The 72,089-nt window shown below is 33.3% G+C and overlaps 3 protein-coding genes and 2 long non-coding RNA genes across 20 annotated transcripts; 3 read left to right on the forward strand and 2 right to left on the reverse strand.

The window, feature by feature from the left end:
• The first annotated feature begins 7,990 nt into the window (after positions 1-7,990).
• Positions 7,991-10,480, forward strand: LOC140006286 (uncharacterized). Its single transcript, XR_011813929.1, has 3 exons — positions 7,991-8,156; positions 9,619-9,708; positions 10,226-10,480. It is a non-coding gene; the product is annotated as an uncharacterized lncRNA (long non-coding RNA).
• Positions 10,481-23,522: 13,042 nt separating this feature from the next.
• LOC113687950 (protein EXPORTIN 1A) lies at positions 23,523-28,039 on the forward strand. 16 transcript variants are annotated; one of them, XR_011814276.1, is made up of 7 exons: positions 23,523-24,621; positions 25,817-25,944; positions 26,113-26,202; positions 26,312-26,390; positions 27,281-27,382; positions 27,488-27,622; positions 27,722-28,039. XR_011814276.1 is itself a non-coding variant. In XM_027205500.2 (7 exons), exons 3-7 carry the CDS (start codon positions 26,123-26,125, stop codon positions 27,733-27,735), a joined length of 360 nt encoding a protein of 119 aa, XP_027061301.2. In that variant the 5' UTR covers positions 23,523-24,621; positions 25,817-25,944; positions 26,105-26,122; the 3' UTR covers positions 27,736-28,039. The 16 variants fall into 16 exon arrangements, 12 of the variants coding, with proteins under 12 accessions (XP_027061301.2, XP_071904775.1, XP_071904774.1 ...); XR_011814278.1 differs by having other exon boundaries at positions 25,817-25,929; positions 26,105-26,202; positions 26,312-26,397; XR_011814277.1 differs by having other exon boundaries at positions 25,817-25,929; positions 26,105-26,202; positions 26,312-26,397; positions 27,538-27,622.
• A 4,392-nt stretch (positions 28,040-32,431) lies between these two features.
• On the reverse strand, positions 32,432-33,016 carry LOC140007034 (dirigent protein 2-like). Its single transcript, XM_072049721.1, has one exon. The coding sequence runs from the start codon at positions 33,014-33,016 to the stop codon at positions 32,432-32,434; it is 585 nt and encodes a 194-aa protein (XP_071905822.1).
• Positions 33,017-36,719: 3,703 nt separating this feature from the next.
• Positions 36,720-37,304, reverse strand: LOC113687384 (dirigent protein 2-like). Its single transcript, XM_027205003.2, has one exon. It carries the CDS (start codon positions 37,302-37,304, stop codon positions 36,720-36,722), a length of 585 nt encoding a protein of 194 aa, XP_027060804.2.
• Positions 37,305-67,096: 29,792 nt separating this feature from the next.
• Positions 67,097-69,989, forward strand: LOC113743727 (uncharacterized). The gene is made up of 6 exons (XR_003461178.2): positions 67,097-67,342; positions 67,447-67,944; positions 68,050-68,221; positions 68,318-68,424; positions 69,133-69,458; positions 69,649-69,989. It is a non-coding gene; the product is annotated as an uncharacterized lncRNA (long non-coding RNA).
• Positions 69,990-72,089: the final 2,100 nt, after the last annotated feature.

Raw genomic sequence — 72,089 nt, forward strand, 5'->3', positions numbered from 1 at the left:
GCCTAACATCGCTACTAATTTCATAGAATCTATTAAGTTTATAACCAATTTCATAACTATGAGAGTATATATGTATTAGTTATAAGTATAGTTGATTCACTACCAGATTACGTTTTAGCAGTGCAAATTTGAGTGTGATTAAAACTCTTCGTCACATAGAATAACCGGCCTAACATCGCTACTAAGATTTCATAGCGACACCACTGTTAAGCCAAACATCACTGTTCATCATGGTATACTCTTCATCACTGTTGGTTCTTCATAGAGACTTTTATGTAGTGATTTTTTTTAGAGAAATGCAAGCCTAAACATTTTATTAAAAAAATGTTACAAGTACTAAGACAAAATAATTTACACCAACACAACCCGCAACGGCATTCCTGATCATGCATACAAAATGAGTTTGTTTGGATAGGTAGTTGTTTGAAATATTTATTTGAGAGAATTACTGTAATATTTTTTGTAATGCGATGTATGTGAGGTAAAAATATGATTAGAAATTGTGTATATGATGTAAGCAAAATAAAATATGTAAATTTTTTAAAAAATCTTGTAATTACAACCAACAATATTCCAAGATGATGGTACCGAGTTGTATTACATGAATATGGTTCTATGTCTGAAACTGCAAAGTATATAATGGATTATTTGTTGATAAGATTGGAAACAAGATATGGACCCATGTAGGTTAGAGTAACGAAGCAATATGTGTACCACTATAGTTTGTAGAGTCAAGATGACTATGCACACCATAACTTTCTTGTTTTTTTTTTCCAACTATGATTTCTGCCTCAATGAATCATACTTTTTTTTCAAAAAAAAAAAGAAAAAGAAGAATGTGCTTTGCCTTCTTTGGTGGTTACGTTCTTTTTGCAACCGAACATATCTTGAAGGCTATCAAACATGCTCAAAATAGAATTACCCTGACAACCGGAAGGCTATCGTAATTCACTTTTAGCGTATGTCACGCTTATTCACTGCAACGGACTTATGACTACTATATAAAGGCTAGGTTGAACAATTTTAGTTACCAAAATAGTTCTTAATTTCCAAAATGGGCTACACAAATAAAATCCTTTTTGGCATTCTTGTATGCTCATTTTGCTTTGCAAACATTAGCTCAGTTTCTGGCAGTATCATCCATGGTCCACATTATGAAGTTCATGTGGTTAATTTGATGCCAAATCAAACATGGATACACTGCTTTTCGAAGGATAATGAACTTGAATTTCATTATCTTCAACCAAAGGAAGATTTTCATTGGGACTTTCATATGAACTTCTTTGGAAGGACCGAATACTTCTGTCATTTTTGGTGGGGTGTAAAACAAGCTGGTTTTCGAGTATTCAAGGGTTTCGACATGTGTGGCGATTATGATTACCATCTGAACGTATGTCGTTGGGAAATCAGGCCAGATGGTTTCTATTATTCCACTACCGCCAAGAATGGGCACATCAAAACTAAACAACAAGATTGGTACTAGATAACGTAATGGAGTTTCAAAGTGTAATTTTTATTAATATTTTATATTGGATGTATTGATAAATCTTCATATTCGTTGGTTTTTTAAATACTTGATGTATTTTCTGTCATTAGTACAGATTTAATGTAACAAAGATATGATGTTTATATAGGAAAAACAACAAAAGGTTGAAATATTCCTTTTCCCCAATTACTTCGGCTTAATTTTCTACTATTACATTGAAATTCTATGTACGGCTGGTTTGGCAATATGGATTTTCACTCTTAACGGCCAAGGACTCTCCAGAAATTGAATTTTATGTAGTTAGAGGAAAGATTACGATTTCTAATCTAGTTATATTTCTAAATTGTCTCTCCAATTTAAATGTGCTAGTTCTGAAATTTGTGGTTTCATTCATTCTTTTTGATAATGTGGAAAGCTATTAATAGTTAATAGAAGGAACATTGAAATTATGATTTTCATGAAACGTATATGTACTGCTCCACAAGTTGTGGCAAGTCTTCAAGAAGATAGTTCTTGTTTGATACATTTTGCTCATGCACTATTTGGCCTTGGTTTTTTTTTCCCTAAAAAACCCTTACTGATACATTATGAGGTTTCTTGGGGCTGAACTCAGTTTTTCTGGTCATTCCACCATGTAATAAAAAAAAATTGCTGCAATTGATGCCAACGCCCACCAATGACCTTTACTGAATTTAAAGATATTTTGGCTATAAATTATGAGATTTAACAAACCATGAAGCATCGAGGTTTAAACTCCAACCCATAGATTAGCCTTCTAGTCATGATAGTAGAGAATAACCGTATCTTAAAATCAACAAAAATAAAAAGATAAAAGGTGTGGAGGCAACAAAGCCTTGCAAAAGAAATTATGTGTTTATGGTTGAAACCTAAAAAGAAAATTAAAAAAACTCAAAAAGCTCGAGCCCTTGGGCATTCGCCATATTGCACGGGCGAACATCCAATAGCCAATTTCATCCTATTCAATCTCACCCCTATAGGCATTAGAAGAACACCCCATTCCAAGACTCGCCTCAAAAATACCATCTAAAATACTATGGAGGGATGCCAAAGAAGAGCATCGATCAATTTATTTACAATATGATCCTGCCCTTTTTCTTTGAAAAATGCTCCTCTCTATAACAAACAACTCTACGAAATAGGAACAAAGTAAAAGACAGTCTACCCCCTTGATTTTAGGTATTCTCGTATTTATATTTATCATTTAGACATGTCGTTATTTTCAGTCATTTTTTTGCATGTGAACTATTTTACTTTTTTATTTTTTTTGTGATACTGCAAAATAGGACAATAACCCAATATACTTTGTTTAAGAACTAATTAATGGTAATTAATGGTAAATACAGATCAATCAGCAATTAATGGTAAATACAGATCAATCATTGACATAATATCAACGATTTGTTTAAGATATCAATCAATTAATCGTATAGATCACATATGACTCTAAGGTAGAAATTCTTACAAGAGAATGCTGCTATAAAGATTGCAACTTATATGTAATACATTGCTTAATTAGATATTTCATGGACAGTATTTTTAAAGTTTCTCGAATTTGTTTTTTAGTCCTTAGGATAAATATTGAAAAGGCCTTTTTCTCATGCCCGTTGATTAGTTTTAAAATCACTTTCTAGTTAGAACCAAGGACCACACCAACAAAGTTTTCCCACACGCTTTTTGGCTCCGCAAGAAGGAATTTGATGGAGAAGTTTCGAGTACCAAGTTATTTTTTATATGAAAATACCTCTTTTAATATATAAACGCACATATATAGTGGAGCTCTCAAACTCGAGATCTTTTACTTACATTTCCTTTGTCTATATCACCCAATCTATCTTTTGCCCCTCTCTTCCACCCCTCCGCCCTTCTCTCTCTCTCTCTCACACACACACAAACACACACAAACATGTATGTCAGAAATTTTTTAAATTGTATTATAGTTGTTGTAATTTGTCATTTTTTACCTATAAAAGTTTTGAAGTTCCAACTTCTATTAGACTAATCGGTTGAATAAGCAAGTAACAGCAGCTTCTAAAGTAGCACTTCGAAGAAAGCGCATCATTGCTGATTGGAAAGCGTGCAACAAATCAATTTGAATTATACAAAAGGGTTAATTGCAAAGTACAGCCCCAAACTTTCTTCTAGTCGTAAAGTGTCCCCTAAGCAAATAATTTCATCAATATGCATCCTTAAACTTATAATTTTTGGTAATGTACTCTAATCAACTAACCCTTGGCAAATTGAAATATTGAAAGACAAAGCTACCCTACATCTCAAGTTAAACTTCCAAATATACCCCGCAAACCTAATCACCATGCTTGAAACGCCTCCCTCACGCCCCAACTAGACATCATCTTGGTTCTCAACTCTACTTCTTCATCTTTATCATCGAATTCCACTTCATCAGACGACTCACACTAAACCCACCATCTCCTTCAATCAACAACTTTACCCATAGCCAACTCTGAACCTATTTGAGGTTGTAGTTACTTATTAAAAAAACACTTCATCAATGGAGATTTTAATAAAAGAACTTATTATGTGTTTAAATGTTTTTGGTATATTGTTTAGATGTATAGTTCAATAAGTACTTTAAATAGTGTATTGGATAATGTGTAATTTAAAAGTTTTTAAATGTCTTTATCTCTTTATTTAGTTCATAAAATACGATAATGACTAAATATAATGCTTTATTTTTTAAAATATGAAAGCTATTTTAAAAGTACTTTTGTTAAAATTTTAATTTTTGTTGAAAGTGCTTTTAGCATCAAAAATTTCACTTCTAATTTTATGGAATGATGTTCACCAAATGCCTCAAAAATACAAACTTATATGTATGTATGAAATGATGTTAATATATTGACTTATATATATGTATAGAATGATGTTATATTTTATGGAATGACTTATATACTGACTTATATTTTGTGGAATGATGTTAACCATGCATTTGACTAGTTTGATTAGAATCGACTGATTTGACTGAGCTGACCATATTTTGACTAGAGTTGATCAAAGTTGGCTTTGGTAAAAATTTTTTGTATAACTTTTGTAATTTTAAATTTGAATATTGGTATGATTATCTATATATATTTTGAAATAAATTAATTGAAACAATATACCACCAAAGTGACCTCTTTTTATGAAAATTAATTTATTCTAAAATATAACTAGTTGGATATTTGTAATTTTGCGAATATTGATCGACTCAAAGAAAGGTCAATGTTTAACAAAATTGTATGTGCACCAACTTTTAAATCCAATTAATGTGATCAATGGAAGTTTTTTGGATCGATGCGTGGGTTGGATCTCAATGTAGAACATGTACGAGTGTGTATAGGTAGTTGGTGGCTTAAGCCTGTCAAATCGGAGAGGCTTAAGTTTGTGTTCTGGCTCTTATCTAGTCTGATCTGTTGGCACATTTGGAAGGTTAGGAATAAAGCGGTCTTCCCCAGGATCGTTCAGAACTCCGCTGTTGTATGCCAGGCATCATTCAGGATTTAAAGATGCTTATGGGCTTCAATTCGCGGAGTTGTAGCGAGTGTTGGAGTAGCCTACGTTCTTGGAAATGGTGGAGCATCGACCTAATGCCTTCCAAATGCGACAAATCCAGTGGCACTCTCCACGTTCTAAAGTTGTAAAGCTGAATATAGATGGCTGCTCGAAAGATAACCAAGGGTTGAGTGGTGGAGGGGGGATTCTTTGAAACTCTGCAGGAAATATGATATTTGTGTTCTCCGAGTATCTTGGAAAGTGTACCAGTTTGCAAGCGGAAGCCAAAGCATTGCTAATTGGGCTGCAGTTATGTGTGCAAAGAGGTTTCATTGAAAATTTGGTTGTTGAGTCGGGTTCTTTGATGTTAATACGAATTCTTTTGAAGATTTACCAGTGTCTGTGGTCCATCAGTGGGGAGGTGGAGAAGATTGTGCAAGTGGCTCGGGTTGGATTTTAGTTCACACACTGCTATAGGGAAGCAAACAAGGTGACGGATGTATTGTCAAATGAAGGTTATGCCTATCCTGATCAATTGGTTTGCGTTTATGAAAGTATTGCAGACTTGCCAACAATGGCCAGGGATGAATATCGCTTGGACAAGTTTGCATTTCCTTTCTTTCACAGATTTAGGATCACATGTAATATCTCCTAAATGTAACATCCTTCCTTTAAATTGAATAAAAGCTCTAATTTCAGAAAAAAAAACAATCAAGTAAGACAAGCACGCGAATCATGTGTACTTGAACCATGTGCCAACTAATCATAACAAATAAAGTAAGTATGTGTGCTTGATTGTGCATCTTGTTTATTGATTTCGGCAAATCCATGTATTCATATGTAACCAAAAGCAATGAATTGGACTGTGCAAATTTACCAAATACATAAGCAAACAAATTACATTAAAATCACAATTCAAGATTGTCAACTGCCGCACAATCAAAACAAAAATAATTCTAGTTAAAAAAACTTAAAAACTATGAATTATCAAAAATAAATTATTTCATAATAATCAACTATATCCTGCTTTTATACCACTTGTTAGTGGTTGTTTGTATTAACCTTTGGTGAAAACCATTACCTATTAGACCCAAAATCTTTATGACAATTATTAAGAAATAAATTAACAACAAAATTGCGGAAGCATACTTGGATTCATGTTGACAAACAAATACTTGAATCCTCAAAGATTTTTTAGGTGGTTTTCCAATGTCAGCACATATTTGCTATGCCCTTGAGAGATGCCATTAGTTTCTCTCTGGTATCTTTCTTGATAATGAGATATCAGGAAAGAATTATTTTGTGGTACTAAAACTACGACAATAACAATATGTGTGACCGGGGGACTATAACTCTATTTATAGATAACTTTCCTGTTATGTTTTGGATTCCTATTTCAACCCATCATAGAAATAGAAAGTACCTTTAAGTTTCTACACATTAAGAACCCAAATTCTATTAGCTATATTAAAGCCCAAACCGTAATTGATCACTTTAATTGAATTTAACATTATTTGACAGTTTGCAACACATAATAATTTACATATAAGTTCAACATTGGATTAAGAATCCAACAGTTTAGCCTCATCTATACCACTAGTCATAGACATATAGTAGGGTGGAGGAGGGTGGCGATTTTCGAAGGCTGAAAAAGGTTCATGAGGGATCCAACAGATCGCACATTTCTACTCACTGTCACATGATAAAAATACTCCAAAACTTTCCAACAGCCATACTGATAATTCCTTAATATGTTCTATATTTTGTGGCTATTTTAGTGGTTTTGAGTAATTTTTTTTTATTAGAATTAAGGGTTGAAGAGGCTTTTTTTTTTTAAGAATTTATGCTTGAGTGTGATTGATTAATATTACTATCTTTATCCCAGTTTACTTGTGTTGCGTGGTTGTTTCTGTACAGAATGGGGCAAGAAGTAGGAATATATTGAGTAACCGAATTGAAGATAGAAGCAAGAAGTGCTTAAGCAAGGTAATCATCGTGGCATAGAACAAGATAGAATCGACGCTCAAATCGCTTCTTAAGCTAGTTTTGAGAAGAAAACTGGCTAGGGTTTGGTGGTGCATTGCCGGTTCCTCAACTCGTACATGGACCAGTTTCTTAGCTAAAATTTTGAGTGCACAACTTGTGCAACTTAATTCCTTTTGAGCCACCATTCCTTGCTTGTATTTGAGGTTTGACAACAAATTTTGGTGGCTAGAACAAAGTTCAAGCATCACCAAGAAAGTTCATTTTGTCACTTCAATTTTTTAAGATTCCGTTGGAGCAACAAATGTGAGATCCCGATTCGTTCTTAATTTTGAATAAGGATTATTAGTGCTAAATTTTGCTATAAAATTTGATTTTAAGGATGATGGTAATTCTTTACATGTGATTTTGCTTTTAGAATCGAAAAACCTTAATTTGGAATTTTATTAAAACCCTAATGGATTTACACCTTTGATATTTTTACACAAAACCCTAGTTTACGTATTAATCATAAGTTTATGTGGTAGTAAATATTATGCATGCTAATGTATGTTTTCGTATGAGTAGATACCGGATTCGATTTCTTTTATAAAGGTTAAGTAGGATTAGAAAGCTACAAGGTCTTACACTAGTAAATTCCCTAGTGTTTTGCTAATTGAACAACCTTAAGTTGGGTTTAAAACCCTTAATTTAGCTAATGTAAAAAGATTGTGGTTTAGTTGCTCTTATGTGGAATAAGGAATAATTAAGATAATAAGGTGATTAGTGAAATGATTAAGTGTGACAAAGTATTTTGGATTAGAATAAGTTGTATCCTATGGAGTTAAGTGCAAGAGTTCCAAACATTTGTGGGCAAGAGTGTGAGAAAACAAAAAGGAAGTTGCAAGGACTAGGAAGTCAATAATCATCTTTTATGTGATTGGTTGGTGAAAAATATCTACTAATGGTCTTGACTAAGTATTAATTCTAGAACATCCAAGAGAACACAAGACATAAACCAAATCAAAAACTAAAGAGAGAGAGAGAGGGAAGGCCGAGAGAGTGAGAGAGCAAGAGAGGAGGGAGATTTCTTCCACAATTTTTCAAGTTTCACCATTAATCTTGAGCTTGGAGCCTCGAACAACAACTTTGGAACTTGATTGGGGTGGTTTGATCATCCATAAAGCTTATTTGAAAGGTAAATCATCTCTCTTTGAAAGGTAAAGTTGGGTGCTAGAGTTGTGAAGCCATGAAAGTGATGTTTCTTGTTGAGGATATTAACTTGTATGGTTTGTATGGTGTTTATGGTGCGGTTTAATGGTTTATGTTGTTGATTTCTGGTTGCTTAAATTTCGATTGAGCTATGTAGAATTAGGGCTTTTGGTCTCATGAGCTATTAAGTTGATTTGGTTGGTTTTGAGCTTGTAAATGGAATCCTTGATATCTTAAATGCACTTGTATGTTGGTTTTTAGCAAAAATCAGATTTGGTTATGAAACCCTAATGAAAAGAGAAATTAGTTTGGTTTAGTTGGAACTTGGAAAGTTAAGGTTTGATTGATTAGGGTTTTGAAGTTAGTAAAGAACTAGTGGAATTGGAATCTAAATGGTGGTTAGTATTTGGTAATTTTATGATAATTTGCGGAGAAAATTTTGGACCATTGTTAGGTCTTTTAGAATCTGATATATGTAATATTATTTGGTATGAAATTGGTTAGAAGACTTGTATAAGAATTAGAGAAACGGATCACACGGTTGCAATATACAAAACCGGCAAAACTGGAAACAGGGCAGTCCACAAATCCGAATTGGGCTCTGTTTTTATTTATGCTGCGTGCTGATTTGGAAGCTGCTCAAAACACGAAAGTTGTAGCTTCTTAAGTCCTTGTTATTCCTGCAAAATTTCAGGTCAAACGAAGGTGTGTAGGCTGAGTTATAGCCAAAACCCTCCCTCAGCTTTCAAATTCTGGTTTGGTCACATTTTGTAAATTAGCTTCTGACCATGCTCAGTTCGCATGGATAACGATGGAACTGGGTGTTGGTGTCTTCATAAGAAATGTAGAGCTCTGTTTCAGATTCAAAACGGTATAAAGTGCATCCAAATCCGAGCTTCGTAGCTCCCATTATAGCTAAAACAAGATCGTGAGTCAGAACTGCCTTGAGCACTGGACAGTTCTGACAGGTAATTTGGCACTCATTTTTTGTTCTGTTCTGAGTTGATCCAGTCTTGGCCAAAACATAAAAATTTTAGCCTTATGTCTTAGCTTTCCAATGCCTTTGGAATTTCTTGATTTGGGTTTGTGAGCTGTGAGTTATGGTCCGGCAAACATACCCTGTCTGTCACCCTAAAGTGCGAACTTCTGGCACTGTTTTCCATACTTTCGACCTATTTCTGTTCAGATCCGGATTTAGGTGTCTTCACGAAAGTTGTAGCCTTTTCTTTTAGCTTCGAAATGGTATCTCATACACCTTAATCTGACATTCCTAGCCCAACTTATGGCCAAAACAGTTTGGGACAGTAACTATGCCCATTTCCGTTTGCCGGCCGTTTCCATTTCCGTTTGCCGATTCCGCACATGCATGTGCCAATTTTGCCGTTTTGCTTAATTTACGCACTTTAGTAGTTGTTTGTGTGATAATATGGCTCAACCTTCTGCTACAGGCGGTGACGGGCTAGACGGAGCCGGTGGGGCCCACTAGCTGGCGACTTGAATTCATTTCCGTACTTTCTCTCATTATACTTGCTCTTTAGGTGAGTAATCAGGGTTTCTGTGTAACTCAATACTAATATGAGTTTACTATGAAAAATGGGCACTTAGGCGAGGGTGTACTTTATCGCACTCGATCTAAACCCCATTAGTTGCTCTTGATACCTGTGAAATATGTTTTTGTGATTTGTTATGGAGCATCTATTGCTTGTGAAACATTTGCGGAGCATTTATTGCTTGAACTACGATTTTAGAGCATTTATTGCTTGAAAAATATTTTAGAGCATTTATTGCTCGTGACTTGAGTTGAGGCTCATGGTCTCTCTATGTGGGACCCTTTAAGAGAAGCGAGCTGTGTGGCTCCGGATCTCAAGGGTCAACCAGTGATCAAGCTCGACAAATGAGTTGGCTTGGGAGCCACCCGTATCCTTACCATATGGTGTTACTTTTCTGCTTTTGCTTTGCTCTCACTGTGCAAATGTTGACATGTAAAAATTACATTTTTACCCCTGGTTAGTCACTAAGCTTCTAGCTTACCCCCTTTTCTTTTGTTTTCTTTAGCAGGGCCGACGCGGGGAAATTTTGGCACCATCACTAGTATAGTTGGGTTTTGTTTGTAATCACTGAATAGTTAATATGTTTTTCCCTATTATAGTGATCCGTGTAAGGACCCTTCTTAGGGTCTACTCTTTGGTTTTGGTTATAATCATAAGGATGTAATGGTATGGGTAGTTACTTTTGGGGATGTAAATAGAACTCTTTTGCCGATGTATATAATGTGAATAGTACTCTTTTGCCGTGGGAATAGCTTTTATTTTCTTTTGCCATCGAGTCCTGACGCGAGTTGGGCAAGCGACCCGCTAAGCCCTCTGGTTCGCCTTAGGGGAGCTGGGGTCGTCACAACAAAAATTTTGATTGTTTGGAACTATGTTCACATTGCTGAAGAAAGAGACAAGTAAGAGGCTTTAAGACTTCTCGATAGAGGATAGTTTTGGGAGTTTGGCGGGAAGAAGAAAATCACTAAAAACGTAGCTCTAAATCCATAAGCTCCTAGTATCTTGGGTAGTGTAGTCTGTATATATTCTTGTACTTGTAGCTATACTTGGAAAAAGAATTGAGGAGCAAATATGGAGAGTTTAAAATTTCATGTGATAAGAGTGACCTTTGTCGTACTATTTTCCCTCTTGTATTTAATTTCATGGTTTAGTTATAAAACAAGTTTGGTATTTTCCTTAATTTTTTCTTATGTTGTTGTAAATTTTCATACCTAAGTAGGTTTAGTCTCTTCTTTATTTAATGAAATAAACGTGGTGGTTGTGTTTATCTTTTGAGCAAGTATTTAGCACTTTTGTTTGTAAAATCATGATTAATTGGCCATTAATTATGATTATTTGAAGATGTTAGATCATCAACAAGGAAGTGTTAAATCTAATGAGTAAATGTGTTAATTATAATTATCTAAAGGTTTTAGATCATCACAAAAGGATAAATCACCTTTGTAACTTTTTATCATGTAATTTCATAGAATCTATTAAGTTTATAACTAATTTCATAACTATGAGAGTATATATGTATTAGTTATATGTATAGTTGATTCACTACCAGATTACGTTTTAGCCGTGCAAATTTGAGTGTAATTAAAACTCTTCATTGCATAGTATAACCGGCCTAACATCGCTGCTAAGATTTCATAGCGACACCACTGTTAAGCCAAACATCACTGTTCATCATGGTATACTCTTCATCACTATTGGTTCTTCATAGAGACTTTTATGTAGTGATTTTTTTTTAGAGAAATTCAAGCCTAAATATTTTATTAAAAAAATGTTACAAGTACTAAGACAAAATAATTTACATCAACACAACCCGCAACGGCATTCCCGATCATGCATACAAAATGAGTTTGTTTGGATAGGTTGTTGTTTGAAATATTTATTTGAGAGAATTACTGTAATATTTTTTGTAATGTGACGTATGTGAGATAAAAAGGTGATTAGAAATTGTATATATGATGTAAGCAAAATAAAATATGAAAATTTTTTAAAAAATCTTGAAATTACAACAAACAATATTCCCAGATGATGGTACCGAGTTGTATTACATTAATATGATTCTACGTCTGAAACTACGAAGTACATAATGAACTATTTGGTGATAAGATTGAAAACAAGATATGGACCCATGTAGGTTAGAGTAACGAAGCAATATGTGCACCACTATAGTTTATAGAGTCAAGATGACTATGCACACCATAACTTTCTTGTTTTCTTTTTTTTTTCCAACTATGATTTCTGCCTCAATGAATCATACTTTTTTTTCAAAAAAAGAAAAGAAAAGAAAAAAGTGCTTTGCCCTCTTTGGTGGTTACGCTCTTTTTGCAACCGAACATATCTTGAAGGCTATCAAACATGCTCAAAATAGAATTACCTTGACAACCAGAAGGCTATCGTAATTTACTGTTTAGCGTATGTCACGCTTATTCACTACAACGGACTTACGACTACTATATAAAGGCTAGGTTGAACAATTTTAGTTACCGAAACAGTTCTTAATTGCCAAAATGGGCTACACAAATAAAATCCTTTTTGGCATTCTTGTATGCTGATTTTGCTTTGCAAACATCAGCTCAGTTTCTGGCAGTATCATCCATGGTCCACATTATGAAGTTCATGTGGTTAATTTGATGCCAAATCAAACATGGATACACTGCTTTTCAAAGGATAATGAACTTGGATTTCATTATCTTCAACCAAAGGAAGATTTCCATTGGGACTTTCATATGAACTTCTTTGGAAGGACCCAATACTTCTGTCATTTTTGGTGGGGTGTAAAACAAGCCGGTTTTCAAGTATTCAAGGGTTTCGACATGTGTGGCGATTATGATTACCATCTGAACGTATGTCGTTGGGAAATCAGGCCAGATGGTTTCTATTATTCCACTACCGCCAAGAATGGGCACATCAAAACTAAACAACAAGATTGGTACTAGATAATGTATTGGAGTTTCAAAGTGTAATTTTTATTAATATTTTATATTGGATGTATTGATAAATCTTCATATTCTTTGGTTTTTTTAAATACTTGATGTATTTTCTATCATTAGTACAGATTTAATGTAACAAAGATATGATGTTTATCTAGGAAAAACAACAAAAGGTTGAAATATTCCTTTTCCCCAATTGCTTGGGCTTAATTTTCTACTATTTCATTGAAATTCTATGCACGGCTGGTTTGGTAATATGGATTTTCACTCTTAACTGCCAAGGACACTCCAGAAATTGAATTTTATTTAGTTAGAGGAAAGATTACGATTTCTAATCTAGTTATATTTCTAAATTGTTCCTTCAATTTAAATGTGCTAGTTCTAAAATTTGTGTTTTCATTCATTCTTTTTGATAATGTGGAAAGCTATTAATAGTTAATAGAAGGAACATTGAAATTATGATTTTCATGAAACGTATATGTACTGCTCCACAAGTTGTGGCAAGTCTTCAAGAAGATAGTTCTTGTTTGATACATTTTCCTCATGCACTATTTGGCCTTGGTTTTTTTTTTTTTCTTAAAAAACCCTTGCTGATACATTTTGAGGTTTCTTGGGGCTGGACTCAGTTTTTCTGGTCATTCCACCATGTAATAAAAAAAAATTGATGGAATTGATGCCAACGCCCACCAATGACCTTTACTGAATTTTAAGATATTTTGGCTAAATATTATGAGATTTTTGCTGTAAACGAACCATGAAGCATCGAGGTTTAAACTCCAACCCATAGATTAGCCTTCTAGTCATGATAGTAGAGAATAATCGTCTCTTAAAATCAACAAAAATAAAAAGATAAAAGGTGTGGAGGCAACGAAGCCTTGCAAAAGAAATTATGTGTTTATGGTTGAAACCTGAAAAGAAAATTAAAAAAACTCAAAAAGCTCGAGCCCTTGGGCATTCGCCATATTGCACGGGCGAACATCTAATAGCCAATTTCTTCCTATTCAATCTCACCCCTATAGGCATTAGAAGAACACCCTATTCCAAGATTCGCCTCACAAATACCATCTAAAATACTAGGGAGAGATGCCGAAGAAGAGCATCGAACAATTTATTTACAATATGATCTTGCCCTTTTTTCTTTGAAAAATGCTCCTCTCTATGACAAACAACTCTACGAAATAGGAACAAAGTAAAAGACAGTCTACTCCCTTGATTTTAGGTATTCTCATATTTATATTTATCATTTAGATATGTCGTAATTTTCAGTCATTTTTTTTGCATGTGAACTATTTTTCTTTTTTATTTTTTTTGTGATACTACAAAATAGGACAATAACACAATATACTTTGTTTAAGAACTAATTAATGGTAATTAATGGTAAATACAGATCAATCATTGACATAATATCAATGATTTGGTTAAGATATCAATCAATTAATCGTATAGATCACATATGACTCTAAGGTAGAATTCTTACAAGATACTGCTGCTATAAAGATTGCAACTTATATGTAATACATTGCTTAATTAGATATTTCATGGACAATATTTTTAATGTTTGTCGTACTTGTTTTTCAGTCCTTAGGATAGATATTGAAAAGGCCTTTTTCTCATGCCCATTGATTTGTTTTAAAATCACTTTCTAGTTAGAACTAAGGACCACACCAACAAAAGTTTTCCCACACGCTTTTTGGCACCGTAAGAAGGAATTTGGTGGAGAAGTTTCGTATACCAAGTTATTTTTTATATGAAAATACCTCTTTTAATATATAAACGCACATATATAGTGGAGCTCTCAAACTCGAGATCTTTTACTTACATTTCCTTTGTCTGTATCACCCATTCTATCTTTCTCTCCTCTCTTCCACCCCTCCGCCCTTCTCTCTCTCTCTCTCTCACACACACAAACACACACAAACATATATGTCAGCAATTTTTTAAATTGTATTATAGTTGTTGTAATTTGTCATTTTTTACCTAAAAAAGTTTCGAAGTTCCAGCTTCTATTAAACTAATCGGTTGAATAAGCAAGTAGCAGCAACTTCTAAAGTAGCACTTCGAAGAAAGGGCATCATTGCTGATTGGAAAGCGTGCAACAGATCAATTTTAATTATACAAAAGGGTTAATTGCAAAGTACAGCCCCAAACTTTCTTCTAGTCGTAAAGTGCCCCCTAAGCAAATAATTTCATCAATATGCATCCTTAAACTTATAATTTTTGGTAATGTACTCTAATCAACTAACTCTTGGCAAATTGAAATATTGAAAGGCAAAGCTACCCTACATCTCTAGTTAGACTTCCAAATGTACCCCGCAAAGCTAATCACCATGCTTGAAGCCCCTCCCTCATGCCTCAACTAGACATCATCTTGGTTCTCAACTCTACTTCTTCATCTTTATGATTGAAGTCCTCTTCATCAGACGACTCATACTAAACCCACCATGTGACAGCCCCACCTTCCCTTAAGGCGAACCAAAGGGTTCGGCGGACCGCTTGTCCAGCTCTCGCCGGGACTCAGTCGTTAACTACAGTCCTCAATTCAAACCAGAATAAAACCACAGGAATAAGTATAATGACATTCCAGAACTTAAAGCGAAACTTATATACATTTCTATCTCAAAAGGGAGTACAAACATCGAATATACAAAAGTTCTCAATTCTTCATGCATCCAGCCCGTGCCAAGCGCTAGGGCGAGAACCATTACAAAAGAAATCAAAGAACTAGACTAAGCTAGTCTATACCGAGCTCTCGTCCTTACTCGCCTTCCCCTGTTAAGGAAAACAAAACTAAAGGAATGAGTTAAAGTTCAGTGAGATTCCGAACACATAATCAAACAAGAAAACCAATGCATTAACCATAGATAACCAATAATTCAAGAAACATTTACAATGGAAAGCGATAATAACACATTCATTAAAAGGTTACGTGCGCACAGGGAGCCGTTCATTCATTCATTCTCCTTTCATTCCCTTATTTCTCCAATCATTTGAAAATGCATTTTTGATAAGTAAAACCCCTCATTTGCATTGACATTCGTTCGTTCATTTCGTTCACCCCCTCCTAGACGTTGGCCAGACTCTACCCGACAACAAGGTAATACTCGAGTATACCAAATATTCACCCAGGATTACCAAATCGCCCGATCGAATCCGCTTCTGGCTCGAGTCTATCAGTAACGACGGGCAGGGTCCAATTCAGCCAAAAGACTTACATACATGCACAAGTAATGTTTCAATTCTTAAATCATTGAAAATTTCACCTTCATTTAGGTCGAGTGCAATAAAGTACACACTCGCCTAGAAAACTCGTTTTGGCAATCATTGAGAGCACTTAACATATTGTCAAACAATTACAACAAGCCATGAAGTCAAGGAAAATATAACAAACAAGGAACACTCACCTATTTATGCAAAATAACGTCCAAAATATCTCTCCGAATAAAACCCTCAGTCACCGATGAAACCTAAGATTAAACGAGAAATAAGATTACAGTTTATCTAGCAAAACAATTAAGTGAAATCAAAGAAACCCGACTAATTATGAGTAAAACGTATAAAGATGACTTTCAAGTGAAAAGAGGGTATTTGGATCTGTGGATGGAAATAACTAGGGTTTCATAAACCAAACGCAAAACTAAACTCGAAAGGGTTTTAAAATTTCCAACGGAAAACACTTGGGCCAAAGACAATCAGTATCCAAATAGATAGGCTAAGGAAATATTATTTTTGAATCGTTTACGTGACTCAAAATCAACTTATAATCAAGTAAACATTATATACAAATGTCGTGATGAAAATCACGTGAGAAGGAGGACAAGATACCTTAATTTCACATTTAAAACCTCACTTGAAAGTAGTTTTCTCGTAGTCGAGAAAACCCTAATTCATACCTCTTTATTTTGGGAAGGAGTAAGTAAACATTTGAAGTTTCAAATTGAAGAGGTATCATGTTTTAAAATGGTAAAACAGTCATGATATTCACCAAGCGGAAATATAGGAGTTCAAATAGAAAGTAGCTTCTCGAACACCCTTCGAGAGCACCGATGTAGTTTTCCATGAAATACACCCAACTTGACACAAAATAGATTTCCAAAACCACTTTAACTCACTCACATTACAAGAAAATAAACGGACGGCATGTCCCCTTAAATTCTTCACTTTCACCCTACAATCCAAAAACCAATTCTCACAGCAATTTAACCACAATCACACATACGGTTAACAAGCAATAAAATACATCCAATTAGGCCACAATATCCTTCAATCAAAGCTAATTAGAAGCTTAAGAGCCAACCACAGGAAAACCCCCAAATTAAACCCTAAAACCAGAATTTATCCCCACAAGCGGAAATTTTCCGAAATCAATCGCAATTAACGCACAAAAGCTTCATCTAACACCATTTTAATCCATCAATCCAGGACCACCCCATGACTATCATATAAAATCAGAAAATCCCCTAAGAAATCAGAAATTCATCATAAACTCCTTCAACCCATGAAATTTTCCAACAAAACAACATATTTAACCACTGCGAAGCACTACTATACCATTATTAAAACAAAAGGGAACTTCCATAGCAACTCACCTTAGAACTCAAGAAAGATAGCACCTTAAAGCTTCCCTTTCAAAAATCACTCCGTCAAAAGCTTTAAACCCACTTAGTACACACTTGTATGGAGTGGATTGAAAATCCAACAGTGAAATCTTAAGATTCAAGCAAAAATTGAAACTAGGAACTAAAGAGCTTTCTTTCTTCTCTCTATGGCACACGGTTGAGCAAGGGAAGAAATGAAGATATTTTGGGCCAAAAACAGTATAAAAAGAAAGGAAATAGGCGGGTCAAAGTTGGTGGCCGCCTGTGCCACGTCACAATCCGGCCGGAAACTAGCCGGATTTCCAGCCAAATTCCAGGCCGGATTCCGGGCAAAGGAGAATTAATTTTTTTTCAAAACCCTTCAACAATCCGGCCAGCAATCAGGCCAAGAACTGGCCGGATTTGGCCCTTCCTCTTTTGCACAAAAATTTTTTTTCCTTCCAAGCCTAAACGTTGCGCTCATTCGTTCTACCAACAAAGATATATATATAGATACATATAATCTCACACAACTACACGTAATACACACAATCACACGTTCATATATATGCAATGAAACCCTCCTTAGAAATGGATAGCAAATTCTTTTCATTTTCAAAAGGAAAGTGAGAGTAAACCAAAATGCTGAAACAATTGTGAAAAATTTAGGGTTCTCACACTCTCTCCCCCTTAAGAAATTTCGTCCTCGAAATTTTTTTACCTTTATTTGTCTCAGACGAGTCCGGAACTGTTTGGTTGTCTAACGCATAAACTTTTGCCGGTACACTTGTTCGGTTCCCTTTTTCATTCGCTTGTTTTGATTTGGCTCCCTCCAGTTGCGGAGTACTACTTTCACGTAACTGTCTCCTCGGACAGTTGCTAACTTGATGATCACCACTTCCGCAAATCAAACACTTTTGCCCTTTCCGCCAACAATCATTCTCGGTATGATTGGCCTTTCCACAGTAGCCACAAGTTAAGGTTCTGGAAAAGGTTTAACTCCACTCTGCATTTTCAAACTTGTACCACTTTAACAAGGTTCCGAACATATACTCAGTAGATAAATTAATGTTGACTTTTGATTTTTCTGCATATAAATGGTTTAAATGAAATAGGATTGCATTTGAAAGAGTTAGGTAGAGCATAAAAAGTTTTAAAAGAGAATTAAACCTCAATGGGTGGGCAACTATCATAGTAGGTTAGTGTAGAATGGTGTGGTATACACGGCAGATATATCATTCAAAATTCATAGTTAAGAATTTCTTTTAGTGATGGTAATCCAGGAGGGTGCCCACGGGCAAACGAGGCCGGGGGGGGGACGGAGAATTTTTTCCGACATTAAAAAATGGGGCAGCCGGGGAGTATACCCCCACCCCATCCCCCGCCCCATCACCCGTTAAAAACAATTAAATTTATATGTATATAATTATATATGTGATATTTAATTTAATTAGTTACAAATTTATAATAATGATATTATTAGTTATAAGTATTATATAATGTATATTAGTATTTATAATATAATTGATATTATCAAATGCTAATAATTATACATGTCTACTAATAGAAATTGTTAATTAGTTATATCAAATTTACTAATACATTTATACTAAATTCCTAATTATACTTAACACAATAACACTTTTTTTCTCAAAAAATCACACAACAATGATTTAGTGATTGTATTTGTATCAAAAGTGAAAACTTGACTACTTTAGTTGTGTTTGTTTCATCATATTGGATTGTATTTAAATAACATTTGTTTGATTGTTTTTATGACTTACAATTGTGAAATTACAATGGATAATGATTTGGTAATGTGTTGGCATTTAAGTATTTGATTATTTGGTCAAATTTGACTACAATGAAGTTGTATGACAAATTTTTATTCACCCTGTGGGTGTGCCCATAGGGAAGCGGGGCAAGGCGGGGACGGGGCAGGGGAGCAGTTCCCCGTCTAACCCCCGCCCCATTGCCATTCCTAATTTCTTTTGCTATATAGTGTAATAATGGAAACCTTGAAAACTTGAAACAGATTAACCAAAAAATAATGAAATACATTTAATAGGGCTCCGAAAAATGACTAACTCCACTTTGCACCTTCGAATTTGTACCGATTTAACAATGTTCCAAACTAATACACAGGAGATAAATCAAACTTGACTTAATGGTTCAAATGAAATAAGATTACTTTTCAAGGAGTTTGGTAGAGCATAAAAAGTTTTAAAAGAGAATTAAACCTCAATGGATGGCCACCTATCAAAGTAGCTTTGTGTAGAATGGTGTGGTATACATAGCAGATATATCATTCAAAGTTCAGAGTCAAGAATTTCTTTTGCTATATAAATAGTGAGATAATGGAAAGCCTTGAAATCTTGAAACACTTTTGCCTAAAAAACAAATTACAAAACAATGACACACATTTCACAAGGTTCTGGAAAGAATTAACTCCGCTTTGCACCTTTGAACTTCTACCACTTTAATAAGGTTCCGAATTTACATTGAGTAGCTAAATCAATCTTGATTTTTGATTTTTCTCCATATAAATGGTTTGAATGAAATGTGATTACAATTGTAAGAGTTAGGTAGAGCGTAAAAAGTTTTAAGAGAGAATTCAATATAAATGGGTAGCCACCTATGAAAATAGGTTTGTATAGAATGGTGTACTTAGCAGATGTATCATTCAAAGTTGATAGTCAAGAATTTCTTCTGTTGTATTGTGGGATAATGGAAAAACTTAAAAACTTGAAACAAAATTACCTGAAAAAAAAAACAAGGAAATACATTTAATAAGGTTCTAGAAAAGGATTAACTTAACTTTGCATCTTCGAACTTATCCCACTTTTCATTTTATACTCTAAATTTTAATTTTGAACACTTTGCACCCTAAGCTTTACTTTCACCTTTTAGTCTAGGGCCATTCATGTTTGCAAATTGCATAAGAGCCACTCATTTTCTTGTTAGTTACGTGTAGTAATAGGCTTTTAGCATCCTCTCATTAAAAAATTAATTTAAAAAAATGTCCAAGCATAGGTTTCAATTTTGTAGTTGAAATTGAAAATGTTCACGCATGTTTGGCTATTTACACGCCATATAGGCTTTCAACCTCCTAACCCTAAAATTTAGGGGGTTTGGGGGGAAGGGGAGGGTTGGATGAAGAACAGAGATTGAAATAATAAATCTTTTGTAGCCTTCATTAAGACATTGATCGAATAAGAGAATGTCTGAAGTGAAATTGGAATGAAACAATTATCTTAATTGCACTAGAGAAGTGCAATTGAATATAGTTCTCGAGAATGTAATTTCCGTTCATTTCTATGTAGCAGATTGTTGTAAAATTTGTCTGAAGAGACAATCGAATACCCCCAAAACTCGCCAAATTCCTAACAATTCACATATCTTTTGGAGTCGAATTACAAGTCCACGTATGTTTCTCCCCTATTTAGCGGTAAAAATAATAAAAAAAAAACTCAAACGTTGACTTTCCTGGTAATATGTTTTTGCTCCGTCCAATCCACATATGTTTAAACACGATTCAGCAGTAAAATTGAAGAAAAGCGCGAAAGTTGACTTTCCTGATAACTAACCATTCTTCCCGTTTTATAAGGAATTAACTAACCATTTTGTGGCCAAACCATTATCCATCTTCACCATCTAAATGGTGAATTGCACTTTAAGCTTAATGCTCAAAAAAACAGAAGTTCTTAACCATGTTAAGAAAAAATAGATGAAAAGGTCTTTTGTCACCTTTTATTAGTTGTGGTAGTCGTATAGGAGAAGGATTACCATTTGTTAAACTGAGTAAAAGATTATTTTTCATAAAGCAAGTTGGATGTACATCATATGTAAAACAAAAGTTATGAAAAATAAAGACTACCTTACAATTAGACTTGGTGTACAATTATCAGTTCAAGCAAATTCCACAATTAGGTGTAGATTTTATCGAAGTTTCAATACACATCTTTATTAGCAAATGCACATATCTTAGTTTAACACATTCACAAGCTTACGTAATTGAAGAACACCAATAGTGTAATTCACGAGCTTACGTAATGCGAAGTCACGTGTAATTGAAGAACACCAATAGTGTTTCTATTAAGATGGACATATTGACGAAACAAGAAGTGCACGAAGAAACGTCATACATTGATCACCGAGTACATATAAGTCCACAATAAAGATAAAAATCTATACTTGGTTTCCTTAATTATTATTTTTCTTTTATTAGTTATTTTTTCCCATCCTCCTTGATGGATTTCTTAGTAAGATAGTCTAGTGAACAAGTAGTACATAAGAAACATAGACCACCAAGTACGTATATATATGGTCTGTAATTGGCTTTCTTTATTATTGGTTTTTCCTTTATTGTTCAAACTTTCCCTCCTCCTGCGCATTGGATTACGGTAATACCGCCCCTTATAACCGTTTTATTCTGTGCCGCATTTTGCAGAACTGTCTGAAAAAATCCATATCCCCGAGCAAGCCTAAACGTTTTTGTGCCACCAACTATTGGAACTTCTCTCGCCGTACCACCTACTTGTAAGTTATATCCTGGTCCTTGGAATTCCAATGTGCTACCGTTGTATTGGAAGTTGTGGAAAAGGAGGGAAAATATGCCCTGTGAGGTTGATCCATCACGGGATGAAGCTATATAAATGCCTTGGGCCCGACCAATAGTTGGAGAATTGTTGCTGATGCCTTGTGTCATCTTAGCATCATTAACAATAATGGTTCCAAAATTGGAGGGAGTTCTCGGCATACCAGGGGCGCCGGCAACTGCAACACTGGTGGTATTTGGTCCGCCCGTAAACACTTGAAGGTACACAGTAATATTTGTTTCCTTTCCACGCACTACAAGAAATTTGGCCTTTTGTGACAACATTCTCTGTGACAAGAGAGAAAGTTGTCACTATTGAAAACTTTAGTGACGACTTTTAATATCGTCATACTTGATCGTGGTTTCACCCGTCAACAGTGACAACACGAGATAAGTCGTCACAATATGGATGGCGCGCAACTATTCAGTGTGGCGGGAGATCACCGTTGTGACGACTAGAAAACATGTTGTCACTGAAACTCGTCCTACAGTGACAACTTAAAATATCGTCACAATATCGTTGTCAGTTCTAAATTAATGACAACAACTAGTCGTCACTGTCCAAATCATTTATTCCCATCTCACTTTCGCTAATTCTACTATGTCACCCTAATATTTTCAATATGGCCCATATGTTGTAAATAAGTTTTATTAATTCTACCATGGCATCCTAACTTTTACATTTTGACCCCATATACCACCTTAATTTTTTTTAATATAGCCCATGTGTTGTAAATAAATTTTGTTAATTTTGCTATGACACCCTCACTTTTACATTTTAACCCCATATACCATTTTAATTTTTTGAATATGGCCCATGTGTTGTAAATAAATTTTATTAATTCAACTATGACACCCTAACTTTTACATTTTGACCCCATATATCACCTTAATTTTTTCAATATGACCCATGTGTTGTAAACAAATTTTATTAATTCTACTATGACACCCTAACTTTTATATTTTAACCCCATATACCACCTTAATTTTTTCTATATAGCCCATACGCTGCAAGTAAATTTAATTAATTATATTATGACACTCGAACTTTTACATTTTAGCCCCGTATTTGGTAAACTAAGGTTAAAAAATATCCTGGATTCCCTATCTAATTGTCTTGACAACACATGAAAAATTATTGACTAGCATAGTGTAAAAATAATGGCAAAGAACAATAAAATTCAACATGAAATTAAGTAAAATCTTGACAATAGCATGGTTGGAGTTTATTATTAATTACAATAGTCACATTATTTATGGTTTATAAATCGGTATTTGTACTAAATACATTTAGTGTTTCATGCATGTATTAGCAAACTATTTTGGTTAATTGATCAACTAAACAGATTGTTAGGCCTTGTCAGACCACAATTTCGTACATAATTAATAAAATTATTAAATTAATACCAAAAATATTTGCATTAAAAGATTTTTTTGAATCATAAACATAATAAGACACTAAATATTCCAAAAACACTAATTTTCAAAAACACTAAATTAATCCCAGAAACACTAAATTTTCCAAAAATTATCCAAAAACACTAAATTTTCAAAGTTTTAATGTAACAAATAAAGTTCCAAATACAACTTGTGAAGTAAAAAAGCTCAAAATAATAACCTTATTGTTGCAATTTTTTTCGAACAATAATTTGATCAATTAGCTGTACAAAAGAGGATGAAAGTGTTATTTTTTGATCTTAGCTAAAATGGAAGCGGGAAGCTGAAAATTGAAGAAGTACATGAGGGTGAACAAAAGAAGCAGAAACGACATAGTTTTGGCTTTGTTGTTTGATAAAAACACTCACAACACTAAGCAAAAATTTCAGACAAAATTTTCTTTCCCTCTTCTTGCCAGTTTTGGACACTATCATCTTGTTCTTCTCTCCACTGCCATCTTGCTGAAATTATCCAAAAAATCACTTTGAGCCACCATTTTCATCCCTAATTTGAGCTACCCAAAAGATTTGTGTAGATTTTGTGGAGTTGCAGATAGCAAAAATCCCTAGATCGGTGCAGCAAAAATCCCTAATCAGGAGGAGGAGCTGCTGCACAATCGGGTCACCGGAGGCCACCTAGTGTTACTACTGGTATCTTACGAACGACGGCATCGAGTTCCTGAGGACTTACCTCAATCTTCCCTCTGAAATTGTTCCTGCTACTCTTAAGAAGTCCGTCAAGCCCCTCGGTCGTCCTATGGGTGGACCTCCTGGTGACCGCCCTCGCGGACCACCAAGGTTTGATGGGGATAGGCCCAGATTTGGTGACAGGGAGGGGTATCGTGCTGGTCCCGTGGACCTTCTGATGAGTTTGGTGGTGAGAGCCGGATTGAAAAAATGGGAAGTAGTAAACCAGTATTATATTATTTATATTGCTCCCATGTTATATTAGTAGTAATATTTCCCGTTGACTGCAAAAAAAAAAATTGAAAAAAAACAAACATAAAAGAGAAAGAAGATGAAGAGAACGCACAGCAAACCGCAAATCCTATCTGAGATAGAATCCTTCTCATTCAATCAATTTTTTTTTTTTTTTTTTGCTTTTCCATTTTCGTCTCCCTTAACCTGGCCGTTTGAGCACAGCCGTTTACTTGTACCATTTTAAGCTTTTCTTTTCCTTTTTTTGGGAACAATTTTTTTGTTTCATCCTGTTGGATCTTTCTTTGCAGCTGGTGTACGTTCCTTCTACAAGGGAAGGCCGCCCCTGTTAAGTTTCACTGCAGAGATCTAATTCTCACCCACTTTTTGCCAGGGCCCGGGATTTTTTTTTTTCCCCTGCGCGAATATTTTGGCTAGACGTCGACTTGGTTTGTATCCTTCTTTCTTTGTAATTCTGCAAGAATTTGCTATCCTCAGTTTCATTTACATCTGTTACACGTATATCAGCACTTGAAGTTGGATTACTTATCTCTTATTTATTTATTTTTGGATCTCTTTAACCCGTTTATTGCTATTCGAAATCCTTCAAATTTGGCTATTTTGGACGAAAACTTTTTGTCTTCTCGAAGTTGTAGCTAATCCCTCTTGTTTCCCCCATCCCACCCACGAATTGATGATTTGGGTTGCCAGAAAGCTGAGAACTCAAGGACTGTTTGACAAAATCCATTTTAGGTTTTTATTAGCAATTGGTGGTGCGAATTGGCATAAAGCTCAGAACTTGAGTGAGTGATAAGACCCTTCTTGAGAGCTGAATTATGTTATTTGCAATTTAGGCTCTCAGATGTTGCAGTTGAAAGTTATGCATGTTGAGATACGTAGTTGATTGAGACTTATCTATAGTTTTGGTTGCTCTAGGTCTTCAAATCAATCTAAGGAATTTCTTAAAAACATGTGGTAGCACCTTTTTTCTGGGTTTAATGGATTATACGCTGGTGCTTCTTGTTACTGATAAAAAAAAAAAGGATAAGCAGGAGATTGCAAAGTAAGAATTTTTTATTCTTGTCATAAGGCAGAGATAATTTGCTCGTTCTTGGCATCCTAAATTCTCTATGAATTCCTTGCATTTGTATATTGAAGCGCTAATCTATAAATATTGAGTGGTTGATTTCTAGATATCAGATGTGATTTTTTGAATTCTTCAATCTGATTATGAGAATAATCAGATAAGTTTTCTACTAATATGCTTTCTCTTGTGTACTTAGATTATAATTTGCCCTGGTGATCGAGTTGCTTGTAGTCATGTTAATGCAATTATAGGAATGGTATTTTTGGCATGGACTAATGAATGTTCTGCTTTCTTTGGTTTACTTACTTGAATGTATTAAGATCGTCACTTCAATGCTGTTAAGATCTTCACTAAAAGAACCACCCAATATCCATAGTTGAGACAAGCTGAACTAGAAGTCTATCGCAACCTTGGTTATAAATGAATGATGGGGCTCAAATCTTTCCTTGTCGAAACTGCTATAGTTATTATGATTTTCTTCTATATTTGTTCAAGGAGTTGACATGTAAATTTTTTTTAAAAAAGGTGTTGACATGTATGATGAATCTTGTTAACAGATGCTGAGGAAGTTAAGTAAACAGCTGAATGGTGAGGATTGGATGTGGAACAACCTAAATACCTTGTGCTGGGCAATAGGATCTATATTAGGATCAATGATGGAGGAACAAGTGTATTGCTTTATGCTGTATATTTTTCCTATTTTTTAGTCTTTCTTCGCTGAGTGACTATTTTCTGGCTTCTTTCTACTCAGAATGAGACCTTGTGTTTGGATAACTTTCAGTTTTGTGGTTCTTTTTCTTTTTCACCATTTTCTTACTTTTATTTTTTTGCATCAACTGTGGCAGGAAAACAGATTTCTTGTGATGGTGATACATGATTTGTTAAACCTTTGTGAGATTACAAAAGGCAAAGACAACAAAGCAGTTATTGCAAGTAATATAATGTGAGATGTTAAACTGCATTTTCATTCTGATAGAGTAGGTAGCAGTAACTAGGCATTCTTATGTGATAACTTTATCTCAGTTAACTATTTGCAAATGAAATTTATTTAGGCAAATGACCGTGAACTCCAGTTTTCCATGGTTGATGGTGATTTCAAGAAGTTTGAAGGAAAATGGTCTGTCAAATCTGGTAAAACGTAAATTCTGGTGTAACACATTTTGCATCTCCTTCCTGGTGATTTGTTTCTGAGGATGATTAAAGACTCAAGTATCATTTGGTTCTTAACATTTTTGGCAATCCAAGCTGGTTATCCATCTCAACTATTGCATGAAAATGTAGCCTCTTTAGTTTTGGAGTCTTTATTCAACTAAAATGATATTGTTTACCTTTACATAGCACTGGTAAACATCTTTAGTGCCTAAACTATTGTCTACTGCTTTAATGCCTAAAGGAGTCAGATTTTGTCTACAGCCAAAGTGCATTTCCAAATAATGTTGGACATTTTTAGACTAACTCGATGCACTAAATAGTTATAATATTATTAAAGCAGTGCCTAGTTTTAATTGTACATAGTTTTAATTGCAGCAAATGATGTGAAAATTTACTAACTGGATTTGTCAAACATTTGAGGTTGTAAGGGTATTTTCTTTTTTTCTTTCAGATAGTCTGAGTAATCAATGGTTGAATGTTCTTGCACTTGATTAATTTTGCTGCAGAAACTCTCTACTTTGCAATGATGTCTACTATTTTCTAACATTTTTTAGTTTGACAATGGCAGTAGTAGCATAAAAGAGTACCATTTTTATTCGGCCGAAGTTGGTTGCTAATCGGTAGTTCAAGACTTTGGCACTCATATTACACTTTTTCTAGAGGGAATGGAATGGGCCCTGTTTTCGGCTTCAATTAAATAGAAAAGTGCGCTGTCTTCGAGGTCATAGATGAGAGCTGACAAGATAGAAAATGGAACTAGATTATGAATCAGGATGAGAAACTATTGTTTGTACTTTCAACTTCCTTAGTGGGAGATGTCTGTGATAAAAATCATGGAGCCATGTTTTGAAGCATACTTTTGTCTGCAGGTCGTGCTAACTCCGACACATTTAGCTATTGTGATGGAATATGCTGCTGGTGGAGAGCTCTTTGCAAAAATTTATAGTGCTGGTGGATTCAATGAAGATGAGGTGTAAACACATGCAAAATATATTTCGTTTGCCTTGATCTCATTTTCTTTTGGCATTGATTTTATAGAAAGATACTTATGGGACTTTCTTATTGTTAAAACGCAGGCTCGCTTTTTCTTCATTCATTTTGTAATTGCTGTCTATTTAATTTCTAGATTGCGGATGTATGGTCCTGTGGTGTGACATTGTACGTGATGTTGGTGGGAGCTTATCATATTGACTTAATTGGATTTTTGTTCAGTATGACTATTCATTCAAATTCAATAGTGTATGCTTGTAATGGCATATTTTTTGACTGAAATCGATTCTAATGCATATGATACCTTTCTTTCAATGCAGTACAATGCTATTAAATGCTCTTGAGGAGATGAAAAAGGTTGGCTTTTGGATATGCTCATGAAGATGACTTCAGTTTGACACAAATTGTTGCTTTAGTCTATGTTTTTGTTTGGAAAGAGTACTTTGTTTTTTTGGATGTGTAATGGCTGTTACTAGTGGAATTGATGTGAATTTAGTACTCTATTGTTTGGATGGATAATGGCTGTTAGTACTTGAACTAACGTGGGCTTTGGAACCCATTTTGGTTAATGTGTGTTGTGATGAATTTAGAGATGTTTATAACCATATATATATATTTGAGGGTTCATTGTACATTAATTACTATCGTTTTTTGCATTAGTCGAGCCACAATTTTCTGCTATGGTTGTTGAAAATGCAATAGAATTGCAGCTCTAGTAGACAAAGTTGTAAGTTCACTAAGTGACGATTATTCTTGTCACTGAATACTAGAAGTGAGAGTGACAAGTTCAAGTCGTCACTGTGCGCGTTCAAATTTGTGACGACTTCTGCTATCTTTTATGACAAAAAAATTTTGGAAACAGTGACAAGAAACTTCGTCATAGAATACTATTCTTTAGTGACGACTTAGTCTTCGTCATTAAATAATAATATTTAGTGACGACTTTGTAGAGGTTGTCACACATACCCATTTGTGACATAGAATTAGTGACAACGATGTGACAATAGAAAAAGTCGTCACTGTACTCATATAATGACGACTTTCTAATTTTTAGTGATGACTTTCTATTGTCACAAAAGGCCAAATTTTTTGTAGTGACGGCAGCAACCGTAAGGTACAAGAAGATCAGCTTCTGAACAAACAAAGATTGCTAGTAATAGCACAAGGGGAATTTGGATGGATGCTAAAGCTGAACCTTTTGTATGTTGAAAGGCTAGCTGAAAAACAAAGAAGGAAGAAACAAATTAGTTAGATGGTAAAGATAATTTGTTCAATGACCGTATTTATAGGATGGAGGAGGTAGCAGTTGCAAATGGTTATAGTAGAACAATTAAATCAATCTTGACTTTTGATTTTTCTACATATAAATGGTTTAAATGAAATAATATTACATTTCAAAGTGTTAGGTATAGCACAAAAAGTTTTAAAAGACAATTAAACATCAATGGGTGGCCACCTATCACAATAGGTTTGTGTAATGGTGTGGTGTACTCAGCAGATATATCATTCAAAGTTCAGTGCCAAGAATTTCATTTGATATATAGTGGGATAATGGAGAACCTTGAAAACATGAAACACATTTCCCTAAAAAAAAAATGAAACACATTCGATAAGGTTCTGGAAAAGGATTAACTCCACTCTGCATTTTCAAACTTGTACCACTTTAACAAGGTTCCAAACATATACTCAGTAGATAAATTAATGTTGACTTTTGATTTTTCGGCATGTAAATGGTTTAAATGAAATAGGATTGCATTTGCAAGAGTTAGGTAGAGCACAAAAACTTTTAAAAGAGAATTAAACCTCAATGGGTGGCCACCTATCATAGTAGGTTAGTGTAGAATGGTGTGGTATACACGGCAGAAATATCATTTAAAATTCATAGTTAAGAATTTCTTTTAGTGATGGTAATCTAGGAGGGTGCCCGCGGGCAAACGGGGCCCGGGGGAGGATGAATTTTTTCCCCCTTTAGAAAACGGGGTAGCCGGAGAGGGAGTTTACATCCACCCCATCCCCCGCCCCATCACCCGTTAAAAACAATTAAATTTATATGTATATAATTATATATGTGATATTTAATTTAATTAGTTACAAATTTATAATAATGATATTATTAGTTATAAGTATTATATAATTTATATTAGTATTTGTAATATTATTGATATTATCAAATGCTAATAATTATACATGTCTACTAATAAAAATTATTAATTAGTTGTATCAAATTTATTAATACATTTATACTAAATTCCTAATTACACTTAACACAATAACACTTCTTTTCTCAAAAAACCACACAACAATGATTTAGTGATTGTATTTGTATCCAAAGTGAAAACTTGACTACTTTAGTTGTGTTTGTTTCATCATATTGGGCTGTATTTAAATAACTCTTGTTTGATTGTTTTTATGACACACAATTGTGAAATTACAATGAATAATGATTTGGTGATGTGTTGGCATTTAAGTATTTGATCCTTTGTTCAAATTTGACTACAATGAAATTGTATGACAAATTTTTATTCGCCCTGTGGGTGCGCCCATAGGGGAAGCGGGGCAAGGCGGGGATGGGGTTGGGGAGGAGTCCCCTGTCTAACCCCCACCCCATTGCCATTCCTAATTTCTTTTGCTATATAGTGTAATAATGGAAACCTTGAAAACTTGAAACACATTTACCAAAAAAAAAATGAAATACATTTAACAGGGCTCCGAAAAATGACTAACTCCACTTTGCACCTTCGAATTTGTACCGGTTTAACAATGTTCCAAACTTATACTCAGGAGATAAATCAAACTTGACTGTTGATTTTTCTGCATATGAATGGTTTAAATGAAATAAGATTACATTTCAAAGAGTTTGGTAGAGCATAAAAAAGTTTTAAAAGAAAGTTAAACCTCAATGGTTGGCCACCTATCAAAGTAGGTTTGTGTAGAATGGTGTGGTATACATAGCAGATATGTCATTCAAAGTTCAGAGTCAAGAATTTCTTTTGCTAAATATATAGTGAGATAATGAAAAACCTTGAAATCTTGAAACACTTTACCTAAAAAACAAATTACAAAACAATGAAACACATTTCACAAGGTTCAGGAAAAGAATTAACTCCGCTTTGCACCTTCGAACTTCTACCACTTTAATAAGGTTCCGAGCTTACACTGAGCAGCCAAATCAATCTTGACTTATGATTTTTCTGCATATAAATGGTTAGAATGAAATATGATTACATTTCTAAGAGTTAGGTAGAGCGTAAAAAGTTTTAAGAGAGAATTAAATATAAATGGGTAGCCACCTATGAAAATAGGTTTGTATAGAATGGTATACTCAGTAGATATATCATTCAAAGTTGATAGTCAAGAATTTCTTCTATTGTATTGTGGGATAATGAAAAACCTTAAAAACTTGAAACAAAATTACCTGAAAAAAAAAACAAGGAAACTTTTATTAATAAGGTTCTGGAAAATGATTAACTTAACTTTGCATCTTCGAATTTATCCCACTTTTTCATTTTTTAACCTAAATTTTAATTTTGAACACTTTACACCCTAAGCTTTAATTTCACCTTTTAGTCTGGGGCTATTCATGTTTGTAAATTGCATAAGAGCCACTCATTTTCTTGTTAGTTACGTGTACTTGTAGGCTTTTAGCATCCTCTCATTAAAAAATTAATTTAAAAAAATGTCCAAGTATAGGTTTCAATTTTGCAGTTGAAATTGAAAATGTTCACGCATGTTTAGCTATTTACACGCCATATAGGCTTTCAACCCCCTAACCCTAAAATTTAGGGGGTTTGGGGGGAATGGGGAGGGTTGGATGAAGAGCAGAGATTGAAATAATAAATCTTTTGTAGCCTTCATTAAGACATTGATCGAATAAGGGAATGTCTGAAGAGAAATTGGAATGAAACAAATATCTTAATTGCACTAGAGAAGTGCAATTGAACATGATTCTCGAGAATGTAATTTCCGTTGATTTCTATGTAGCAGATTGTTGTAAAATTTGTCTGAAGAGACAATCGAATACCCCCAAAACTCGCCGAATTCCTAACAGTTCACATATCTTTCGGAGTCGAATTACAAGTCCACGTATGTTTCTCCCCTATTTAGCGGTAAAAATAATTAAAAAAAAAAAACTCAAACGTTGACTTTCCTGGTAATATGTTTTTGCTCCGTCCAATCCACATATGTTTATACACGATTCAGCAGTAAAATTGAAGAAAAGTGCGATAGTTGACTTTCCTGATAACTAACCATTCTTCCCGTTTTATAAGGAATTAACTAACCATTTTGTGGCCAAACCATTATCCATCTTCACCATCTAAATGGTGAATTGCACTTTAAGCTTAATGCTCAATAAAACAAAAGTTCTTAACCATGTTAAGAAAAAATAGCTGAAAAGGTCTTTTGTCACCTTTTATTAGTTGTGGTAGTCGTATAGGAGAAGGATTACCATTTGTTAAACTGAGTAAAAGATTATTTTTCATAAAGCAAGTTGGATGTACATCATATGTAAAACAAAAGTTATGAAAAATAAAGACTACCTTACAATTAGACTTGGTGTACAATTATCAGTTCAAGCAAATTCCACAATTAGGTGTAGATTTTATCGAAGTTTCAATACATATCTTTATTAGCAAATGCACATATCTTAGTTTAACACATTCACAAGCTTACGTAATTGAAGAACACCAATAGTGTAATTCACGAGCTTACGTAATGCGAAGCCACGTGTAATTGAAGAACACCAATAGTGTTTTTATTAAGATAGACATATTGACGAAACAAGAAGTGCACGAAGAAACGTCATACATTGATCACCGAGTACATATAAGTCCACAATAAAGATAAAAATCTATACTTGGTTTCCTTATTTATTATTTTTCTTTTATTAGTTATTTTTTCCCATCCTCCTTGATGGATTTCTTAGTAAGATAGTCTAGTGAACAAGTAGTACATAAGAAACATAGACCACCAAGTACGTATATATATGGTCTGTAATTGGCTTTCTTTATTATTGGTTTTTCCTTTATTGTTCAAACTTTCCCTCCTCCTGGGCATTGGATTACGGTAATACCGCCCCTTATAACCGTTTTATTCTGTGCCGCATTTTGCAGAACTGTCTGAAAAAATCCATATCCCCGAGCAAGCCTAAACGTTTTGGTGCCACCAACTATTGGAACTTCTCTCGCCGTACCACCTACTTGTAAGTTATATCCTGGTCCTTGGAATTCCAATGTGCTACCGTTGTATTGGAAGTTGTGGAAAAGGAGGGAAAATATGCCCTGTGAGGTTGATCCATCACGGGATGAAGCTATATAAATGCCTTGGGCCCGACCAATAGTTGGAGAATTGTTGCTGATGCCTTGTGTCATCTTAGCATCATTAACAATAATGGTTCCAAAATTGGAGGGAGTTCTCGGCATACCAGGGGCGCCGGCAACTGCAACACTGGTGGTATTTGGTCCGCCCGTAAACACTTGAAGGTACACAGTAATATTTGTTTCCTTTCCACGGCAGCAACCGTAAGGTCCAAGAAGATCAGCTTCTGAACAAACAAAGATTGCTAGTAATAGCACAAGGGGAATTTGGATGGATGCTAAAGCTGAACCTTTTGCCATTTTGTATGTTGAAAGGCCAGCTGAAAAACAAAGAAGGAAGAAACAAATTAGTTAGATGGTAAAGATAATTTGTTCAATGACCGTATTTATAGGATGGAGGAGGTAGCAGTTGCAAATGGTTATAGTAGAACAATTAAATCAATCTTGACTTTTGATTTTTCTACATATAAATGGTTTAAATGAAATAATATTACATTTCAAAGTGTTAGGTATAGCACAAAAAGTTTTAAAAGACAATTAAACATCAATGGGTGGCCACCTATCACAATAGGTTTGTGTAATGGTGTTGTGTACTCAGCAGATATATCATTCAAAGTTCAGTGCCAAGAATTTCTTTTGATAGATAGTGGGATAATGGAGAACCTTGAAAACATGAAACACATTTCCTTAAAAAAAAAATGAAACACATTCGATAAGGTTCTGGAAAAGGATTAACTCCACTTTGCATTTTCGAACTTGTACCACTTTAACAAGGTTCCAAACATATACTCAGTAGATAAATTAATGTTGACTTTTTATTTTTCTGCATATAAATGATTTAAATGAAATAGGATTGCATTTGAAAGAGTTTGGTAGAGCACAAAAAGTTTTAAAAGAGAATTAAACCTCAATGGGTGGCCACCTATCATAGTAGGTTTGTGTAGAATGGCGTGGTATACACGGCAGATACATCATTGAAAATTCATTGTTAAGAATTTCTTTTACTGATGGTAACGCAGGCCCATCACCCGTTAAGAAAAATTAAATATATATGTATATAATTATGATATTTAATTTAATTAGTTACAAACTTATAATATTGATATTATTAGTTATAAGTATTATGTAATGTATATTAGTATTTGTAATATAATTGATATTATCAAATGCTAATAATTATGCATGTCTACTAATAGAAATTATTAATAGTTATATCAAACTTACTAATACATTTATACTAAATTCCTAATTACACTTAACACAATAACACTCTTTTTCTCAAAAAACCACACAACAATGATTTAGTGATTGTATTTGTATCAAAAATGAAAACTTGACTACTTTAGTTATGTTTGTTTCATCATATTGGATTGCATTTAAATAACTTTTGTTTGATTGTTTCTGTGACTTACATTTGTGAAATTACAATGGATAATAATTTGGTGATGTGTTGGCATTTAAGTATTTGATTCTTTGTTCAAATTTGACTACAATGAAATTGTATGACAAATTTTTATTCGCCCTGTGGGTGCGCCCGTAGGGGAAGCGGGGCAAGGCAGGGACGGGGCCGGGGAGGAGTCCCCCGTCTAACCCCCGCCCCTCCTCCCCCACCCCATTGCCATTCCTAATTTCTTTTGCTATGTAGTATAATAATGGAAACCTTGAAAACTTGAAACACATTTACCCAAAAAAATATGAAATACATTTGACAGGGCTCTAAAAAATGACTAACTCCACTTTGCACCTTCGAATTTGTGCCGGTTTAACAATGTTCCAAACTTATACTCAGGAGATAAATCAAACTTGACTTCTGATTTTTCTGCATATGAATGGTTTAAATGAAATAAGATTACAATTCAAAGAGTTTGGTAGAGCGTAAAAAAAGAGAATTAAACCTCAACGTATGGCCACCTATCAAAGTAGGTTTGTGCAGAATGGTGTGGTATACATAGCAGATATGTCATTCAAAGTTCAGAGTCAAGAATGTCTTTTGCTATATAGTGAGATAATGGAAAACCTTGAAATCTTGAAACACTTTTATATACCTAAAAAACAAATTACAAAACAATGAATCACATTTCACAAGGTTCTTGGAAAAGAATTAACTCCGCTTTGCACCTTCGAACTTCTACCACTTTAATAAGGTTCCGAGCTTACACTGAGCAGCTAAATCAATCTTGACTTTTGATTTTTCTGCATATAAATGGTTAGAATGAAATATGATTACATTTCTAAGAGTTAGGTAGAGCGTAAAAAGTTTTAAGAGGGAATTAAATATAAATGGGTAGCCACCTATGAAAATAGGTTTGTTTAGAATGGTATACTGAGCAGATATGTGATCCAGAGTTGATAGTCAAGAATTTCTTCTGTTGTATAGTGGGATAATAGAAAACCTTAAAAACTTGAAACAAAATTACCTAAAAAAAAACAAGGAAACACATTTAATAAGGTTCTAGAAAATAATTAACTTAACTTTGCATCTTCGAACTTATCCCACTTTTTCATTTTTTACCCTAAATTTTAATTTTGAACACTTTACACCCTAAGCTTTAATTTCACCTGTTAGTCTGGGGCCATTCATGTTTGTAAATTGCATAAGAGCCATTCATTTTCTTGTTAGTTACGTGTACTTGTAGGCTTTTAGCATCCTCTCATTAAAAAATTAATTTAAAAAAATGTCCAAGCATAGGTTTCAATTTTGTAGTTGAAATTGAAAATGTTCACGCATGTTTAGCTATTTACACGCCATATAGGCTTTCAACCTCCTAACCCTAAAATTTAGGGGGTTTGGGGGGAAGGGGAGGGTTGGGTGAAGAACAGAGATTGAAATAATAAATCTTTTGTAGCCTTCATTAAGGCATTGATCGAATAAGAGAATTTCTGAAGAGAAATTAGAATGAAACAAATACCTTAATTGCCCTAACGGAGTGCAATTGAATATAGTTCTCGAGAATGTATTTTCCGTTGATTTCTATGTAGCTGGTAGTTGTAAAATTTGTCTGAAGAGACAATCGAATACCCCCAAAACTCGCCGAATTCCTAACAGTTCACATATCTTTTGGAGTCGGATTACAAGTCCGTGTATGTCTCCCCTATTTAGAGGTGAAAATAACAAAAAAAAAACTCAAAAGTTGACTTTCCTGATAATATGTTTTTGCTCCGTCCAATCCACATATGTTTATACACGATTCAGCAGTAAAATTGAAGAAAAGCTCAAAAGTTGACTTTCCCGTTTTATAAGGAATTGACTAACTATTTTGTGGCCAAACCATTATCCATCTTGACCGTCTAAATGGTGAATTGCACTTTAAGCTTAATGCTCAATAAAACAGAAGTTCTTAACCATGTTAAGAAAAAATAGATGGAAAGGTCTTTTGTCACCTTTTATTAGTTGTGGTAGTTATATAGCAGAAGGATTACCATTTGTTAAACTGAGTAAAAGATTATTTTTCATAAAGCAAGTTGGATGTACATCATATGTAAAACAAAAGTTATGAAAAATAAAGACTACCTTACAATTAGACTTGGTGTACAATTATCAGTTCAAGCAAATTCCACAATTAGGTGTAGATTTTATCGAAGTTTCAATACATATCTTTATTAGCAAATGCACATATCTTAGTTTAACACATTCACAAGCTTACGTAATTGAAGAACACCAATAGTGTAATTCACGAGCTTACGTAATGCGAAGCCACGTGTAATTGAAGAACACCAATAGTGTTTTTATTAAGATAGACATATTGACGAAACAAGAAGTGCACGAAGAAACGTCATACATTGATCACCGAGTACATATAAGTCCACAATAAAGATAAAAATCTATACTTGGTTTCCTTATTTATTATTTTTCTTTTATTAGTTATTTTTTCCCATCCTCCTTGATGGATTTCTTAGTAAGATAGTCTAGTGAACAAGTAGTACATAAGAAACATAGACCACCAAGTACGTATATATATGGTCTGTAATTGGCTTTCTTTATTATTGGTTTTTCCTTTATTGTTCAAACTTTCCCTCCTCCTGGGCATTGGATTACGGTAATACCGCCCCTTATAACCGTTTTATTCTGTGCCGCATTTTGCAGAACTGTCTGAAAAAATCCATATCCCCGAGCAAGCCTAAACGTTTTGGTGCCACCAACTATTGGAACTTCTCTCGCCGTACCACCAACTTGTAAGTTATATCCTGGTCCTTGGAATTCCAATGTGCTACCGTTGTATTGGGAGTTGGAGAAAAGGACGGAAAATATGCCCAGTGAGCGTGATCCATCACGGGATGAAGATATATAAATGCCTTGGGCCCGACCAATAGTTGGAGAATTGTTGCTGATGCCTTGTGTCATGTTAGCATCATTAACAATAATGGTTCCAAAATTGGAGGGAGTTCTCGGCATACCAGGGGCGCCGGCAACTGCAACACTGGTGGTATTTGGTCCGCCCGTAAACAGTTGAATGTACACAGTAATATTTGTTTCCTTTCCACGGCAGCAACGGTAAGGGTCAAGAAGATTAGCTTCTGAACTAACAAAAATTGCTAGTAATAGCACAAGGGAAATTTGGATGGATGCTAAAGCTGAACCTTTTGCCATTTTGTATGATGAAAGGCTAGCTGAAAAACAAAGAAGGAAGAAACAAATTAGTTAGATGGTGAAGATAAATTGTTCAATGATAAATTGTTCAGAGCCAAGAATTTCTTTTGATATATAGTGGGATAATGGAAAAACTTGAAAACATGAAACACATTTCCATAAAAAAAATGAAACACATTCAATAAGGTTCTGGAAAAGGATTAACTTCACTCTGCATTTTCAAACCTGTACCACTTTAACAAGGATCCGAACATATACTCAGGAGATAAATTAATGTTGACTTTTGATTTTTCTGCATATAAATGTTTTAAAGGAAATAGGATTGCATTTGAAAGAGTTTGGTAGAGCATAAAAAGTTTTAAAAGAGAATTAAACCTCAACGGGTGGCCAACTATCATAGTAGGTTAGTGTAGAATGGTGTGGTATACACGGCAGATATATCATTCAAAATTCATAGTCAAGAATTTCTTTTAGTGATGGTAATCCAGGAGGGTGCCGGTGGGCAAACGGGGCCGGGGGGGGGAGGTAGAATTGTTTCCCGCATTAAAAAACTGGGCAGCCGGCGAGGGAGTATATCCCCACCCCATCACCCCTTAAAAACAATTAAATTTATATGTATATAATTATATATGTGATATTTTATTTAATTAGTTACAAATTTATAATAATGATATTATTAGTTATAAGTATTATATAATGTATATTAGTATTTGTAATATAATTGATATTATCAAATGCTAATAATTATACATGTCTACTAATAGAAATTGTTAATTAGTTATATCAAATTTACTAATACATTTATACTAAATTCCTAATTATACTTAACACAATAACATTTTTTGCTCAAAAAATCACACAACAATGATTTAGTGATTGTATTTGTATCAAAAGTGAAAACTTGACTACTTTAGTTGTGTTTGTTTCATCATATTGGATTGTATTTAAATAACTTTTGTTTGATTGTTTTTATGACTTACAATTTTGAAATTACAATGGATAATGATTTGGTGATGTGTTGGCATTTAAGTATTTGATCCTTTGGTCAAATTTGACTACAATGAAATTCTATGACAAATTTTTATTCACCCTGTGAGTGTGCCCGTATGGGAAGCGGGGCAAGGCGGGGATAGGGCGGGGGAGGAGTCCCCCGTCTAACCCCCGCCCCATTGCCATTCCTAATTTCTTTTGCTATATAGTGTAATAATGGAAACCTTGAAAACTTGAAACACATTTACCGAAAAAAAATGAAATACATTTAACAGGGCTCCGAAAAATGACAACTCCACTTTGCACCTTCGAATTTGTACCAGTTTAACAATGTTCCAAGCTTATTGTTGGCTTGTCAAACCAGCAAAAATAAAAGTTCCTACTCTAAAAATATGAATTCGAGTGTAGCGGTGAGTAGGGTCGTATCCACAGGGATTGGGTGATTTATTTCTTTGTGAAAAATGGGGGATTAGGAGAAATTAACCAAATAGCTCACTTGAATAAAAATAAAGACAGTATCACAAAATTAAATAAAACTAAATCAAGAAAAGGCAACACTCTAGTCGAAGGTCTAATCTTCACTTTGGTTCATTTAACTGATCATCGATGCAAAGGTGAAATCACTTATTCATAAATAAACTGGTTATGATTGTCAACACGTTCTGACAACCTACCTCGCCTTACTGTTTCGATAACCACAACACACTCTGTGGCTATTTCTGTTGCCAATTAAGCAAGCCTAAACAAGCTCTTAGGATTTAACCTATTGACAGCAGTAATAATTAGAGAAGCTACCAATTCTAACCAACAAACACACACACTCGGTTCATTTAAGTTAGATTATATATTCCCGTGACATAGATTCGAAAGTCTATTTTACAATCAAATTATATCACGCACCACAGATACTAAAACCATCAAATAATTACGGATTTGATATTTTAGATGGCAATAGAATATTTTGACAATTAAATATTGATCAGGTATTTAACTGTAGCAAATAATCATAGTCATGAATGAGCAGAGAATATATAAATACTCATAAATAAATGAAGCAAACAAATCAAATTAGATCTCACAGTATTGTAGAACCAAAGTTTCAATTATCCTTCAACTAGAAAAGGAATTAGCCGCTCCTCCTAGCAAAGTCGCGGCCACAAGGAATACTAGGGTTTATTGTAGAGAAAAAGAGGAAAAAGAATGAGAGCTAGAGAAAGAATGAGAGCCCACGTCTGTTTTCTCCCCTATTAATAGGGGATGGGCTCCTCTTTTCTTCTAAGACTCCTAGTTCCCCTAAACTAACCAACTAAGACCTTTTAATTGGTTTCCCAAAATAATTACATCGAATCATGGCCCCTCAAGGTCTCCAATCCGTGGCTAATGTGTCAGCCCGTGGGATGCAACCGGCTCCTTGACCAATTGACAGATTTATCTTGTGTCTTGCGAACTTTTGACTGCTTTGCCAAATAAGGCGTGGGCACGCTTTACAACGAAAGCTCTTCTGGACATGGACCTTTAGAAGCACCACTTCGAGTTTGACAAAGCGTGGGCACACTTTACAAGACGTCATTTGCAAAGTCGACTTTTAACGCGCCTTTTACTTCATTCTCAACAACAATTCCTAAAAGCAACACCAAAACTCAAATATGAGTGAAATATATCGATTAACGCCATATTTTAGCAAAATAAAGGGGAAAATATTCACCAATTATATGCACAATTAGCCACTTAACACTTATATTTATGAGATAAATCAAGCTTGACTTTTGATTTTTCTGCATATGAATGGTTTAATTGAAATAAGATTACATTTCAAAGAGTTTGGTAGAGCATAAAAAGTTTTAAAAGAGAATTAAACCTCAATGGGTGGCCACCTATGAAAGTAGGTTTGTGTAGAATGGTGTGGTATACATAGCAGATATATCATTCAAAGTTCAGAGTCAAGAATTTCTTTTGCTATATATATAGTGAGATAATGGAAAGCCTTGAAATCTTGAAACACTTTTACCTAAAAAACAAATTACAAAACAATGAAACACATTTCACAAGATTCTGGAAAAGAATTAACTCCGCTTTGCACCTTCGAAATTCTACCACTTTAATAAGGTTCCGAATTTACATTGAGTAGCTAAATCAATCTTGACTTTTGATTTTTCTCCATATAAATGGTATGAATGAAATATGATTACATTTCTAAGAGTTAGGTAGAGCGTAAAAAGTTTTAAGAGAGAATTCAATATAAATGGGTAGCCACCTATGAAAATAGGTTTGTATAGAATGGTATACTTAGCAGATGTATCATTCAAAGTTGATAGTCAAGAATTTCTTTTGTTGTATTGTGGGATAATGGAAAACCTTAAAAACTTGAAACAAAATTACCTAAAAAAAAACAAGGAAACACGTTTAATAAGGTCCTAGAAAAGGATTAACTTAACTTTGCATCTTCAAACTTATCTCACTTTTTCATTTTATACCCTAAATTTTAATTTTGAACACTTTGCACCCTAAGCTTTACTTTCACCCTTTAGTCTAGGGCCATTCATGTTTGCAAATTGCATAAGAGCCATTCATTTTCTTGTTAGTTACGTGTAGTAGTAGGCTTTTAGCATCCTCTCATTAAAAAATTAATTTAAAAAAATGTCCAAGCATAGGTTTCAATTTTGTAGTTGAAATTGAAAATGTTCACGCATGTTTAGCTATTTACACGCCATATAGGCTTTCAACCTCCTAACCCTAAAATTTTGGGGGTTTGGGGGGAAGGGGAGGGTTGGATGAAGAACAGAGATTGAAATAATAAATCTTTTGTAGCCTTCATTAAGGCATTGATCGAATAAGAGAATTTCTGAAGAGAAATTAGAATGAAACAAATACCTTAATTGCCCTAATGAAGTGCAATTGAATATAGTTCTCGAGAATGTAATTTCTGTTGATTTCTATGTAGCTGGTTGTTGTAAAATTTGTCTGAAGAGACAATCGAATACCCCCAAAACTCGCCGAATTCCTAACAGTTCACATATCTTTTGGAGTCGGATTACAAGTCCGCGTATGTCTCCCCTATTTAGAGGTAAAAATAACAAAAAAAAAACTCAAAAGTTGACTTTCCTAATAATATGTTTTTGCACCGTCCAATCCACATATGTTTATATACGATTCAGCAATAAAATTGAAGAAAAGCTCAAAAGTTGACTTTCTCGTTTTATAAGGAATTGACTAACTATTTTGTGGCCAAACCATTATCCATCTTGACCGTCTAAATGGTGGATTGCACTTTAAGCTTAATGCTCAATAAAACAGAAGTTCTTAACCATGTTAAGAAAAAATAGATGGAAAGGTCTTTTGTCACCTTTTATTAGTTGTGGTAGTTATATAGCAGAAGAATTACCATTTGTTAAACTGAGTAAAAGATTATTTTTCATAAAGCAATTTGGATGTACACCATATGTAAAACAAAAGTTATGACAAATAAAGACTACCTTACAATTAGACTTGGTGTACAATTATCAGTTCAAGCGAATTCCACAATTAGGTGAAGATTTTATCTAAGTTTCAATACACATCTTTATTGGTAAACGCACATATCATATTTTAACACATTCACGAACATACGTAATTGAAGAACACCAATAGTGTAATTCACAAGCTTACGTAATGCGGAGCCAAGTGTAATTGAAGAACACCAGTAGTGTTTTTATTTAGATGGACATATTGACGAAACAAGAAGTGCATGAAGAAACGTCATACATTGATTACCAAGTACACCTAAGTCCACAATAACGATAAAAATCTATACTTGGTGTTCTTATTTATTATTTTTCTTTTATTAGTTATTTTTTCCCATCCTCCTTGATGGATTTCTTAGCAAGATAGTCGAGTGAACAAGTAGGTCATAAGAAACATAAATCACCAAGTACGTATATGGTCTGTAATTGGCTTTCCTTATTATTAGTTTTTCCTTTATTATTCAAACTTTCCCTCCTCCTGGGCATGAGATTACGGTAATATCGCCCCTTATAACCGTATTATTCCGTGCCGGCCTTTGTAGAACTGTCTGAAAAAATGCATATCCCCGAGCAAACCTAAACGTTTTGGTGCCACCAACTATTGGATCTTCTCTCGCCGTACCACCAACTTGTAAGTTATATCCTGGTCCTTGGAATTCCAATGTGCTACCGTTGTATTGGGAGTTGGAGAAAAGGACGGAAAATATGCCCAGTGAGCGTGATCCATCACGGGATGAAGATATATAAATGCCTTGGGCCCGACCAATAGTTGGAGAATTGTTGCTGATGCCTTGTGTCATGTTAGCATCATTAACAATAATGGTTCCAAAATTGGAGGGAGTTCTCGGCATACCAGGGGCGCCGGCAACTGCAACACTGGTGGTATTTGGTCCGCCCGTAAACAGTTGAATGTACACAGTAATATTTGTTTCCTTTCCACGGCAGCAACGGTAAGGGTCAAGAAGATTAGCTTCTGAACTAATAAAAATTGCTAGTAATAGCACAAGGGAAATTTGGATGGATGCTAAAGCTGAACCTTTTGCCATTTTGTATGATGAAAGGCTAGCTGAAAAACAAAGAAGGAAGAAACAAATTAGTTAGATGGTGAAGATAAATTGTTCAATGACCATATTTATAGGATGGAAGAGGTAGCAGTTGCAAAATGGTTATAGTAGAACAATTAAATCAATCTTGACTTTTGATTTTTCCACATATAAATGGTTTAAATGAAATAATATTACATTCCAAAGAGTTAGGTATAGCACAAAAAGTTTTAAAAGACAATTAAACATCAATGGGTGGCCACCTAGCACAATAGGTTTGTGTAATGCTGTGGTGTGCTCAGCAGATATATCATTCAAAGTTCAGAGCCAAGAATTTCTTTTGCTATATAGTGGGATAATGGAAAAACTTGAAAACATGAAATACATTTCCCTAAAAAAAATGTAACACATTCAATATGGTTCTGAAAAAGGATTAACTCCACTCTGCATTTTCAAACCTGTACCACTTTAACAAGGTTCTGAACATATACTCAGTAGATAAATTAGTGTTGACTTTTGATTTTTCTGCATATAAATGTTTTAAATGAAATAGGATTGCATTTGAAAGAGTTAGGTAGAGCATAAAAAGTTTTAAAAGGGAATTAAACCTCAACGGGTGGCCAACTATCATAGTAGGTTAGTGTAGAGTGGTGTGGTATACACGGCAGATATATCATTCAAAATTCATAGTGAAGAATTTCTTTTAGTGATGGTAATCCAGGAGGGTGCCCACGGGCAAACGGGGCCGGGGGGGAGGGAGATTTTTTCCCCCATTAAAAAATGGGGCAGCCGGCGAGGGAGTATACCCCTACCCCATCCCTCGCCCCATCACCCGTTAAAAACAATTAAATTTATATGTATATAATTATATATGTGATATTTAATTTAACTAGTTACAAATTTATAATAATGATATTATTATTTATAAGTATTATATAATGTATATTAGTATTTGTAATATAATTGATATTATCAAATGCTAATAATTATACATGTCTACTAATAGAAATTGTTAATTAGTTATATCAAATTTACTAATACATTTATACCAAATTCCTAATTATACTTAACACAATAACATTTTTTTCTCAAAAAATCACACAACAATGATTTAGTGATTGTATTTGTATCAAAAGTGAAAACTTGACTACTTTAGTTGTGTTTTTTTTTTTTTTTTGGTTCCCGAATGACAGACATCACCACCATTTGCTTTGTACATATACAAACAGCGCAGATTACAACACAAGTAAAAGTTAAAAGGCAAAAGATTTCACATCACAACCGGCTTCATACATACATGCAAGGTATTGAGTATTCAGTTTGAACTCTGTATAACTCTTGATTTATGTAAACTGCCTTTCAATCCACTGCATATTGCCTAACCTGCCAACCAAAACTCGCAAATCCATGAAAATTTTGTGAAGGAAGCCAACAGACCAATGCCTAAACGGCTTCTGTCTTCTAGGACTCCGTTTTATCCGGGTTGAACTTTGCAGACTCCTTCCAGATGAGCTCGCTTATCTCTTCCAGACTACTTTAGTTGTGTTTGTTTCATCATATTGGATTGTTTTTAAATAACTTTTGTTTGATTGTTTTTATGACTTACAATTTTGAAATTACAATGGATAATGATTTGGTGATGTGTTGGCATTTAAGTATTTGATCCTTTGGTCAAATTTGACTACAATGAAATTGTATGACAAATTTTTATTCGCCCTGTGGGTGTGCCCGTATGGGAAGCGGGGGAAGGCAGGGACGGGGCGGGGGAGGAGTCCCCCGTCTAACCCCCGCCCCATTGCCATTCCTAATTTCTTTTGCTATATATTGTAATAATCGAAACCTTGAAAATTTGAAACACAGTTACCCAAAAAAAATGAAATACGTTTAACAGGGCTCCGAAAAATGACAACTCCACTTTGCACCTTCGAATTTGTACCGGTTTAACAATGTTCCAAACTTATACTCATGAGATAAATCAAGCTTGACTTTTGATTTTTCTGCATATGAATGGTTTAATTGAAATAGGATTACATATAAATTTAAAATCTCCTTTTTTTTTTAAATGATTTTATTGATTAAATTTATAATCTCCTACACTATGCCACACATGATTTTCTGTAAGTATACAGGTCGTGGGCGAATATACGGTAATTAGGCTTGAACCCACAGGAAAGACGGACAATTACCGGCACTACTAAAGTTTCTTTATTATGTAGACTACCAATACATTAGAACCAACAAATCTAAACTACTAATGGGAAGAAAATACAAATGAAAACTTTCGAGTAATGGAATCTCTATCTACTCATGTTAATGCAACTTCTCGACTAATTGAGTACTAAAATCTTGGTTAAGTCATGATCTAATTTCCTTATGTATGTGATACCCGCTTTCGCCGGTGTACCAGCTATACCTATAGTTAATCCATACCTACTTTCGTGGCTATGAAATCAACCATAAACTCATTTACTTTTATGAAATTACTACAAAACAAGCAATAAAAGTGCACCTCTAATTTCGTAAGTGTACTCTCTATGTTTAACACTTTCGTGAACTAGTTTCAAATTTCAATTTTTATTGCAAATCGAACACCTTGAGATTATTACAACCAATGGCCAGTTAATCATGATTTTGTGAACAAAAGTGCTAAATAACTCAATCAAGATAATAGTCCAAAATAATCAAAAAATCAACACATAGCAATCATAGATAGTTCAACCAAATACCCAAGGCATACACTTTTAAACAACATCACAAACATAATATCCAAAACTTATATTAACAAAACTTAGAGTCCAATGCAAAGAAAAAGAGGTGGAGAGAAGAAGAACCCATGTCACTAAAGCTTCTTGAGCCTTTCCGTCTTCATCTCCACCGGCCTCCTTGTTGAGCCAATATAAGAGTGGATGAATACACACTACAATATCCTACACTAAAACAAGAAAAGAAAGAAAGGAGAGCTACATTTGTTAAGGATTTGTGTCTTTACTCCAAGACTCTTTCTCTCTCTAAAGCTAACTAAAAACTAAAACTCCCCATCTAAGACTGAAGGCTCCTCTATTTATAATCTTCAAGTCCCCTTGAATCTTCCACAAGAAGTTTGGTTTGGTCTTGAAAAGTCAAGATTGTGAAATGGAATAACACAAAGTTGACAAAAGTTGATGTCTTGGATCCAAAAAGTTATTGCCAAAACATCATGGATGCTGCAAGAAAGAAAGATGAAAAGATGTCTGCAAGTTGAGCAAGTTGCGCAAGTTGCGCAATTTGCAGATTTTTTCCGCTCAAGTATACAACATGGTATCCGAAACGAATTTTACTATTTGGCAGCCTATATTGCTAAACACTCTTCTTTGAAAAACTCACTAACGAGTATCTGGTGCGATTATCTATTTTCACTTCTTCAATCCAACATTGTATATTGCTCAACACCCTTTCTCTTGCAAAACCTTCTAACGGGTATCCGATTTGGTATCTGACTCGAAATTCACTATCTAATCCCATATACTCTCATCCAATTAGATGATAACTTTTTGTAAATGGCCCCGTATTGTCCTTGTTCATTCATCCCTACCAAAAATGACAAATTTTAACAAGTAAAAGGGATGAATTCACAAGTCTTCTCAAAGTCACTCAAGGACATTAAATATTGTCAAAATGGTTGTTCACATTGTCTTAGGAGTTCAAAATTAGCTATAAATAAACTAAAATATACACAAACTATTAGGAAAAATAGACACTTCTCAACAGATATAGTGATTGATGAGTGCGGTGTGTGCATATAACAATTAGCTCAATCCACAATTAAATTTCAAATTTATAAAATCATAAATACCTCATACGCAATTTTCAACAAGTATACAAGTTGTGATTGAATATAGGGTACTAAGGATCGAACCTATAGGGAAGAATGCACAAATATTGGCACTACTAAAGGTTCTCTATTATTATACGATCAAAAAGTTGAAAAAAAAAAAAGATACAACGTACAAGAAAATAAAAATGAAAACTCCTTAGGTCATGGTATCCCTCACTACCCAAACAAGTGCAATTTTTTTTGGATCATTGAGCAATACTACCTCATCTAGTTATGACATAATTTCTTTATGCATGTGAAACATACTCTCGTAGTGAATCAGATATACCTGTAACTAATCAACGCCTACTCTCGTGATTATGAAATTAGCTACAAGTTCATTACCTCTATGAAATTACATGAAATAAAACACTAAAACTATAAAGGTGTACCTGTACTCTCGTGAGTGTACTTCCTAGGTTTAGCACTTGTTTGAATTAGCATTAAATCCCAATTTTCATTGCTAACTTCACACTTATGATTATCACAATTAATGACAAGTTAATCATGATTAGAGGAGCAAAAGGGTTAAATAACTGACTGAAAATAATAGCATCAACTAGTCAAATAATAAACACAAAACAATCATAGAAACTTCAACCAAAACCCAAGGTATAAACTTTAGAAACATATATTGAAAATAAAATCCAAATTTATATATTAACTAAACTTAAAATTAATTACAAAAGATAAAGAGTTGGAAAGGTATAGTAACCCTTATCACATGAACTCCTTCATTGCCTTCTTCAATCTCCAACTTCATTTTCATCTAGTTATTTCACAAGAAAGGATGAATTAGTTAAAACTAAACTATCCTACATTACCTAAACTAAAGAACTAAGAAACTATCTAAGAACTAAATTTTTGTGGTATTTCTTCACCCTCTCCAAGCTCTCCAAAGTGGAAGACACAAAATCCTATTTATAGAGATCTCTTTCCTCTTTGTGTCTTCCTTCAAGTGTGAACATTGGCTTCAAATGTCAATATTTTTTGCTCCAAACTAAATCACATTAGTATAGAAGAAATAAAGTTAAGAATTGTTGCTCGAATCTTCACTTTAAATTTACAAATCTTCTATAACGAGGTTTTACTATGTACCAAATTTTAATAAAAGCTAAACACCCCGTTTTCTACAAGTGTACAAGTCATTTATCGAGTATAGGGATATTAGGTGTCGATCCCAAAGGAAAGATTGTCAATTACCGATGGTTTCGAACTCTTTTATTATTTAGACTACTACAAATGTAAGAAATTAAATTTACACTACAAACATGAAATAAAAGTGATAAAAATAATAATAGAAATCCCTTAGGGCTATGAAATTCCTTACTACTCTTGCAAGTGAAATTATCGGTTAATTGAATGTTATTATCTTGGCTAGTTATGGTATAATTTTCTAATGTATGTGAAACCTACTTTCGTAGTGAATCAACTACACTTGTAGTTAAACTATATTTACTCTCGTAGTTATGAAACTAACTACTAGCTCATTTTTTTCTATGAAATTACATGGAACAAGCTACTAAAACCACAAAGATGCATCTCTACTCTCGTGAGTGTACTCCTTAGGTTTAACACTTCTTTGAACTAGTGTTAGATTCTAATTCTCATAGTAAACTTAGCACTAACATTATCATAATTAATGGTCAGTTAATCATAATTAGATAAGCAAAAGTGCTAAATAACTTGCTCAAATAATATCATCAAATAACCAAGTAAATATCACAAACAAAATATAGAAAGTTCATCCATAACTCTAAGGTTAAATTTTAGCTAAACATGACAGACATGAAAACAAAATCCAAACTTGTATTATAACCAAATATTAGAATCAATGTAAGAAATAAAGTGATAGGAGAAATGTCACTCTTGTCACATGAGTTCTATGCTCTCCATTTTCATCCTCAACTTCATCCAAGTTTAGCTACTACAGGAATAGATGGAAACTACACTACACTATACTAAACTAATGAACTAAGAAAAACTAGTGAAGAATACATTTTTGGTAGTGTTTCTAGCCTTCCAAAGTTATCAAACAAGCTCAAAAAGGGCCCTATTTATAGAGAATTAAATTTCCAAGCAATCATGTTTCAAGTTGTGCAAATTGTGTCTTGAGATTTTCAGAAGTTGCTCCTCCAAATTTCCAAGATGCTTCTTGCACTTTCCAATTGAAATTCGTTCAGAAAATTGGTCCAAAAGTAGTAGGAAAGAGCTGAAAGTTTAAGTACAACTGGTTCCAGCTGTAAAGCAGCTAAAATATGAATATGACCCTCAAAATGCGGGTTAAGGTCGCGTATTGTCCTCCCCTGTAGGTTTACACTTTTGTGATCAATCTTCAGCATTGCTCTGTTTTCGGACCAAATTAAACTGATATTTTCTCAATGATGGCAGCTTAACTATCTCTTGTTCAAAATACAAAAGTTGTAGTTCTTTGAGTTAGCTTTCTAATCTATTAAAAATCATCTAATTTGGAGCTCTGTAGACTAGTAAATGACCTAAATACCCTTGACTGGTCAATCTCCTATTTCAGCTTTTGATAGCAAAAATGGTCAACTATATTTTGACTTTTTGGCTATGAAAACTCATGAACTGGATTTTGATGTCTCATAAGAAATGTAGAGCTATGTCTTAACTTCAACATGGTTCAATAATTACCTCAATCCAATGCTATTAGCTCAAGATATAGCCAAAATAACAAAAGATACCAAAGTTGTCAAACATTTTTTCTTTTATACCTGATTGCATTTCATCTGCACATTTGGCTCTTTCATATTCACTTCAAATCATCAATAATCATCCAAATATCTTCTCCATTCATTTCATATGATGATTGAATCATTAAACCTACAAAAATATGAAGTTTTTACCATTTGAACATAGAAATACAATTTTTTACACTTTTGAACCACAAAATACAAACTTCACTAAAAATCTAGTTAATTAGCCATAAAAATGAATAAAACAGACCAAAACTAAACAATAAAACATACTTAAACACTCAAAATGCACACTTATTATTATACAAATTGTCCCTCAAACGATGTGAAATGATGGAATTGAAATCAAGTTGCACAAGTTGAAGTCGCAAAGTTCGACCAGAATCCCTCCAAAGCAATCCCTCCAATTTTTGGCCGGATTTGCTTCCTATTTGTCCAAAACATTCTGCCTCAATTCCCTCCAAGAAATCCCTCTAAAAGCTGGCCGGATTGTTCGGAGGGATTTGAGTCGACTTTTGTTTTCGACAAGTTTGTTCATTTTCTTCTTCTAGTGACCCGAACTACTTTTGAAACTCATCATCCTTGGTAACTTTAGAACTTCAATCATCATGATGTAAACTTATTTCTTGTCCAGAATGAAGTTCATTTCCAATTCCTACAAAAATAATAAAATATATGCAAGTATAAGGGACACAATTCTTCTTTAAGCTCTCAGTAGTATTTAGAACTAATTTTAGCAAAAATAGACCATATTCTTCTTATAATATTGTAAAAATGACTAAAAATAATATAAAATGTCATCCACATATAACACAAAATAGCCACTTATTAGTGATCCAGTTATAGAACAAGCAAATGCGATAAAAAATGCTCTCATGAAGGCACAGCAAAGGGGATGGAGAAATCCAGTTATCCAATCAGACTGCAAAAGGCTTATGGACAAGCTAGCTGAGGAGATTATAGGTGATCCTTTGACAGGTGTAATATTAGAGGACATATCAAAGCTCAACAAGGAGTTTTATAACTGTTATTCGCTAGAAGGGAAGGGAATTTTATCAGTGATAATTTGGCAAAGTTAGCCATAAGGTGAAATTGCTTGGAAAGAGTCCTTCCCAATTTGGCTAACTAATCTAGCCAAAGATGATGTAGGAGCAGTTGCTCCAGCAGTATAGACATTTTCTCCAGCTGTTTTAAAGAAAATATTGGTATCGTCGAAACCTTTCGAGCATGAATTAATCCAAGATTACACCTAGAAGAAGATTCTTGAGATGTGCAAACACTAAGTTAGTGAAGTGAATTAGTCCTTTGTATTTAGATGGTCAAAACAACTAACGCACACATATGTATGTCTGTGTGTATATATGTATGTATGTATGCAGTGGCGGAGCTAGGAATTGCAATTAGGGGGGGTGAGTCTCTGTTATTTGGACCAAGTCCAAATAACTTTCAAACATTATTATTTGGGTCCTTGAGAGGGGGGCAAAGTGAAATTTTTTATCAATATTTTGGAGGGGGGCAGTTGCCCCCCCTTCCCTCCGCCCCTGTATGTATGTATGTATGTATGTGTGTGTGTATGTGTGTGTGTATATATATATATATTAGATCCGTTAACTCACTTTCTAGCAGTAGAAGCAGACAACCGAGTAAAAGAAAGATGTCAATGTTCGTCACGTTGGTCAAATTAAACCCTTTGGGTTAGTTGAGAAATTTGCACCCCACATGTCATACTAACTCGTTGAGAACCTGTGCTCCAAATACTTGTAATCGGCCTTATTGATTTGGATCCAAATGAATTCATTATCTAGTGCAGAGGCACACAAAAATAAATTACAGGAAATAAGCCAAAAATCATTATCTGCTTGTATAGATGACTGTTAGTGATTCTTGCAATATAATATTTGATAGGGTATAAATTGTAGGGTTTTTACGCAATTTATGAGCAATTATTTATGCCGTATGTGATTAAATTGAATGGAAAGCTGCTTATTTGGTGTTATATTTGTTTTGCAGGGAGTACTTTGAAGATCTAGGAAACAGGAAGGAAATTGCGTGAAGAATCCAGAGTTCAAGGGCTGAAATGCAATTTCAAGAAGTGAAGCATGAAATCTGGCACCGGTCAATGGACTGGACTTCATGCCGATCATCGTTGGACTGCCGTCGCTCGTGGATTTTTTCAGCTGCAAGAAATCCTTTTCCAACTATGTTTCACATGTAATTTTTAGTAGCTATAAATAGGAGACAATTAGGACATTTTGGAGGGTTAGAAAAACATTTCTTTATAATTCTTCCTTGAGAAATTAAGATCGAACATGGTGAATCATGGGGTGCACAAGAAGAAGATTAATTGGAACAAGCGATCGAGAAGTTTTCTTACTCTTATTCTTATCTTTGTATTAACTTTTTGAATTCGTGGTTTTAATTTTTTCAAGATGTTGAACTAAACTTGCTTTAGGGTTAGTGTTTTTAAGATGGAGTTTTGATTAATTTGTCCAATTAAATTCTTGGCTATTGCTGTGATTTATCTATTTTGCCTTCAATAACTTGTTTATGCCTGATCAACATGAACATGATACTTGAATTTGTATAGAATTGAGAAGTAAGAAACAAGCGTGCACTATATAAATAAACATACTTAATCCTACCAGGAGAGTAGGTTGGATTTGTACGATACACTTATATCACCTAAACTCTAAAAGGGTTTAATTGAACACTTACGATCTTGAAAGAGATATAGGATTTAATTAAGCACACTTTAGATATATCGAGAGATAATCTAATGCAAATTCTAGACTGTTCATGGCCTGTTCAAAAATTAATTGGATAATTAACGCAAATTCTAAATTAAAACCTGAAACTCTAGACTCACAATTATTGTTTTTTCAACCACTCTTTTATTTGATTTGATAACTTATTTTGCTTATTACTTAGTGGTTTAATATCTTAAATTCAACTTTTTCAATTTATTATAATAATTAAAATAGAAAATTAACTCGCCTTTGTGAGTTTGATCCCTAGAATACTTCAAGTGATTTTTATTACTACAATCAACCCTGTATACTTGCAAGAATTGTTGGTCACTATTTTCTATGTTGGTCATGAATTTTTTGGCTCATTGGCAGCAAATGCATCACGAGTATCAGTGCTTCTGTCCATCTTTTCCTAGGCAACTTTTTTTTTGTTGCGTTAGCTTTTTCAGAATTGCTTAATTTACTGTTTGCAGATTTGCTTTAATTATTAGATCAATTGCCTTAACTGTTTTTCTTTAAACCTGAAAATTTTATAGATTTTATATAGTATTGATGTCTTTCATCTTGCATTTTGATGTATGATATGAATGATTTGTCAAGCTTTGACTTTTTCCATTACAAAGAAATGGAAAATAGGGAAATAACTTAACCCTGCTGGAGTAGTATTAACCTTACTGGGGAAAAAGCCAATTTACATAACCTTGCTTACCGCTGCATATATTTTGGCTTTTGGGTTGGAGTAAGTCATTAGGATATAAAGACATCCTTTGTGTAGAAGTTTTTGTTTCAATTTTAGGTTTTAAGATCTTCCTCGCCTATTTGGTTGCGTGATCGTTTTATTTCCTTTGTCACCTTATCTATCCACTGGTATTTTATGTAACTTGCATAGTTGCATTATCAAATTGTGGAAAAGTTTACTTGCATGCTATCTCCAAGGATATAGCACATCCAATACTTTCACTTTGGTGAGAACGTAAGAATCTTTGGATCTCTCTTTTTGAAAATTAATGTATCCAAAAAAAATAAAAGGTTCCCTATCTGTAGGATGGGTTGAAATATACAAGGGGTAACCATTTTGTGTTAAACCACTAGTAATCACAAGTGTAGAAGCTTGCTGAATTTGTTCTTTCCTTGTTATCATTATTCAAGTCTCCTATTTTTTACTTGGTGTTATGATAATAAACTAACTCTGATGGATTATATATTAAATTTTAGTTAAAGCATTAAACCCCCTGAACTTTACTCTCAGTTGTATTTTACCCCCCTCAACTCAATAAATATGTACTTTGGCCCCCTACTTTATATTTTAGGATAAAAGTACCCCTTCCATATTAATTATTATTTTATTTCTTTTTTCTTCTTTTTTGCCCTTTTTCGGCTTGTCCCCTTTCTTTATATTTAAATTTTTTCCCTTCTCTCATGTGATCAACCACTTTTTTTAGTCTTTTATTTGCTATTATTATTTATATATTAACTTTAATCTTCTTAAACTTATTCTTTATTTATTTCTAGCTTTTTTAACTTTTGTTATTGGAAGTAATAATGATCGTAAAGTTTATGGTATAACAAAGTTACTCATGGATGAGCGAAACTTTTTGTTATTTGGTTGGGTCAAAAAATGTATCTATGGAACTCATGGAAGTTCAAATCCGTGTTATGAGATTCTGTGAAATTGATTTTATTGTTTCACCTATTTATTCTGAATTCCTGGACTATAAACAAAAGTCAAAGTTTCTCCCGTCAAACAAATTGTAAACACAAATTTTATAGTTTGAAATCTTCAACGATTGCAACAATTTATTTTTCAAAAAAGAAAAATTATCGTTACAGGACAATAACTAGGCAACACTAAAAGTTCACAATGCAAGGTGCAACATTTGTAACTTTATGGTAATACCCATGAGTTGGTGACAAGGATGGCAATGGGACGGGGTTGGGGTGGGGGAGGGCACCCCACTGCCTACTAATTCCCCCCGCCCCCCGTCCCTACCCCATCCTGCTTTCCCCGCTGGACTATTAAAAATTTGTTATATAATTTTATTATAGTTAAATTTTAGCAAATAATCAAGTACTAAAATATCAACATATCACCAAGTTATTATTCATTGTAATTTCATAATTGAAACTTATAAAAGTAATCAAATAAAAGTTATTTGAATACAATCCAACATGATGAAATAAATACAACTAAACTAGTCAAGTTTTCACTTTTTGCACATATACAATCACTAATTCATTATTGTGTTTGTGCTTTTTTTTTTGAGAAAAAAGTGTTATTGTATTAAGTGTAATTAGAAATTTTGTATAAATGTATTAGTAAATTTAGTATAACTAAATAATAATTTCTATTAATAGACATATAATTATTAGTATAATTGATAATATCAATTATAATACATATAGTAATATACATTATATAATACATATAACTAATAATATCATTATCATAAGTTTGTAACTAATTAAATTAAATATTATTTATATAATTATATACATAAATATTTATTTTTTTTAGCGGGTGGTGGGGCGGGGGAAAAATTCCCCTCCCCGCGCCCCAACCCCTGCCCTATTAACCCCCCGCAGGGCGGGTGCCGCATTGCCATCCCTAGTTGGTGAGTACCTATTTGGAAGGCTGCAATTTCTTAAGTGGGCAATAAACCCCTCCTAGTCCTAGTACTAAATGCTAACAAAATGAAGTGAAAATCATTCAAAACGTTCCTCACATTTTGTAAAATGACTTTTTTATCCCTTACTTTTAAAAATGTACTTTATGTCTCTTACAAATTCACATTGGTCAAATTTGATTCCTATTTAGGTTTCTGACTAGTTTTTTATCGGAATTCACCAGGTGCCTTGCACGTGATCATTTTTTAAGGGCAAAATTGTCAAATCAAAATTTACATAATTCGATCCATAGTCCCTCACATTTCATAAAATAATCTTTTTTGTCCCTCGCATTTCACAAAATGAATTTTTTCATCCTTCATATTTTACAAAATAAATTTTTTCATCCCTCGTTGATTATGTGTACGAATAACTTTTTTTAAAACTCATATATATATATATATATATATATATATATCTCTATTTGATTTCATCTGAATAATATGAATAACATGTAATATATTTCTATTTGATTTTGTTTGAACGTATTGTTTAGGTAAAATTAAATAGATATATGCAGGAGTTTTAAAAATATTATTAGTTTTTCACTCATATTCATTTTCTTTTACTCGAAAATTGAAAATAAAGAAGACATTTAATCCTAAACATTATCAAGTGTTTATATCGAATTAAATTTGGACAGAAAAAAAACAAAGGAAAAGTATGACAAAAACAAGTAAGTCAGTGACACTTCAAATTTTAAGACAATTACAAGGTAAGAAATTCAACTACTGGTCTTAAAGGTGGCGAGTAAAAACTTCATATTTAAACTGCAATTTGTTAACATGACTATAGATTTCGAATTGGGACCAATTAATTAGATAGTCTTATTACACAACTCAATAAATGAATTATTACCAAAAGAGAAATGTTACAAATATTGAATAGATTCACGTGGTAAAATCAAATATATATATATATGGGTTTAAAACACAATTTTTAGATTTAAACCCATGTATATATCTATTGAATAGCATGTATATAATTACAATTAGTCTGTTTAGGTGAAATCAAATAAAGATATATTACATGCTATTCGTATTGTTCAGGTGAAATCAAATAAATATATACATGAATTTTAAAAAAAAATCATTTATACACATGGTCAATGAGGGATGAAAAAATTCATTTTGTCAAATATGAGGGATTAAAAATTTTATTTTATAAAATATGAAGGACGAAACAATTCATTTTGTGAAATGTAAGGGACAACAGATCGAATTATATAAATTTTAATTTGACAATTTTACCCTTAAAAAATAATCACATGTTAGGCACGTGATGAATTCAGGCAAAAAACTAGTCAGAAACCTAGATAGGGACCAAATTTGATTAATGTAAATTTGTAAGGGATATAAAAATACACTTTTAAAAGTAAGGGACGAAAAATATCATTTTACAAAATGTGAGGGACGTTTTGAAGGATTTTTCCCAAAATGAAACAACTATTATCAACAGTTATATCAATTTGTTCATAAGTTCATATGCCCAAAAACCAACTGTAAGTAATACCTCTGTCCCAATTTTAGGGACGTTTGTTGAGAGTGTAACTTCTTATGTACAGCGAGATCATTATTGACAACCAAGTCTTTACTTCCAAATTTACCCTATTACAAGTACGACAATCAGCTGAAATCTGGTTTTTCACACAGTAATGATTTCTTCTTTTTTTTTCCGGTAACGATAACATTTGTATAATTTAATCTATCCTATTCTATAGGGAGAGAGAGTTTAAAGTGGATGTGTAAGGGAGTAGCAGATATACAGATCTAACTAAACTAAATGGATATTCTAACACCTTTTAAAAAAAAAAATTTAGTGCATGTGAAATTTGAATTCCTGACCCTACGGTTCAAAGAGGACTAACTTAGTCCTTTTTTGGTGATAGTATGATTTCATGGGTACCATCTCAACCAAATGCATCCTTTGTATGTTAGAAACATGCACCATCATTGGCCGTGTAAAGTGGGAGTTGTCTCCCACAGTACTCAAACTTCTCTAAATGGATAATAATTAGTGAGTCCTACTAAAGACATACACTACGAGGGCAAGCGCGGAATGTTAGAAGGAAAATACTGTAGTATGACTCTAATTTTGAGACAATAAAAAAAAGGGGAAAATATGACACTAAAGATGAACTAAAGAAATACAAAAGATATGTTTTATTAATAAAGTTCTTTTGACTAAATGCAAGTACCTCAAGAAGCATACAGCTCCAAGCATACATCTTTATTTGTTGACAAAGTGAAGCACTTAGACGGTTAGACCTGTGATCCACAGGTCCCACATTCAACCTTATTTATAAGCCTAGATATTTAGAGTACCAGTGCCAACTAGTTCTTTTCCAGTTTCCCTCCTCCAAAAGCCGTCGATCCTGTTTAATGTGGAGATAAAACTTGATAATAATATGACCTCCTTGGTTACTTAGTGCCTGAAGGTTAGCATACCCTGTCGCATACCTAAACAGTTTGGTCCCTCCTACAATTGCAAGTTCTTGAACAGGTGTCGGTTGGTTAAGCCCTTTTACTTCCACAGTGCTACCGTTGTACTTTCCGGTAGTGAACAGCATGGAGGACAAACCCTCTGCGTTGGTGCCATTAAGGGATACGATTCCAGCGATGCCTTGTATGCGACCAACTTCTCGGGAATGGGCTAAAATGCCTTCTGTTACGAGATTATCAGATATAAATACAGTTCCAAACTGGTCAAAGCCCCAGGGTGTGCCATTTCGACCTGCAACCGGGACGATACTAGTATCTGGTCCACTTCGATATTCATGAATGTAAAGTGTGAACTCTGTTTTGCGTATGGTTGGCTCTGCCGAACTTGCTACTAAGAGCATCATGAGAATTTGGAGTGATACCGTAGCATAACTCTTTGCCATTGATAGAGAAAACAAAACGAACCAAAGAAGAAGAATGAAAGGATAGAAGGAAAGAAGTTAGTGCGGTTTGAAGTACAAGCTGATGAGGACTATTTATAGGCCCACATGTTTGCTGTCTGGTTTCTTTTACCATTTTTACCCTTTGTCTCTCGCTTTCTTCACTGAGTTTTTTTTTTTTCCCTCTTGACTGAGTTAATCAAACTATTCTTCTTCAAGTTGGCTACTAATAACGAAATTTCCACTGATTTTTCATGCATGTGGATCGATATGGGCACGCTGACTTTGCTTTCTCTTTAGTGAAAATCTTTTCTTGATCCATGGGATGGTGGCTCTTTTGCATTGAGTTTTACAGCACCATGAATCCTATCTTTTCTTGCCAGCGGAGACCAACACCATCAAATCCTTGTCAATTTGCAAATGAAAGGTTTCCAACTTAAGATAACCAGCAGGCTCAGAAATTTTCTTTTAAAAAAAAGGGCTGCCGTAACTTTTACCCAATAATTAAAAAAAAAAAAAAAAGTGGCTGCCCCAGGAATTTTTAAAAATAAATAAAAACATTGTTGCCTACCTGTGTCGGCACGGCAAGTATAGATTTAGAGATAGATTTTGTCAGTGCCACATTTGCCAAATATTTTTATTTTCAGGTAATATTCTAAGAAATTAGTCCTTAGATTCATGAATTTCGCTATAAAATTCAAGAAAGACGCCACTTAAGCCAAGCCAACCATTGGATCCATCACCACCGCCCCATGTTACTAGCTCATTTCTTCCTCTATCTCCTTTCTCTTTCTTCTATTTTTTTTTTTTTTTGCTTTATTTTTTTGTTTTGTGTTTTCCATCTCTTATTTCTTCTGCATGTTGCAACAAAGAGCAAGACGATGGCCTGGGTTTTAATCGGGTTGGGTGGAGTCCTAGTATAGTCTAATGCTTCGACTGTGTTTGACTGTATTTTGCCAGTGTTAGGGTTGGAAGATTTTGTCTGGATTAGAACTGATGGAGCCAAATCAGACTCCAAATTCGGAGTTTGATCTAGTTAAGTGAAAAGTTTTGAATCAAAACTCTCTATTTCCAATCACTCCTATTTTATCATTCAATTCAATTTTTCCCCACTCTAATTGAAACGCCATTGAATTGTAATCTATACGGATGAGTTTCGCCATTATGAGCTGTAATCATATAAAAATAAATAAATAATACATGTTTCAGAGAAGTGTATAAAAATTGGATTAGGTGCCATCTATATTTTATTATTATTAATATAATAGCGTATATCCTTGGAAATACAATGAGACCAAATATTTGTAATCCTACTAATAGTTAGAAGAAGCTAGCAGAACTGGCTAACTCTTAAATCTTTCGCACGCACTTTTCGTTCCCAAAAAAAAAAAAGAGAAAATAATACACACATTAATTAATGGTTTCCTAAATTCGTACTAAGCGGTATCTTTTGTTTAAGAATGTATTCAACCATCTTGTATTAATGGTTAGTAATCACCCAACTATTTTTGAGTTATTAATAATATTTTTCATCGAGTTGTAATTTGTGTTTATTGACCCCATCATTATAGGTTGAAGGAAAAACAAAAAAAATTGTTTGAGAAAAAGGTGTTAATATTAGATTAGTTGGGCTTACATTGCTATTCATTAGATTTTTTATAACGTTAATCTTATTGCATTGTTTTCCTTGAACAGTTTGAAAAGATATACAAAGGAAGTTTATGCTTCACAAAATAGTACTCATTTCATCTCATTAAAAAGTATCATACTTTTTATTTTAATTTGTCCCAAAATGTTTATCATTAGGCCTGTCAACGGGTCGGGTCTAGACCCGGATCCGGACCGGATCCGTGAAATTATTGCGGGTATGGGTAGGGATTTAATTCCGGATCCGGATCCGTTTTGTCAAACAAAAAACGGGTCGGATACGGAATATAGTATTCCGACCCGTATTAAACCCGGATCCGGATATAAATGAATTAATAATTTAAAAAATATATATTTATCAATATAATTTGATTAGGGTGATGTATTTTAATAAAGTTAATTTTGATTTCTTTTCTTATTTGATTTTTTCTTTGCATTAGTTAGAAATTAGTTTACAAATATATTTTTTTCTCATTTTTATTAGAAATTATAAAATTTGGTAAATTTGTTCGGGTAGACTCGGATCCGGATCCGGGACCCGCCGGATCCGGATCCGGAACATAGAATAAAAGACCCGTCGGGTAAACGGGTCGGATCCGGATCCGGCATAGTAATTCGGGTCCGGGTCCGGGTCCGGAATAATGAATTCCGGCCCGGACCCGGCCCGTTGACAGCCCTATTTATCATTATAAAAAATGTTTGTGAACTTGATCAATAATTTTCAATGCCTAACCCTATCTCACCTAACTAAAAAGTAAAGATTATTGGGGCCAAAGAGTCTTCCATCAAGACTTTTAACTTTTTTTTTCACTTTTTGATTGTTCAATTGATTGTTATGCATGCACCAACCATTTTGAAATGATTTCCTTGCGTGTCTCCACGCTCTAGTTCTAACTGGACTGCGTCATATGCCAACCAATAAATATGTGAATCCTGCTATCATATTTTGTCCATCCACTGTCGGTCCTTTGGTATTTAAACGAAGGGCAAAAAAGAAAACAAAAATGAATTCTTTTACCTATGTGCCAGATGAGTGGCATGCATTAACAAAATATACCGATTATCACATATACGCTTAGTTGATATAGATCAATAACTTTTTAATAAAAAATTGTGTGTTAAAATTTCAGTTTTTATGTAATAAATACATTGGTGGATAAAGCCTAAATATCTTTATAAATAATCTATGATATGATTTTAGGATTGCGCCTTGACTTGACTGCCGATGGTAATTGAAACCAAAATCATTCAAACATTTTGAAATCCGAAAAAATAATCAATCTTGCAATTAATTATTGCTGATATCAGAGGCATGATTGCCGACTAAGGAAATTAAATAAGGTCTTACGTGTTGCACCACGATTAGATTTATTTTATTTTATTTTTTTAGGAGATAGGGATTTGGGGAAGGGAAGCGTGGGGTTTCCGTTCAATCAAATAGCCTAGTCTTAGCTATTATTAGAGAATTTGGGCTTGATGAGATGTAATTCATTATTTGGTTTATTACTTCTCCCAATGTGATTTTTTTAATTTTTTGGTGGGCATCCATCCCTTCATTCCTGGGACATTTTAGGCAGTGACATTGCCACCGCTCTAATTTTGATGGCACATAAGACTTTTTATTTAAATGACAAATTTGTCCTTAAGAGTCGATATTAGAATTTGACAAGTTTTGCATGGGACCCACACGCATCAGCCCGTTCGGAGTCACCGCTTGTCATCTCCCATATAAAAATAAAAGATTCGAAACATGCTGTTTTATAATTTTATTAGGGTCCAAATAAGATGGTTCATAACTCACGGGGGTAAACTGTAAATTAATGTTTGATTACGACTGAATATAAGGACAATATTGGTTGTTGAAACATTACCCCGTTTGAAAGGTGAGTTTTTTGGAAATTTGTCTAAAACTTTACTGTAACGCACTGTAGAAGTTTTTAAAAAAAATTTTGAAGTGTGTAAATTTTTGAATATTTTGAAATGTATAATTTAAAATTTTTGAGGTTATTGTATTTAAAATTTTTAAAAAACTTGTAACAAAAAAACTTGCCAAAAAACTTGGGTTCCAAACAGGGCAATATTGTCTAATAGTTCAGTTCAATGAGGGAAAAAAAACATATTGTCTAATAGTCAAACATAATTTTGATTGACAGAAAGACAAAGTACTTCAAAAATAACATCAGAACACAAAGTGCAAATCTATCCAAACATCAAGGGATTTATTGCTAGTAACCCTTTCAAATAATATGCTATGCGAGAACGATGAATAGGAGAAAGTATCTAAGTTATGTAACACAAGCAACCATGAGGCTACGATGAATGGTAAAGAAAAGTACTCACTGTGTAAAAAAAATCAAGAAAAAAAATAGAGGATACGAAAAACTCATGAATAAGAAAGGCAAATACTTTTGCTTAACTATAATTCTATCAAATACCTCCCTTGGGGTATACCATTTAAAAATTTCCTTTAGTCCTCTTGGGACTAAAAGGTTAGTTAAACAGAAAATTTAACAAATATTTCCTTTGTCTCAAATTGAGAGTCATTTTTCAAAACTTTAACTTTTTATCTATAATAGTAAAAGGTTATTGTCGAGATATTCTTTTTCAACTTCTGTCTTTGCATAAAGTTGTATTTTGGTTATTTGGATTTGACAAAATGATGATTGGGTCATCCAAATTAAATGTTCCAAGATAGAAACTTCAAACTACCTTTGGATTAGTTGGAATTACGCACCACTATCCATCAAATAATTTAGTGTTTATTATTATGCGCTCACCAAGTTATTGATTGGAAATATCTTTAATGGGTCCCATGAAAATTGTTTTTATCTTTTTTAAGATGTCATTTTTATTTGATAAGTTTTTTAAGATGTCATTGAAGGATAACTTTTGAGAATGTGAAAGAAAGAAGTACAATGTGGCTCAACTTTTGAGTTGACCAAAAAAGGTGAATTATGGGATGTTGCTGCAGTATGTTTACTAGTCAAAAAATAGGTGTGGAAAGTTGCTGCGGTATGATTGTGGCCACAAACAATAGGAAAAGTGTATTGGATGGACACGTGTAAAGAACTTTTTGACTTGCAACTTGAAGATAGTTGGGCATTGAAGGGGATTCCAACCGTAAATGTGAAATGTGGAGTGCCTAAATTGAGCAACTGGCAAAGTGAGAGGGTCTTGCGTAAAAGTAAGGACAAGGAAAAAAGGCGCGAAGCTTGGCGGAGAAACTAAACACTGTAGGCATATAAAATGAAGAATTTAATAAATTTAGACATTAAATTTATAATGAATAAATTATGGATTCCAACCTCAGGTGTTAAATTTATAATGAATAAATTATTACTTTATTTTAAATAAAACCCGTAAACCTGGTTTGTTAAATTATACCTATTATTATTTATTATACAGGTATATTATGAGTACTTATTAACTAAGGTACTAAGTTTTAATCATTAATAAAATATCTTATCATTATTTCAAATAAACTTCCTAATACTACTTTGAGATAAGGTTTTAATGTAAAAATTGTACATGTATTCCAAAAAATAGTAAATTTTGATCCTTAATCATTTTTATTACCATGTTATTAGTAAGAATTATTATTTATGTATAAAAACTTACTATTATTTGAACTAAACTTACTCTTTTAAAAGTAAGCTTGGGATATAAAGTAGTAATCTATTTATTTAAAAATTAAGTTTAATATTTATTCCAATTTACCTTTTGAGGTATAAAAGTTACTAATCTATTAGGCTTAACTTACTATTTTAGATGGGAAACTTACTTCCATAATTTTAGGTATTATTCAATTTAAGTGAATAGGTCCAACGACAAATCAAATGTTCGCTAAAAGTGTAACAATCTGTTATATTAGGTAAAAACTATTTCGCTATCATAACTATCGTTACTAAAGCATCTATATCTATATGTATTACAGAGGGGGTTTTGGATAAGGAGCTTTCAAAATTGTCAAAAGTCTGAATGCTATTTTAATAGAATTTTACATTTTTATAATTGAGAAATGTTTATCTCTTAACTAATCATGTAACCGCTCCTACAAATCCTATAATCATGCTCATGTTTTTCCCACATTTTTCCACATTTTTCTCACTAACCCATAAAATTCAAACTCCTAAACTTTAACTAATAGATAATAATCACCATTGTAAAATTCACATCTCACATTTATTATTGACATTTATCAACTATTAATTTAAGAAATTTGCAACTATAAAAGTCAAATATTCAAAATTTAGGAGACTATTTAAATTACAATTTTCACAATTCAACGTATCTTATTGTCATAATATATTTTACTCTCACAATCATTCACAAATTATAAAGGGATGCAAAAAATAAATAACTTTTTTAATAAAAAATTAATTCAAAGGTAGTTAATTCACACACACACACACACATATACATATATATATTCTCATAATATAAACTAAACTTATAAAAAAATTAGGAGGCTAACTTTGTTTTACACAATATGAATTAAAATTTTTAAAACTTTGGGAAGAGGGGACCTATGGCCCCTATTAGCTCCCTATTTGTTTCGAAGTGTTTGGATAGCATATTTTTTCAAATAATATTTCGCTTGCATCATAAACACATTTTTTAACTCACCTTTTTATATTTTCAATCACCTTTTTATCTTACATACATCATATCACAAAATGTACTATCGCAATTATTCCAAATAATATTTCAAATAACACTCTATCCAAACAAATTTCAATAGCAACTTAATTTCAATATCATTTTTACTTTTCAAATTTATAGTTTTATCCGTGATTGTATAGCATTATGATATAGTAGTAATACAAAAGAAATACCATGTAAATGATGATAGTTTTTTTTCAAATAAACAAAGTGGTGTACGAATATTCCTATCTAGCGAGCAAAATGGTAGTTAGGATATTTTAAAATCTTGCTACACAAACAACAAAAGTAAGGTATGTTAGTGATATTTTTAAAACTATAGGGGTGTCAGGCGAAATGAAGAGAAACCTCAGGGGAGGTTTACAACATTGGCTTACTGAATACACTTATTTATGCCAATTATACTCTTTATACTAATTATATTTTTAAACTAAATTACTATTTATGCATATTTTAAAACTTCAAATTTAATTGCTATTAGCGAAAGTATATTGATGTGTTTTTATACGAGTAGTATTTTATTATTTTGGATACTACTTTAATTAGAATTTAGTTTAAAGGCATTCACTGGAGTTTGGATGCATCCAGAGAGCACCGATCGATGTATCTTCATGCATAAATTGGAATAAATATGCAACTTAATTTTTTTAAAAAATAATTCACTACTCTATATCCGAAATTTACTTTTTGGAGAGTATGTTTAGTTCATACTATTTTTCGTAGTATTTTAAAATATATAAGTACAAAAAAATTTTAAATTATACCTATAATCATGTATTATACGAGTATATTATGAATACTTACTAACTAAGGTATTAAGCTTTAATCATTGATAAAACATCTTATCGTTATTTCAAATAAACTTCCTAATACTAGTTTGAGATAAGTTTTAAAGTAAAATAGTACATGTGTCCCATAATATAATAATTAAAAAAATTACTTTACATGGGGGAGTGAAGTGAAAAAATGGGAGTATAATAATATCCTTTAATTGTTTATTCCATAAATATCCCTTATACATGTATGTTAGTTGAATTTGTTTAATAATGGAAATAATTTTGGTGTAATGGGCCATTTTTTTGTGCAGTTGGAGCATATTTGGCCTGAATAAAGCTATTTCTAAGATTTTGCTTGAATACCTAAATTATTTGTGCTGTTGGCAGATTTACCTTTAATATAATAATAATAGTAATAGAATTACTATTATTATTCGCTAGCAAAGCACAACATTATTTCCTTTCCCTTCTATATTCTCTGTTCATGTAGCACTTCCCCACGACATTTCTCTACTTTTCATTGCTCTTTTATTAACAATGTTAATCCAAATGGATACGTGATTTTATTAATTTCAAATGGATAGCTGAATAAAACCAATTAATTAGTGGCTATTAAATGGACAAATTTCGACTACCTATTTATAATTAATTCAATTAGACGTAAATTCAAATTCATTAGTAAGCAAATGAATTTGAATTCGTATACACAATAATTATATCAAAGTTTTTGCAAAGCCATATCTATCCAGTGTTTCCTATTCTTTAATTTTCATTTATTAAAAGTTTTGGAAACAAAATTGGTTTTCATTTATTAAAAGTTTTGGAAACAAAATTGATTACAGTAAAACAAACTGCCAACTATTTATTAAACACTCATGTGAAAGTAATTTAAAAATTGGTTACCTTTGTCTGCCTGACATTTAAACCAATTTTTTTATCATAATTTTTTATTATTATCACACCCATTCGGTGTGTCATAACCAGTGCTCAGAATAATCTCTGGAGTTTTAAGAACCATTATACAACTTTCAAAACAAACAAATTCATTCAAAATTTTTATTTGGAATAATTTCATAAATCAAATCGCGGTCACTTTCTGTAAAGTATCACTTTTTCATAAAAGACCAGCTCTTTATGGCTTTCATCCATTATAAGAACAGAGTACCCATTTTTTCATAAATAAATTTATTTATCAGATAAAATAAAAAATAAACTTATTTTTCATTTCAATAAAACACCAGCTCTTTATGACATTCCTCTATTATAAGAACAGAGTACCCTTTTTTCATAAACAAATTTATTTATCGAATAAAATAAAAATAAATTCATTTTTTAATAAAAGATCAACTCTTTATGGCTTTCCTCCATTATAAAAACAGAGTACCCATTTTTTCATAAATAAATTTATTTATCGGATAAAATAAAAAATAAACTTGTTTTTCAATAAAACACCAGCTCTTTATGACTTTCCTCTATTATAAGAACAGAGTACCCTTTTTTTCATAAACAAATTTATTTATCGAATAAAATAAAAATAAATTCATTTTTTAATAAAAGACCAACTCTTTATGGCTTTCCTCCATTATAAAAACATAGTACAACCCGTTTTTCAACAAAACACCAACTCTTTATGACTTTTCTCCATTATAAGAACAGAGTATCCATTTTTTAATAAATAAATTTATTTATCAGATAAAAAATAAATTTATTTTTTAATAAAAAACCAGTTTTTTATGGCTTTCCTCCATTATAAGAACAGAGTACCCATTTTCTCATAAACAAAATTATTTATCGGATAAAATAAAAATAAATCCATTTTTCAATAAAATACCAACTCTTTATGACTTTCCTTCATTATAAGAACAGAGTACCCATTTTTTCATAAATAAATTTATTTATCGGATTAAATAAAAATAAATCCGTTCTTCAATAAAACATCAGTTCTTTAATAAAACACCAGTTAGCGACAACAACTTTAGCAAGAAGTAGAAAGGTTGACGCTATTAAGAGGCTTATAGCAAGGAAAAGGACAATACTTCACCAAAAATTGGAGCCATCATATACCTTGCGAGGGCGGGGCAAGGAATTTTTTCGGTTAAAATTCTCGCCAAAAGGAGCGCGGGAAAGCTTCCCTCCAAATACTGATTATAGTGGCCCAAAGTTTCTATGTTATTGGTGAGAAATCATGGGTGCTTTTTTGTGAAAATTTCAAAATTTTACTCCCTTCCAATTTTTAGCAGAGTTGCGTATTGAAAATTTTTTAACCATTCCCGGCACAGCACTTGTCAAGCCTAGCATCACATGAATTCCAAGCCTTCCATACTTGCAAGTCTACTTTCCCAAATATTGTTCTCAAATCAGAGCCCTCGAAAGTTCAATCGCAACCTTCCTGCACCTTTCTCCTTCTATGTCTCTTTCCCTCTCTATCAATTTTCAGTTTCCCGTAGACATATGGTTCCCCTCTTCCTCTCTAGCATCCATATCTGAATTTATACAATCATGGACACACTTTAAAGACCCTTTCGATGCAATGGCAGACTTCAAGGAAAAGCGATGGTGTAGGTTTTTTAATATGTTATTTTCATCTCTGTTTTGTCAATTGCTTTTTTCTTGCATTTTTGGTCAATTTAACAATTGCAAGATAAACTTTTTGAAATTGTAGGCTTCTACTTCAGTGGATTAGAGTGAATGGGCATCTCAGTTGGAGTAGAGAAATGGGTCTTACTGGAAGGCAAAATGAAACGACCCGTCAAAATTGGATCTTGAACATCTATCACTTTTTAGGAGTTTGTGTGAATTTTGGGTTTTTTTTCCTGGTTTTATTCTATGTGGTTTTGTCTGTATGATTGGAAAGTTCAATTTCTGATGTACTTTCGGGGGGGTTTGACTGTAGCAGCAGGGAAGTGGGGAAGTGGGTGGCTTTCCGGTGGCACCGCCGGCTCAGTATAACCCATTAGACGAGCCGAGTCCATTGGGATTGAGGCTGAGGAAAAGTCCTTCCCTTTTGGAATTGATCCAAATGAGGCTTTCTCAAGCTAATTCACCTAAGGGTGCAAGTTCCAGTAAAAAAGAGCTTAAAGGGGCCGCGGCTTCTGGTTCCTCGAAGAAGCTCAAGGCTTCAAATTTTCCAGCAACTATTCTGCGAATTGGGACCTGGGAGGTATATTTATACATTTGCATTTGATCATGGATTTTAGAAACTTGTTTTATTGGATTGCTTATGATTTTGTTAATTTTGATTGCATGTCTTTGTTCTAATTTCTAGTATAAGTCAAGATATGAAGGGGATTTGGTAGCAAAGTGTTATTTTGCAAAGCATAAGCTTGTATGGGAGGTTCTTGATGGCGGGCTCAAGAATAAGATTGAAATTCAATGGTCTGATATAATGGCTTTGAAGGCGAATTCCTGATGACGGATCGGGGACTTTGGATGTAGTGGTATTAGCAACACTTACTGTGTCTTTGTTAATTACTTTGTATGTCGTTATTATGAACTTTTTATAGTGAAAACATGTTTTTTTTTTAATGGTGTAGCTTGCAAGACAACCTCTTTTCTTTAGGGAGACAAATCCACAGCCCAGGAAGCATACCCTGTGGCAGGCAACATCTGATTTTACTGGGGGTCAGGCCAGCATACAAAGGTATGGTAATCTCTCATTCATTCACGAGTTTATTGTGTTGCCATTTTTAAATGGCACTTTTTAGGCAACAAGCTACTTGTTCCATACTGTATGTGTCCTATTTGTTTATTTATGTAGCAAGGATTTTTTGTTCTCCACCCCCACATTTTGATTTGTACCATTTGAGTTACTTCATCAATTTGTTATTTCTTAGGTGGTTCTTTGACTTTCTCAGTAACATCTCAGCATTATGTAGATAGCGATTTGTTATCACCACAGCTATACTGCCTTGACCGCAGATGTATCTGAATAATAGTCTGCATACACCTCTCTTCTCTGATGTTGACTTCCAAGTTCCTATCTTACGAGCTTTTAGAGCGAAATGCTGACTTTTATGAGTATCAGCGACTCACGACTGAATTTCAATTGTTGGACTTACTCTATTCTAGCCTTCTGTGCTTTTAGCATTTCTCCCTTTATCACCAAAGAGATGATTTTTTTTTATTGGGTGGGGGAGAAGAAACAGGGGAGAGGGGTAATCCCGAATTGGACATTTGAAATATATTTGGTAGCTTTTTGATACTAAAGGTATTAAGAGATGAGAGATGCTCTAAATTTTTTTTTTTTAAGTGACAATTTTTTCTTTTCGTTGTTTCGCTCAATCTTTGGAGACTAACAGCAATGGTCTAACTCACCGTTGATTGGCATTTTTTCTGGGATTTCTAGCAGGCGTCATTTTCTGCAGTGTCCACAAGGCTTGCTGGGAAAGCATTTCGAAAAGCTTATTCAATGTGATCCTCGTCTTAACTTCCTGAGTAAACAAGGAGAGATAACGTTGGATTCTCCATATTTTGAACCCAGAATCTCTGTGTTTGATGACCCAAGTGAAAACAAAGCTGCATTTGATTTGAACAATCATGAGAGTCCCACTTTCTTCAACCTGAGGGATGCAGCATCGCCATCAGGTGGTCAATCATCATCTTCGAGGAATGAACAAGACACTGTTAGTAGACCTCGAGAATCTATTAGACATGAAACACCATCACCCAGCTCAGGTAACCGGTCCTTTTAATAGTCTTGAACCAAAATTTGATATTCACTAAAAGTTTCTGACCAACAGAAATGTAAAATGTCATTTTCATTTGATTTATAATCTGTACAGAGTATTTCTTTTCCTCCAAGGAGGTTTATATATGTAGTCGCGTCTCTCTAGTAGTATTTGACTCTGTGTTTTGGTTTATTCAGTAATGGATACGCATGTAATTGAAGAAATAAAAAATGGTGGAGGAGAGCAAACATGACATGGCTATGAAGCTCTTACAAGCTACTTCGATTATGGACTTCGCCAATTAATGCAAACATGATACTCATTGTATATCGGCACAGGGTCTATCTTAGCATTTGTTATCCCTAGCAATTTTGGTTGTACATATTAAAGCCCAATTAGGATTTGATTTGAATATCTTTGTGCTTTGTACTGTTGATAGTATTGGTTGTAATATATTATTGCTCGTTTTGTATTTGTAATGACAAATTGGTTTGTTATTTCGTATACAAATTTTGCTATATCTCAATATTGACATTAATGATACCTCTTGCTAAAAAAATGGTTGAAAAAAAAATAGCAACTACAGTCACAAAGCTGCTTTTGGCAACTTTCTTGCAAGAAAATCATTTAGCTGCATTTGATCGTCTTTCGTAAGGGGTCGATGGTTTCCAATAAAACACCAACTCTTTGTAACTTTCCTCCATAAATTTTCTATTTTTCCTTTTTTCACTGAAGTAATTTATTACTTGGATAAAATCAGAAACTCCATTATAAGAAAAGGTTTGGAGGGAATAAGTTGTAAGCAATCCATGACAATTACCGCCTCTACACACATGTGAAGGAACAGGGGCCATGACAATTTGCTACATGTACCGTGCAAATTTTATCCCATTGAAAATCACATTGAGAGGTGGGCCACCATTTTGCTATATCTCAATATTGACATTAATGAGTTTATTTTTATTTTATCCGATAAACAAATTCCTTTTTGCCTTCAAAATGAGTACTCTGTTCTTATAATAGAGGAAAGTCATAAAGAGCTGATGTTTTTTTTGAAAAAACGGGTTTATTTTTATTTTATCTGATAAATAAATTTGTTTATGAAAAAATGGATACTCTGTTCTTAAAATGAAAGAAAGTCATAAAGAGCTGGTCTTTTATTAAAAAATGGGTTTATTTTTATTTTATCCGATAAATAAATTTATTTATGGAAAAATGGGTACTCTATTCATATAATGGAGGAAAGTTATAAAGAGTTGGTCTTTTTTTGAAAAATAGATTTATTTTTATTTTATCTGATAAATAAATTTATTTATGAGAAAATGGGTACTCTGTTTTTATAATGGAGAAAAGCCATAAAGAGCTAGTCTTTTATTAGAAAATGAATTTATTTTTATTTTATTCGATAAATAAATTTAATTATGAAAAAATAGGTACTCTGTTCTTATAATGGAGAAAAGCCATAAACAGCTAGTCTTTTATGGGAAAGTGATACTTTACGGAAAGTGACCACGATTTGGTTTATGAAATAATCCCAAATAAAAATTTAGAATGAATTTATTTGTTTTGAAAGTTGTATAACGGTCATTAAAACTCCAGAGATTGGCAAAAAAATTTTAGGGTTACAGAAAAGCAAAGAGAAGAAGGAGAAGAATTGAGCTTTTTATCCGTTGCAATTGTTCCGTTAAAAATGGCTCCATTCAGTTTTATCAATTTTTTGTTGAGTAAAATCATTGTTCTAACGATCAATTCTTCATTACTCGTTAATTGTCCTTAATTGGCCAAAATTACGAAATTTTGAGGATGCAATATGTTTGGGGTGAAACTTTGAGGATGAAATTGATCAACCACCCAAATTTTGAGGATAAAAAAGTGCATTTTTTTCCTATAAGATATTTAATCAAATGTTATTTCTTGTTTTAATTTTAGTTATGACTAAACTACATATTTATCAAATAGACATACCTTTATAATTAAAGTTAATATTTGATATTTTAGGATACCATATATTTAAGTAGATGAAAATTATTTTGAACATAATATATTAAAATAATTTTATTTGTCAATCATTTTGGCCCTCCCTCAAAGTAAAAAAATCTTGGCTTCGTCACTGTCTAGGAGGAAATTGGGGCCTATTGCTAACAAAAAATTGTGAAAATTTACCTTTATATCCTAATTATTTGAAAAAAAATCTAATGAACAAATTTTGCAAAAGAAACCTTGTTTCTTACCAACAAATTAAGTAACTAATAAAATCACCTTTAATATTGCTTTAACATATTTAATTTATGTTAAATACAAATTTTACCAATTTCTCTTTTGTAAAAATATAAGTGTATCACTTTTTCAATTTTAATTACAAACATTTATGTTTTTTACATAAATGTAGTGATTCAGAGTAAAATGCCCATAAATAGCTAGTATTTTGTTGATGTAATGCAAAAAAATCCATAAAGAGTTGGTATGTTATGGGCGCAATCTTTTTTACTTTCACATATTTAAAATTTGTTAAATGTAAAATCTACTAGTTTTCCTTTCATAAAAATATAAGTATAATACTTTTTTAATTTTATTTACAAATATTTATGTATTTTACATAAATGTAATGATTCAGAATAAAATACCCATAAATAGTTAG

Source organism: Coffea arabica, chromosome 5e (assembly GCF_036785885.1).
Source record: "Coffea arabica cultivar ET-39 chromosome 5e, Coffea Arabica ET-39 HiFi, whole genome shotgun sequence".
Classification (NCBI taxonomy): Eukaryota; Viridiplantae; Streptophyta; class Magnoliopsida; order Gentianales; family Rubiaceae; genus Coffea; species Coffea arabica.

What these genes read in the sequence shown, in the direction of transcription:
- LOC140007034 (XM_072049721.1), bottom strand. Translation starts at nt 33,016, where the DNA reads ATGGCAAAAGGTTCAGCTTTAGCATCCATCCAAATTCCCCTTGTGCTA.
- LOC113687950 (XM_072048670.1), top strand. Translation starts at nt 25,817, where the DNA reads ATGCTGAGGAAGTTAAGTAAACAGCTGAATGGTGAGGATTGGATGTGG. An exon ending in AAAATGGTCTGTCAAATCTG is followed by an intron (nt 26,391 to 27,280) that starts GTAAAACGTAAA and finishes TTTTGTCTGCAG; the next exon opens with GTCGTGCTAACTCCGACACA. An exon ending in GTGGATTCAATGAAGATGAG is followed by an intron (nt 27,383 to 27,537) that starts GTGTAAACACAT and finishes TTTAATTTCTAG; the next exon opens with ATTGCGGATGTATGGTCCTG.
- LOC113687384 (XM_027205003.2), bottom strand. Translation starts at nt 37,304, where the DNA reads ATGGCAAAAGGTTCAGCTTTAGCATCCATCCAAATTTCCCTTGTGCTA.